This window comes from Anser brachyrhynchus (assembly GCF_964034855.1).
Source record: "Anser brachyrhynchus genome assembly, chromosome: 19".
Lineage (NCBI taxonomy): Eukaryota > Metazoa > Chordata > Aves > Anseriformes > Anatidae > Anser > Anser brachyrhynchus.
The window spans coordinates 7689899-7756954 of NC_137712.1; the positions used below are offsets into that span (position 1 = coordinate 7689899).

Genomic DNA, 67056 nt, shown 5'->3' on the forward strand with positions numbered 1-67056 from the left:
CAAGGGGAAAACAGCTTTGATTAAGTCAAAGAAGGGGAAAAAATATTTCAATTTGAATAAGTATGATGGACTGGTTTCTGTGTTGGTGTAAATCAGCATAACTCCAATGAATTCACTATGTCTATGTCAGTTTGAGTGAGCTGAGTATTGGATATAGAGTATTTTTTCTCACTGGCTTCAATGGGGATATTGTCTAAAAGGAACTGGAAAGAAAATATTTGCATGCCATTCTTAGCTCTGACATTTTTTTGTTATGTTCCTTTTTGGAGAACCCCTCTGCATCCCTCTCATTCAGGTACCCATACTTAATCTCGGACTCACAAGATTTATATGTATCACAAGGTACTTGTGAGTCTTAATGAGCAATATTCAGGAAATGTCATTTCTTGAAAGTTGATGCCCAGGTGCAATGGATCATGCAGTACAGCAGAAGTATTTTCGTTTCTTATTAACACTGTATAGAAGAGATAAGGAGTAATCATTAAATACAAACATTTATTTAAATGCAGAGTTTAGGTGCATGCTGTAAACACACAAAAGGCAGAACATTTCATAAGATGAAGGGCGAACATTTCAAAGACCGGATGTTTCAGGTCTCCAAATCCCAGTTTAGAGACCAAACACATTGTGGCTGGAGTAACACATTGCCTATGCTGAGCACCCACAGACCCCTTTTTCATTTTGCTATTGTAGTCCTTGCACGGCTTCTCACACACAGTGCAATACAGCATCTGAGAGAGGTGGGGTAGCCAAGCTACAGAGTTTAATGGTTTGCCCATGAGATGCCAAAAGACTGCAAATGAGCCACATACTACCGCTGCATCTCTTGATTGCCTTCCGACTCTTTGCCTGCTTTACCTGTACAGCATTCAAGCTCCTGGGAACAAGGACTGGGTCTTACAAGGTTTTGTTACGTGCCTGCTGGAACAGAGCCTCAGTCTTGATGGGAACCTCTTGACATAGGTCATAGCAGAAACAACAAAAATACAGACAGAAAAAATTGGGGAAATACAATTACAGGATATAACAGCACAGGAAATTGTAATGCAAGACAGTACGACATCTATAGTTTGGGAGAGCAACACTTTCCAGGGTATACTTCTGCAGCAAGTAAACTGGGGAAATAATTTTTTCACCTTTCCTGGTAGTGGAAGTACATCATTGTCCAAAAATTGTGCTATATCAAAGTGTTGGTCCTTTATACAGAGAAAGCACTGCATAAAAGCAGACAAATGTATCTATATCAAGTGTAGGAAAATCTGCGAGTACTCGCAGTAACTGACAAAAAACTGCACAAAACATCAGAAGAATTTTTCAATGTCTGAATAAATTCAGCTTTTTATTTCATGCACAGATAACCTTAATGTGACTCGGTAACCATATATTTATTAAGAAGGCTGTTTATTCTCCTACAAAAATAAAACTGGAAGTGCCATCTGAAAATGAAATGGTATTTTAAAGTTTCTTCTATGATTTTTCCCTTAGGAAGATGTATATGAGACAGTTTCAAGTGGAGTGGGCTGAGAATTTTCAGATAAACAGATTTTAATCCAGGAAAAAAAAAAAAAAAAAAAAGGCTAGCATAAATTAGGAGTTAAACTTCTACTGAAACACTGTCCCTTGAAGTTAGGGGAATCCTGAAAGGTCACCAGGAGTTTGCAGTGATACTTTTCAGCTTGAAAAATCAAATAAAAATAATTCAATTTTCTGAATATTTAATAAATCCCAGAAAAAAAAAAAACTCTACCATATAATTTTAAATTATAATGAAGACATTTGCAAAATATTTTAATGTCTCATGTAGTAAAAGGCCTTCCGTTGCTGCTCAGAAGAATCAGCAAGACTTTTTCCTGTCTAGCAGACACACACAGTAGCAATGTCACATAGTTGGTAAATCTGACAGAGAACTGAATTGATTGGAAAATGCTTCTTTTTTTTTTTTTTTTAAGTATTAATTAATTACTGGAACCATGAGATATGTATATACCACGGGATGTGGAGAATTGGCTGTTTTTCCCTGGCTTTAACTCCAGCATGGATGTCTGTCTTGAGAGATGGTCTTAAGGTAGTTGCAATATCTACTACCACAGTACTGATAAGATGACTAAATCCTTTTCTATCAATGGAAGTTATGAATCTTCGGTGTTCTCTGTCTCAGGCAAATAAGGGCAAGGTCTGCGGTTTGGAACATAGCATCTAATGTCGGATTCAGTGGCTTTAGATATACTGAAATATCTCACAAGGATAATGATTTTATATAGAAGAAAATTAGTTTGACATCTGAAGTAGGGCTGTCTCCGTAACGGCTCACGACCAATTATGTATTTTTTTTTCTCTATATAACCAGCAGTTACATACCATCAGTTAAAAATTTCACTAATGAAATAAAGCAGGAACAAAAAGTAGTCCGATCTCCAGTGTGTGCATGTCCCCAGTGAAATGCTTCATAAACCAGTGCCCATGCCTCCCAACCACTTATGGATGCAATTTATAACGACCACCTTGGTGTACCCCATCCATTCCCAGTGCTAGTGGTTCACGCTGGGCCTTCCTTATCACAGCTCAAGCAACAGAAATCATGTCCTGTGGTGGGAGATTAGGATTCAGTATAGGACCGGTTCGGCCATGCTTATTCTGGCTTTATTCCAAGGACTGTCTGCCAATGCTTTCAGGGGTTCGAGGTCTCCCCTCCACCCCTTCGACTCAGCTGGGCCTTCCAGCGCTCCATGGCTGTTGCCCCCGGCTATGTTTCTATTTTATTTGTAATCCTTTGAAAGCAATAGCCAGTTCTGGCAGATGAATTATATTCTGTCGAGAAGCAGCAGGGGATGGCTGGGACCGTCTCTTTCTCCCTCTCTCCCTGAATTCTAATTTAAAGAGAGGAAACAAGATTTCATTGAATTTTAACAAATTAACCATTAATCACTTATGAAAACCTCCTGATGAGGACATAGATCGCCTGGGTTATGAATGGGAACAGCTTCATTTTGCTGTGATTGCTAGACCAAGTTAATCCCCAGCTCTCTTTCTCTACTTCCATCGCGCTCCTCACCTTGTTCCCTGTCTCCCTCATTGCTGCATGCTTGTCTCCTCTCCCCCCTCTCCCCCACCTCCACCCAACACATATACCCTGATCTCTCTTGTCCTCTTCCCTGGATGCACAGCCCCTGCTGAACTCGTCTCTGAATCATTTTTGATGTCATGCTGAATATGGAAATTAAGGAAAAAACAATGTCTTCCGCTGGCTGTGCACTGTGAATATTTATGAGGGAGCCAGCGAGGAAGCTAAATAGGAGCTGTGAGCGAGCCAGCCAGCAAGGATGGCAGCTGACAAGAGCTCATTCAGCAGCACATCCTTGGCTGGCGGCAGCATCCCGGCAGAGTGGAGGCTGAGTGACACAGAGGCAACATCCTTGCCTGGGCAACACAAAAAAAAAACTAAGTTGCAGCCATTTCTCTGCTTCCTTTGTATTCCTTCCATCTCCAGCTGATCAATTTCAGCTAAAAAAAAAATAATAATAAAAAAAAAATCCTTGGATGGCATTCAGCTTCAGCAGACGATTAGGCCTTAAAAATCAATGTTTATGTTCAACAGGGCTATAAAAACCAATGCTTCCCTCCACTTATCAAATCAGAATTGGAATCAGAAAAGCCCCTTGGCTCGTTGTACAAGGGGTCATGGATGGTGGCACATGGTGATGAAAATCTCTCTAAGCCAAGGCTCTCCCCAGTGCTGCCTCTCCTCCTGCTGCCGTTTTCCTGTACTTGATAGCAGTCTCTCCCACAGGGAGGCATCACTCTGCTAAACACCACACAGGGGGCCTGAGCACAGATGGGTACCAGAGGCCCAGAGAAAAAAAAAGGTATGGTGAAAGTCTATCCTTTGGAGTCATCCCCAGATGGAGCTCTGAAAAATGCCGTCTTTATTTTTCCCCTTAAGGATAAAACAGATCCAGGAAGGAAACCGATCTGGAGCCAGTACTGGGCATAGACCAGATGGGTAACGACAGAAGTGCTGAAGTGAATCCTTGATCCTTTTGCTTCTCTTGAGGTCTGCAGAACCTCTGCACGGTGATTATTTTGTTACTTGGACTGTGGGAACAAGGCTGCTCCTGCTGCCAGGCATAGGATGCACGTGGAGAAAGGGGAAGAACTCCAACTCTTCAAGTCACAGTCTTCGAGATAATAAAACCTGATCCTCCCATGGAGGTGCTTGTGGTTCATATCTTACCTGGTATTTGAAATTATTAAAAAATAGATGAGCTTGTTGACTGTGGGATGTATAAATCCCAGTGATCAAGTTATGTTGCTTTTCTGAAGAACATCGCGATGTCTGTCCCTTAACTGGATGAACGTCAGTTTTAAGTGTTAAGAAGAGCAGGTTTTCCCATAAAGCATGTTTCAAATGGTTTTGAAATTAGCTGCCAAAGGAAGGGGTGAACGTGAGAATCAGTGGCCTGGATGACACTAAAGAGATTCAAACATGGGCCAGATCTATTATATTTTTGTGTTGCTGAATCACTCAGCAACCTCCCTGCAAGTAGTGTACAGAATCTTCTTCTTCTGTAGTTACTATTCCCAGTCCAGAACCAGAATTTTTCCCTTTCAGTATCTTTCACTGATTTCTTTTCAGAGTGCTCTGAACTGACCTTTCTGGTGGCCACTTGCAAAGTGAAGCACAAGACTTCCTGTAACGATGTAGGACTGTGAGCTCCCTTCTTAATTATAATCTTTTCAGAATGATATATAGCTTTGTCTGACTCAGCTGGAATATCTTTTTACCTCCATACACATACTGTGGCTTGTACATATGTCTGGGCTAGAAATTGCTTGGTCCATCTGGGCAATCCTGATAATCCTTCTGCTCACATGCACAACATTTCTGGCTATAGTGTTGGTGTCTGCTTCTGCTTTTCATCTTTTTTTCTTTTTCTTTTTTTCCCACCAAGATTTTAAAAGAGGGCCCTAAAGCCTATGGTCAGCCATGAGCCAGTGGATGGACTTGATGGCAGAAGAGCAACCTGAAATATAGGATGAAAAGGCAAGGTGGTGAATCTAATGAGATGGATGAAACTACTGATATATGAATCCCATGGGAGAGTGTGTTGGAATATATCACTGATGCCATAAGAAAAAGTGGTTCTACTGTCTGGCACTGCAGCAAATAAGATGTCTGGAACATGCTATAAACTTATGGGAACCACATCACTGCAATATAGGAGACTTTTAAATTAAAATTGATTAGTCTATCTATCTCCATTGACAAATGGCACTGAAATCCATACAGGCAACCTAGGCAAAATCATCCAAAGGACACTCCTAAATTTTGTACCTCTGCTCATCTTTCTGTTCAGATGGACATTTATATGAATTGTGTGGGCAAAAATAAACCTGAAAAGACAAATCTCGGTTCTGTTATTTTCAGGGGCACTCAGGTATGGCCACAACATTAAATGCTTTAAAGAAACATGGATATACCTGTGTCCCCAGATGTATCACCATTTCGATATTAGTCATGATTAGTCATTTTCTCAGTTACTAAGTCACTTTAAAATCTGTCCTCAATCATAATTGGTATTAAATTTCCACTTGTTTACTTGCTGCAATCCATCAGTCATTTTGACTTTGAGAAGTTCAAAAAACTCAGTGAGAGCAGAAGGCTTTTTTCAGATTTGGCTTAAGTTAAATGAGAAAAGGTACACAAAATGTCTTAAATGACATATACAAACTCTGAGCTAGTGCAAATTGTATGCTTGTTGTCCGCAGCTTTGGGCCAGAAGCACATAGTTTTATTAAATAGATTTGTTAGAGGAAGCACAGCTAATTGAGATGACCATTAACTAGCTGATGTACAAAGGCACTTAAAACTTAGTATTTTACTGCATTATAGCTGATTAATAAATATGAAGACCAGTTATAGATTTAATTCCACATTGGAAAGCTCTAAGCAATGAGTAGTCACTTTCTTATTATCATTTGTGAAACTGCAGATAAATAGGCAAGTAGCTTTCCAGGTAGTTTGTAACTCACTAACATATATTAATGGCTTGCCTACATGCCTGCAGAAATGGTGTAACATCATGACAGCAACTTAGTGCTTCTGGATATCTCTGTAACAAAACAAAAACAAAACAAAACAAAAAACACCAAACACCCAAGCTCAGAAGAGGCCATTATTTAAATAGCTGTCTCATTTCATGTAATTTCAAGTTCAATGGTGCGGCAATTCTGCAGTATTAGATCTACTGAATGATTATTAAAATCATACCTATTCAAGATTAACTATGAATTAATTATGAGAGGAATTCAGAAATTCAGATACCTTCTGAGATAGGCTCAGGGGTAAGGATAGGGTAAGCGTCAAAATCTGGCACAGGCATAACCTAGTGGGAATTTTTCCAAGTGTATGCTCCTCTTTGTCTTAGCAACTATACTGGGCAGGGGATTACTTGCGGTGATTACTGGCACCCTGGATGTGCGTAAGGGACAAGTGTAAGAAGTCAGATGAGTCATGCCCGAAATGTGTTATTTCTCTCTCTTGATGATGAAGGGAGTCCAGATGATTAACTCAGAGGTGGGGAATGACACCTACATCTAGTCAGAATGAGTCCCCACTGGGGAAATCTAAAGCACTCAGTCACCAAAGGAGATAACAAGCTCAATGTGGGCTTGAGCCCTTGATGTCCCATCAAACCTGAATTTGAAGAGTAAATTGCAGAGAATTTGTTAGAGTTCAGATGTCGAATTATACTCCACAGACGCAGCAAGGCAGGGACTGGCGTTCATGGGCAATAGTATGACTTCAGCATCTTGATGGTGTATTGCAACCTAACTCATCCAGGCTGCCTGTGTTCCTCCTTTCCTTCATCTCTCAAGTCTGCTGGGACTTCTGTCAGTCGTACACAGGAGTCACTCAGGTGATATGACAGTAGGAAGTTTTATAGAGACATAAGATAGCTGGATAGACAGGCAAACAATGGAATAGGTCCAGATGCTTCTGTGCACAACAAAGAAGGAGAAGAAATCATTCACGTTTCTCCGTCTGCAAGAGGTCTTAAGAAGGCAGCCGCTATATGTCAGGCTGGTTCAGAGAAGGGCCCTTTGCTGGGCTCTGGCACTGTGGGGGGCATCAGTCATTTCTAATAAAGGAAAAACTCCTTGCCAGAGCTCCGTTTTGCTCTGTAGTCTGGAAAGGGAAACTCCAGATATCTGTGGTACATTGGTCACTGTTTCCTTGGCTGCTTGCAATAATTCAGCTGTACGGCTCCTAGTGGACAGTGAGCATCTCTGCTCTGTTTCCATTTTATTCCAAGTTCTCAGCATGATGAAGCATGGAGTGTGTTTGACAAGCAAAGGTGGGGTAGAGAGCTGCTGCTGACTCCTACCAGCTGCAGATAAGTAAGCCTGGAGAGATCTAAAGTGATGGAAACCTTTTCATGTTGACTTCATCTACAAATTCATCTCTGAAGCAGCAAGATCTTGGGGAGAGAGGGAGGGTCACATTGTTACAAAATCCCCCATGGATGGAAGTGGAGACCATTTTTTTGCCAAGAAAAGTTAGTGTGAGGACTTAAAATCTGGGCCTGAATTTCTTCACTCTATTATGTAAGCCAGGAAAGAAAATCCAGCTTTTTCAAACAACAGAATATTTGTTTTTAAGCCCACTGTCAGAAAGCCACAGTGAACCAACAACAGGACTGAGCAGTGCTGTGTTTAGCCAGACCCTTCTCTGCTAGAGACACAAAATGAAAACTCTCGCTGGTTGTAGAAACTTAATTCACAAGCATGGCAATCACGTGGACATGGAAGAAATGAGGGTATGGCACAGGCTCAGAGTTGTTAGTTTGCCAAACCTTCTTTTCTGCCAAGGTCTTGTCCATGTGCATCCATTCATTCACCTCTGTCTAGAGAATCAATTACTGTGGTGTCCAGCTACCACAGATATTATATAGAGCATTAGCTCGCAATGATATAGTAGATGGTCTTCAATGATATGGCTGAACCTCTCTGGAGCCAGCCATGATGTATGGACATTACCCAGGTGGAGCACAGCTTGCTGCATGGCAGACTTTTTCCCTTGCAACAGGGCCACTATAGGATTTTCTCCAGCCCCAAACCTACTGTTCTTCACCTCTTTGCCCAAAGATGCACACAAGGGCCAAACCAGTCTGTGCCCATTAAAAAAACGTCTAACAGGTGGCAGAAATTTAGGCTTGGACCCAGGATCTCAGGCCACACCCTCACCTCCCCACTCACATGAAAGGGAACCTCAGAAAAGAGTCTATCTGTGAACAGGCCGAGTTTTAGAGTTGGGGGCCATCCTCTTATTGCTACACTGATTTTTCTCAGCCCTTTGGGAGTGTGCAGGGTTTTGAGGCAGGGCATGCATAGCAGCAAACACAGTAAGAAAAGATACTTTCACATGGCTGTTTTAAAGGAAATAGACTGTGCTGGGAGGCTGGTTGTAAGTAAAGGCCACCACTCTGGAGAAATGAATGAATTCATATCAGAATCACTATTAGTTTTTCATCATCTTTTAACTTCACTTGTGAAATGGCCCTGAAAGGAGCCCAGCTGGAGATGCGTGCACTGTATTTTCTCATTAGGGTTTGGCCGTCCCCTCCAACTCCTGCTTTCTGTTTCAAATTGTCTCCTAAGCAAAATGCGAAGCCACTAGTGTTCAGTGGGTTCAGCATTTGGCAGAATGAATTTGTTCATTGCTAATTAAAACAAAAGATTTCAGAGGCACTTTCCACTTTGGTTTATTAGCTTTCCTGTGCGATAGCAAATCGGAGCCCTTGTTACACTGTCAGCAGAACTATTATTATTATTATTTATTATTTACAGTACAACTTGTGACTCACTTCCTATGTTGGTGGATCTTTCACCATCTGTTAAAAAAATAATAGCAGTCATTTTCTGAAATATTATTCTAATCCAAATGTTAAAATAGAACCATATGAAGCCAATTAAATAGAGTGTGTGTTGTTAATCTGAGTTGCTTCAGCTCAGCTAAAGAAAAGGAAAAAAAAAAGGATTGAGAAAGGCATAAATGTAAAGCAAAGATGCAGACTTCAGAAAACTGCGGAGATTCTGCCAACGTTTTCTTGGAATTTTAAATTTCAAGAGAAATAAATTGTAAACTAGTCATCTTTTAGGCTAAGTTTAGGAGCGGATAAGGATCCAAATCTGGATGCAAGCTTGCAACTCCAGACCAGGCTTTATGCGAATCCTTAAAAGATCAGAAAATTTCAGTTTTAATCCCTTTAATATTTAGTGCTCTTAGCTGTTTTTGTTCTTACTCTGAGTGAAAAATATACTTCATCTGGTTTGGTTGCTTCCACCTGAGAGTTTTATGCAAGCTTATGACTAATTAACATGAAGTTCCCAGGTGGTGCTTCTAAAGACATTGCCCCTGCCTGCAGAAGTCAAGGAGAGATGAAGCAAATGCATCATGAGGAAATTACAGTGGTCAAGCACGAATATGCTATCCCTACGGCATGGTGATCAATAGCAGCTTCACATCAAATGTGTGTGTGAGCAGTTCTTGGGACTTTAGATCTCTGAGTTTGGGCCAAAGAGTATTTGAAAGAGACAGATTTTTACCTGATTTCATGCTAAAGACTTTTTCTTTTTTTTTTCTCTTTTTTTTTTCTTCTTCTTCTTTTTTTTTTTTTCTTTGATACCTCTGGAGCAGGACGCCCACTGGGGGTTTTGTTTAACTGAATTTGGGCTAGACATTACAAATCCTCCGCCGGATTTTGGAAGAGGGGGGTATGAACTTGAGGGATATGAGTTTATCTTAATATGATGACCCCAAAAGTCCTATGTAGAAGTGGGGAGTCAGCCATCTCATGGTTAAATCAGCCCAGTGAAATCACCTTCTGAATCACCTTCTGAATCACCTTCTGGCCATGTCATGCCTGCCTCCATCAACATCTAAAGAGAGCTCCAATGACTACAGTCTGAAATAGAGTAACTGGCCAAAGAGCCCAACAGGTAAAGACCACAAAGCATGAAAACTGAGCTCTGTTTTAAGGCTTTTTCATAAGTTTTTCATGCCAGGATGGAACAGTCCCTTGAAAAACAGTCTCCAGTGGGACACCCTTGTCATCCTAGGCTGGGGATAGAGGCAGAAAGGTTGGAGTGCAGCAAACCTCCTGCGTTTTGGGGAACGGAGCTGGCACATGGCAGGGGCTGTCCCCTCATCAGCCAGCTCCAGCCCTGCAGCAGCCACTGAGGGATGCCACTGAGCTCCCGAGGCTGAGCAGCCAAACTGCATCCCTGGCTGCAGTTATTTATATTCCCCAAACAGCGTTGTTTACACAAACTGCATGAATGCAAATCAACGTGAGGAAGTGCTGGAGTCGGTGAGGTGTGCAGCAGTAACAGGCTCCTGGGATTGGTTTTAGTAATGTAGTGTTAACACAGCTACACATGGCTACACACACTTTCATATCCAAGCGAGGGAGAGGGAGAGGGAACACTCATTACCTGGGACACCGGCCGAGTCCTTGTACCTCGACAAGAGATAAAAAATAGAAATGGACTTCATTATCGCAAGCTGCCTGTCAATCAGCTGCCATTGCACCAAGCCTGCCTCACATTTCTCCGACTGAGAGGTTCCCGTCACTGCTGGTGAGGAAGAGACCTGGATGTATGGGAGCCAGAGCAGGTAACGTGATGACTAGCATCAGTCTGCTGGCCGCTCCCGTACCCTGCAGCACACGTACATGCAAGAACAGCCTGCCAGAAGTTTTTTTTTTCTTACAATCACCCATGAAAATGAACGCGACATAGGTATCAGTGATAGGAGGCAGTGATCTTTATTTTCCTCTGAGCAAGTGATGTCCAGCGGGCAGTGCTTGGGCTACCTGCACAGACGGTGGCATCAGCCAGCTGCCCCCTAAATGTTCACCTGATTCCCAGGGCCATAGTATCCCTACACCTCTGCGTTTACCAGTTCCAGTTTGCAAAATAGAGGCAACCGTGTGAAACAAAATTCCCTGATATTTAGATATTTGACATCCCTCTGGGGATTCCAAATAATGTCACTGGAGATCTTTAGGGCTACTTCCTGCCTCTGCTTTTCTCATCAGTAAAACAGGGTTAATGATGCTTCAAAGCAGGTTTACCAAAGTGTTGCCAAGATCTCTTGAGTGCCAGTGACCTTTTATTTAACCCCTAAGCATCAAGCTGTCTTTCATTCCATCACTATAAATTCTCAGGAGGCTTTGCTGGTAGTTCAGTATTTCCTCTCTCTGCACTTACGTTTTCAGAAGTACAGTAAAACAATAATAATAAAAATCTATTAAAACAAGTTCCTTGCTAGTTTATGGTAATTAAAAGCAATAAATATTCCTGCATGCAATGCTGTAGACCTTGACTCATCGGTCGGTCAATACTGCCTTCCTGGTGAGGCTGGGTAATAAATCTTTATTCCTTTTTGAATGGAAATAAGGATGGGATTTTATTCATGAATTCTGTGACCCGTTGAAGTGACATTTTCAAAACAAACACTCCAGAAATGAGGAGTTTTCTCTGCAGAGTGGGTTAATCTGCTCTCTTCTCAGCGTGTCTCTTTCATACTGATGATTTGCCTGATGCCTTTTTAATCCCAGCAGCAACTTCTCGGCGAGTAGGAAGAAAACTAAAATAAAGCAAAATAGCTCGGAGAGACCCGAGACACAGGTGCTGCGGGGAAGCTGCAGGGAAAGGGGGCACATGGGTGGAGAGGACAGCCTAGAAGAGGTCTCTGAAGATCTGGCACTCCAGATTCGGTGTCCAGTCACGCTTCTGCTTGCTCTGAGGCTCGGGGTGGCCTTGGAGCCCTGGCTCTGCACAGCTACATTGCTCCTGCCTCCTCGGCTGTCGGCCTTCATTAGCTTCTACTACTGACGGAGGGTGTTCCTCTGAACCCAGATCAAACAGCAGCTTTTTGCGCTTGTCTGCAATTGACTTCATTTCGTTATGTAATCTAATTGGCTTGGGATGTTCTACGAGCCGGGGAACGAAGCCAGGGGTTTATAAAACAAACTTGCAACGCGAGGCATGCAAATTCCCATCAAGTCCTGCTCTTTCCGAGCACCACGCGGTGCAAGTCAAGCACCAGGATGAAGTCTCTGGGTGATTTTTCCTCTCTCAAAGAGGCTGCTCTTTCTTTGGAGGAGGCTAAACATAGCAAGAGGCCCCTTCTTCAGCAGAAAGGATTAATCGGCAGCCGAGATGCTGCTTGCCATTAATCTGTGTTCTGAAATGCTCTTGGGGTCAGGTTCGCTGGGGGCGTGAGGGGGTGTACCTGCTGTCTGCACCAAGAGGCAAAGAAAGAACTCTCCTTTTGTGGTACACATGGGTTTGTGCTGCTTTTCAGCAACTGTTTCTATCACACACTTTACTTGTGTTTTTTTTTTCTGAGGTCAGCTTCCATTGCCGTCACTCTCACATCACTCAAAGACAAGCAGTTTGGTCCAGTCCGGCTATTTCACAGCCCAAAATTCAGAGCGTACTGCTTTCCTAAAGAGCTAAGTGCTGCCAGAGCATCCAGCATGTGTGGCATCTTCACAAGCTTCTTGTACACCTCTTTCTTCTCCGTCATCCTCTCCTCATATTATTCATTTGTCAATCATATTTTATACCTCCAGTATTTTTTCAGATGTGCCACAACTGTGTCACACTACAGCCAGAGAAAGGTGGGCTTCTGACAGCTGCGCTGCATCCATCAGCGTAGTTTGGGTTGGAGAAATACAGCACACCTAAAACACTGCCTACCCAAAAACGTTGAACCTTCATAAACATTACCTAAGATTTCTGGCCACAGTGCTAATAGAAATCTTCTCAACACACATCAACAAGATGGACCGAGAGGGCTCATCCCTCCTCCCTTGCCCAGGTCCACCCAGGAAGCTCACCCATGGGATGGAAGCAGCTCTGCCATCACCCACTTCCCTGGGCAGCCTTGTTCTCATTTTGAACATGACACACATTCAAGGCTTCACAGAGAGGATCCGAGAGGTGTTTTGATCTACAGCAGTTGCTGCAAGCCACTGGCAGGATGCAGATGCAGGTGCTATACTGACCAGAAAAGCAGCACTTTGGATGGGATGGAACTGTTGTCTGGTGGTCTTCATTTGAGCTGACATTTGAAACAAAAGAGTCTGGAGTAAAACGATGCTTTCCCCTTAGACTCAGAGCAGTGAAGTGGCAGGAGCACTCACCAAGATTAATTTGAGTTATTTTAATTATGATTCTTTCCCCTCTCTCTCACTTCCCTCCTCCTCTCTCATATACACTGTCTGGACAGGGAACTGCAGGTTTTCTTCCACTTAGGATTAATTAAAAAGGAAAAGTCAATAAGTTTCTCAGCAATTACTGTCTTTTCTGTTTGGTCATTTGAGACAGTAAGGGGCTCAGAAATTGAATTTCCAGAGAGAAATCATGTCTTGTGGATCCTAGCACGAGATCCTTGGAGGGAGAAATATCTACATTTTCTTTAGCCTGTCACCGTGTCGGTTTCACAGCTTCCTGCTCTTCATACCAAAGCTAGTTTTGCTATTGTAATATACACTCAATCACACACAGAGAGATGGAAATAACTGTTTTTAGATTATCTGGGAGGTTTTTCTCCAGGCCAATCCTGTACATGTGAGATGTCTGAGAGAGGGCAAGTGTTAACACGGGCAGGAGACTGGAGGTGAAAATGACAAACTTTGACTGGCCAATTTTATTGCCTCTTTTTTTTTTTTTTTCCAGATAAGGTGACTGGTTATTATCACACCCTTAATCCAAATCCCTCACAAGTCAATGGAAATCTTTCTACTGACATCGGTGATCTTTAGATCTGACTTCACTTGATATATGTGAACACAACAGATGCATTTCAGCAGCAAGGTGCAGTTGCCTTCCACACTCCTAGTGCGGATCTAGCATTTTGAGATGAACAAAGCTAGTGCAACACGTTAAAGCTTTTATTTTTTACTTCTTAGGAAAAACTGGAGCTGGAAAGGAGAAAAGGTGTTTCAGATTCAGAATGCAGGGAAAGGAAGTAAAATAATCAGAAGCTAAAAGAGAGGTATGGAGGAGGGATAAAAAGGAAAAAAAAAAAGCAAGATGCCACCTCACTTGGTTTTGATTTACAGTGGGGCTACCCCGTGCTACTGCACATGGGACTAAGTGCAGATTCACTCCCTCTCGGTTTAAATTCAGCAGAAGCAGAGCTTCTGGTTTACTTTCACATTCCCATTGAGTGCTTTCTGCAAGTATTTCTTACAATGAAAGAGAAGAAGAAAAAAAAAGCAAACCTCACCAACTCTGTGCGTGCTCTTTTGCTAACCAACCTGCTTTGCCCCAGAGACCCTGCTGGGTGTATAGCAATGCTCCCTGCAGCTTTGTTTAGGAAAGTTACATTTGATTCTCCCTCAGTGAGGCTATTAACAGCCTCTTCCCAGAAGTGAGTCTCCTTTTGTTTACTGTCACCTGAAATTGCTGGGGAGCAAAATAAATCTAGAACAGAGGAGAAAATAAATAAAGAAAAAGATAAAGAAGGGGGGGGGGGGGGGGGAATTGGAGAGAATTTTACTGGGAAAAAATAAAATTCCAAAGAAATAAACCCAAAACTTCAGAGCCGGGGTGCCTGATAACAGGCTCTCTGCAGCTCCTGGCCGGTTGGAGCCTGGCTCGAGCACTTTCCCAGCAAGACTGATTGCGCTGTCACCACAAACAGCATGTAAAAAATTGTGCCTCATTTTATTAGCTGGAAAACAGTGTTTAATGCAGCTGGAGCCGCAGCTCAGAGCAAACGATGAAAGTTTCCCCTTGGAAAACTGTCGGTGCTGGTAATGACATCATTTCTCCATGAGTTCGATCCAGTTAGGACCATGGCTGTCTGCATTTTCTGTCACACTTCTCTCTCTTCCCTGGCAAATGTGCCATTCTGAGGGAGCTCGAGGGATTTAAGCCTGTCCTGACACAGACAAGAAGACACAGGTGGTAGGCAGCGGACACCAGCCTTGCTTAACTTGTCTCCGAAAGGTAGGTGAGGATTTCCCTCATGCTGTGGCAAATCCATACTGAGAACTGGGATTAATTCTCATCTAATAACAGCAGCAAATGCCTTCAGATAATGTTTAAAAGCTCTCTCTGTCACTGCAAAATATGGAAGAGCCCAACCTTCCCTGACTTGGGTCTTTTTGCACAAGGATCCATCTCACAAGGAATGAGATGTGCCAGCAATGCTGGAAGCCACCTGCCACCAACTGTCCCTGTGCATATCAGCACATCCACAGGGCAGCAGCCTCAGGCTGAAGGCACAGTGAAGCCTACATTCAAAGAACAAGGACAGGATTGCCTCTTTAGCTAAGTGATTCATGGAGGGCTGTTTCTCTCACTGAAAGTTTACAAGGTGAGCCCTCTGTGTTCCCATCGGAGATGGGGTAAATCTTTGCACGTGCCAATCCGCAGCACACCATGAACACAAATTTTCTGCTGACTTCAATGGAAAATGTGACTTGTTACTTGTTTTCTGTCTATAGAGCTGGATTATTGAGCTTTCCTGACATTCAGAGCTAGACAGATATCCAGCGATTCATTAAAAAAATCCAGTCTTCCTCCCCTCCTGCAAACTGGCCACTCACAAATTGCAAAATTCCCAACTGCTATTCATTGCTAAAATGGCTATTTGCAAATATCTTCAGAGGATGGGAGTCAAGGCTGCTAAGCTGTTCACCAACAGTTGATTGAAAATATCCAACATTCAAAGTTTGAAATCCAAGCTGCATGGATAGCTACACAAGTTATGTTGTATTATTTCTGTTCTCTGATTGGGCAAGTTGTGTAACTAATCACATCAGAACCAGCATCCATTTTGAACTGCATGTTCATATGTGTAATTTGGAATACACTTTTGGAAAATATTAAGCTATTTGAGTTCCAAATTGACTTTTGATGAGTATTCACACTAGTAAAGCTCATTTGCTAGAGTATTTGTGGAAAGCAGCCATAGAAACAGACCAGGAGATTCAAAGCAAATTTGTTCAGGACTTCAAATGAATATACACAGACATCTTTCTGCAGTATTCACTCACCATTAGTCATGTTGCAGTAATACCTGCAGTACATACTTACAACTGAGTTAGACTTTCTGCTGTAAAGCTCTGTTTGTGAGATTTATTAGCTCAGCGGTTTCAGAATGGATTGGATTGAGATTTTTAATACCAAGTTCCCAGCTTGGAGGGACACTTTCTAACTCCATCCCCTTTGCCCCCTCCCCCTTCTGTCTGCAAACCATTACGATAATTTAAGCAATTGATCATTTCTATGGCTCAAAAGCCTGAGCACAGAAAAAAAGGGCAGGAAAATGGTGGTTGGGGCTGGGTCAGAGGATTTTAAACACTGAAGCGGAGAAGCCCCACGTTCCCTATAAGTCGACTTTCTCATGCTCACTGAGAATCCCCAGAAGCGTGAGTAATAAAAGAAAATGCTCTAGAGGTAAAACTTAAAGGACAATATGTGAAATCTCATTTACAAGTGGGAAGCAAATGAGGCAGAATCCAAATGCTATATAGCAAAGCCTGCTCTAAATCAACATTTATAACAGCGACTTGGCAGGTGGGTTTTACCTCTCACCAACCTGCATATGCTTTAAAGTCAACAGGCCAAAATGTGCTCTTTGTTACATTCAATCAACTCTGAACTAAATTTACTGAATTTAAGGAGTTGTGCAGTCATAACTGCAAACGGAATGTGCTCTCAGGAAGATCTGTTAGGGAACTCTCACTTCTTAGAAATCTTACAGAAACCAAAATCTTTTCAAATGTTTTCATTTGCAGAACCACCAAATCCTGTAAATCTGAATATCAAAACATCTTCCCAGTAAGATAAGGTCTAGTCGTGATGTAACTGGACTTGTGTATAAGCATTGCTCCATTGCTTTCTGTTTTCTCCCTTTCATTCTGCTCCACATCATCCCCAAGATTTCCTCTATGCCTGTGCTTTTCCAAAGCAATTCATGCTTCTTTGGGACAAGCCGACTGGCACCAGAGCTTTGTGTCCACTTGACCATGGGGTCAGAGATTGGTGCTTCAGCTTATCACCACAATCAAAATTCAGGAGGCACAACCAGAGTCATGGGGATCTTCTAGGACTGCCATTTGTCAAGTCTATAGCAGTTAAGTCCTCAGGAGTCCCCAAGATGATGTCAGGAGACCCTAAGATGATGGTGTCCCAGCACACGTGCACCCAGCCAAGCAACGCTTGGCCACTGGTGCTGTCTCTTGCCATTTGCCCTCAGCTCAGGATTTCTCCACTTCACTGCAAACTGTCAGAGTCCAAAGCCGAAGCACTCAAGCTCACAGAAGAAGAGGAGTTGTTTTTTCTGCTAGACAACTGTATCTCAGCACATTGTTTTCTACAACCACATGCTGATTGAGTCATGTAGTAACAAAACACCTGCCCTATAAACATAAAACAAGCTGTCACAGCATATCAACGCATGAAGAGGCAAAGCAATATTGGAACAGGGCACCAGAATTACATGCTGGCTTCCAGTATCATTCTGGAAAAGAGCTGTTCCTACCAAGACAAATAAAGTTTTGCACTTGCTGTTTGAAAACACTGGTGCATTTTGTAAGAGTTATTTCCAATCATTTTCTAGAATGGAGAGACAGAGGGATTAAAAAGTTAAATCACGCATTCTAAGAAGGGAACAGAGTTCACCTGAGGCGGAATTAGGACTCAAACCAAAGGCATCTAATGCATATTTTCCTCTTACCACCAGTCCATTCTGCCATACAGGAAAATAAAAATGAAAAGGGACCACCTGAGGGAGAGCCATGTCCCATTTTCCCTGATTGTAAGCAGGCATGGAGAAGAAATGTCCATACCAAATACAGAGTATTCACTAATGTCTGATTTGAAAAAATGAAATCTTTTTGCAAAAAATATGCCTCAAAAGCCAACCAACCTGCTTTTTCTTCCTGCGTGAGCCCTCCTGTCTGTTGTGGAGGGCTGGAGACAGATCAGGAGTGGCTTCCCAGTGTCGCCTCTAGCATCTCTATCCCCTGTTCTCTGCACAGCCTCTTCCATGGGCAGGTTAAGCAAGAAGACCTGGAGGCAGAGCCAGCAGGTGCCCTGTCAGGTACCCAGATGTCTAAAGGTATATATCTGATCTGAGGGGGTCACTTCTTTAGCATTTTCTGCAATTACCAATTACAACTATTTTCTATGCTACAGCTTTCTCTTTGAGCAAAGAATTCAGGCACTAAATTCTATGAGAACAAAAATACATTCCAAAATGAGACCATTCATGATACAGAGTTTTAATGCTATTTGCTTCAGAAATATATATGCTATATGCTTCAGAAAAAGCATGCGCATTTACAACAGTTCAGCATATGTGCTTATTATATGGTCAATGCCTACAGTTATCTAGATAATGGTAAGCCTCGTTCCTGGGCCATAACGCATAACCTGCAACTCCTTGAAGCAGCTATTGTCTTTTTGTTCTGTGCTCAGACATTCCCAGCACTACGGGGTCTTGGTCCAAGGCTGAGGTCCCTTCTGTGCTGCTGGAATACAGATCAATAGCGGGAAGAAGGTTTTTAGCATTCAATTTCATGCTTCTAAGTGTCTCAGTTTTGTACATGGAAAGCAATTATCATAACATTACAAACTGTCAAATGATAGCTGTGGATAAAAATGCCCTTCTGTGGGGTGCTAGGGCTTTTCAAGTTAAAGTCCAGCAATTTTTTTTTTTTATTATATGTATTTTTATATTTAACTTAGGTAAATGAAGAAGATCTGACCCACACTTTTTTTTTTTTTTTTTAATGTTAAATTAATGGCATGGATGAGTCACCAGATTGTTATTAAAATGAGAGAACTGCATGGCTGACCGTGCTAATAGTACCCCCTCCCATGCTCAGCTGTGTTTAATATGTACCTGAAATAATTTTACAGTGGCCTGCCAGTGCCTAAAGGGGGCTACAGGAAAGCTGGGGAAGGACTCTGTCAGGGAGTGCGGTTACAAAACAAGGGCTAGTGGTTTTAACTAAAAAAGGGTAGATTTATATTAGATATTAGGAAGAAATTCTTTGCTCTGAGGGTGGCGAGGCCCTGGCACTGGTTGCCCAGACAAGCTGTGGATGTCCTGTCCCTGGAAGTGTTCAAGGCCAGGCTGGATGGGGCTTTGGCTGTCCTGATTCAGGGAAAGGTGTCTCTGCCCACGACAGGGGGATTGGAACTAGATGATTTTTAAGGTCCCTTCTAATCCAAACCATTCTGTGATGATTCTATGATGATCACAAAAGTATGACAGAAGAGTTTGGGTCCTGTGAGCCTGTCTTTGGTAAAGGAGGGGAAATGTCAATATGTCTGTCCTTCAGCCATCTTCCATCTCAGTCTTCTGCTCAAAATATTGGTCTGGTTCCATGCAAATCTTTCTCTTTATGCTTTTGAACCAATTTTCACCTAGGATCTTGCTTTTTGACTGGAAAGGGGATGAAGCTGCTCTGCCCAGACATACATACATTGAGCGTGGGGCTGATGGCTCCTTCCTGCCAACTCACAGCTGTTTAAGGAAGATCTGCCTTCTCCTGCCTGCATTGACATGGGTGCCCTTCGGGTACAGCAAGGGGCTACCTGGAATACCTTCTTGTCCCTGAATTAGAAATTTGGGCTAGGTAAAGCCTCCATCATTGCCCTTTGGAGAAGGATGTGTTTGGCTTGGGGGCGAATCTCCCAAAAGCAAAAAGGAGAACCCCATAGCACCCCTCTTCTCTACCTACCTCTTCACCTGTTGTCTCATGGCTTTAGCTTTGCAACAGCAAAGGACTGTGGCCTCTGTAAACCTGGATGCTTAATAATCCCCAGGTTGATCATTTGCCACACAACTACTTATAACTCTTCAAGGCTCCTGTTCATGCCCCTTCCCTCCCCTGCCTCCTTTTCATTTCCTGTGTCCAGGGCCTTGAAATGCTTGGTCTTGACATGATAATTGATGGCTGCTGGCTGTACAAATGTAAAGGCCTGGAGTCTAAATAGAGCCAGATGGAGCTTGTATTGTATTGTGTGTTTTTCTTAAATAAGGGAAAGATTTATAAATTGATGAAATTTATTGTAAATACGAGAACATTGTCCCTTTATAATAGTTTATTGTAATTGAAAAACACCCATGAGTAATCTGCTCTTGGGTCACATTGATGTTTTGTTTTTCGTTTGTTGCTCTCTTGAAGAGCTCACACAGATGTTTTGTGTCTCCTGTCCCAGCTGGGCTCTGTGTGTCACATTCACTCTCACTGTTTGTTGCTGTGCTCATGGAGACTGGCATTTTGCATCCATAATTTCTGTTCTGGGTAAGTAAATGAGGCCAAGAGCCTCAGGCTAGGGAGGGTCAAAACCTGGGTTGGAAACTTTGGTAACTCTTGAAACCATCAGACTGTGCTAAACAGGTAGTTCTTCTGGTGTGGGGCTTGGGTTTCACTCCAACTACATCTTGCCCACCTTAGAGGGGCAGCCCATGGGACATGGGAAAGGCCTGCCAGACACCTGTTGCTCTTTTGCTCACTGCACGATAAAACCCACCATAAATCCTGCCCTAAAAATTCTTTATAGAGTCCACCTGTCCACAGCAAATAAATCAATTGCTCTAAATTAAATTCTGTAAAAGCTGAGTGGCATAGGGTACCGTGTCTGGATTTATTTGGGAGCCAGGAAGACTGTAATTTTCTAAGTCAACACTCTGACCCTGCTTTATTCATTTGCTGTTCGTGCTAAAACTGGATCTCTCCTTATATTTTTGGCTGGTTGTTTCTTCCCTCTGTGATATCTGTAATAAGTCTGTCCCTGAGAAGGGGGAAGTGGGGAGGAGGCACAGAGGGCTGTCATCCAAAGGAGAGAATTAAATCAGGATGTATCTCCTCATGCTGGCTCCTGTTTTCTCACAGCCTTCTGCTTATATTTTCCCTGCATTAACTTCTCACAAGCAAAGCTAAAGTGCCAGGCAAAGGCCTTGTTAGACACACATCTTGGGGAACTCTGATGTGCCATTAATTAAGCTCTTTCACTGCTTCTTTCCTGCTGGTTTCAAGGACCAGCCTGTGTGCCTTAACTCTTTTATTCTCTTTCATTTCCCTCTCTCCTCAACAGCGCTCTGAAAAGAGCAGTGCAGGGCTCTTTTGCAGATGGGGCTGGGGTGGTGTAGTGCCCTCCAAGTGAACTCTCAAGTCTTCTCTAGCAGAAGGAGAGCCCTTGCCAAGTTTGTCAGACACTGACGCACAGAGCTGCTCTGTCAATGGATTTGTTGGGCAAAGTCAGGCTTTGACAAAGAAGAAGGAGATGCCAGCACATCCTGGCGTGGTAGCGTCGGTACAGCACCGTCCCCCTGCCGTTACCCTTCAGCTGATGGTGTTGGGAACCTTCCCATTAGAAGGGTTTGCACTGTCAGCTTGATTGATTCACCCTGCTAAAGACTCACACAGAAATTCACAATATTTGGCTCCTGCTGTTGCTTTTATTTCATTTTATTATTTTTCTCCCTCTGTTGTCCCTTTCAGTAAAGTTTAGGGGTAAATTAAATCCTGATGGCATGCTCTCAGAAATGCAGGATGCCCTGGCTGGCTGAGCCATTCCCCATCCCCCCTACTCTTCACCTTAGAAAAGTGAATAAAAAAAGTAGAGTGCTCCCCAATCTGACCCCACAAGTAATTGCTTACTCAGAGAAGGCATGTTCTCTCTACACATGAAATAGACACTATATATATGCTTCAATACTGCATATATCTGTATGTTTTATGCCAAGAAATGAGCAGTCAGGACTAATCTAACTTTTGGAGGGATATTTTAATGCCTATTTATCCATTAGAAGAAAAGGAAATGTAACGCCATATATCTCTCATAGCTAAGAAGCTATGAGATGGAGATGATGCTAGTATTTTGATCTGTGTCCTCCCTTGGCAGCTCAATCTTCTTTTCATACATCTTGGAGGAAAATTGGGTGTCACTTTCTGCTGAGTCTACTGCCTGCTTGGTCCTTAATGACACACTTTGTCCCTATAACTGAAATCCCAAGTACACAAGTATTTAGCAATGGATCTTATTTTGGGTCCCTGAACAATTTCTTCCCCTGCAGCTGCCTCTGCTGCCCGTTCTTCAGCCTTCCGTCCCTGTTCCTGTGCAGAGCCTCACAGAGGCTCAGTTTGCAGGCAGGGATGCTGTTGCTGGTGAGTGTCAGTGCCAGCAACGAAATCCCTGTGCTGGCTCCTCCTGTCCTGCCATTTCGCAGGTACTGGGGCCAACCTCTGCTCTGCGCACAAGCCGAAGCAGAGCTCCACCGGTGGCACGGAGAAGGTGACAGCTCAGCAGGAGGACTTCTCACTCACGGCAGCTCCTCTCCACTCTCTGCCTGCTGTAATTAATATCCTTTTCCCTGCAGGCTGTGAGGCTCTGACAGGCTTTATTTTTAACTCCACTTAATGACAGAGTATTAAGACAAAATGCAACTTTTGTGAGCTCCAGGCCTCGGGGAGGCGAGGGCCTTGGAGCATTGCTGAACCTGGCAAGGAAGCATGAGTTTGGAGGGATGTGTGTGCAGCACAGTGAGTTCAGCGTGCTGGGGATGTGAGGCCATCCAGAGCAGACTGCTGAGACCATCTGAGACACATTCAGTGGGCAGTAACTCAAGAGAATGCTCTTTGTGGGTCCAATCCTGCCCAAAAGCCAAAGAGTTTTCAGCAAAAATAAGAGCATCTCAACCAGCAGCCTCAGAAGGAAGTAGTAGGTATTTGTCCACAAGAGGCAGATGGAGGTTTGGGTTTTAACGTTTCCAGATGGGGATGAGGAAAGTGAATGATGGCGGGGAGGATGCCTTGAAGTTTCATGTGTATCTGCAAGAAGGAAGGCAAATTCAAGGAAGATGAGGAGTGAAAACAGACAATAAATGATGCTTTCAGTTTAACCAGAAGGCAAGGCAGGACAAGTTAACAAAGCAATCATAGTCACCGCAGACTGAGCAGTGAAAGCATTGGTTCTAAACAACATGTTGGCCATAGCTTACATATCCCTTATATAGAGATCAAACAAATGAACAAACAAACAAACAAAATACCAAAGCAGCAGCACTTAGAAGCAAAGTGTGGAAAAATGCTAAAGTACATGAATACTCTTCCCAGAAATAAAAATCCTGATCATTCTTCATATAACTTTTTAGAGATTAAGATGAGATCAGAAAAAGATCAGAAAAAGAACTGCTTTATGCTTTTTCCTTCTTCTAGGTCCAAAAAAAGGACAAAGTGAAAAAAAAAGGTAATCTAAAAATTGCTAGAGATTGACAGTTATTTTCTCAAAAGTTACGCTTTGAGCATAACTTTTAGCAAACATCATAGGTTGAATTTTTCAACTGTCCCTTAGAAATGACGAAGATAATAAAGCTTATCGTTATTTCACACCAGCTGGTCTTCCCTCCACTGATGGCAACTTTTCAGGAACTGCTCTTAAGAAAAAATTTCTGATCAAACTCCAAGTTTCTAGGCTGGGAAAAGGGCAATATGGAAAATTTTGGTGCAAGCCCGGTCTCTGCTGCAGGCATATACAGTTGTGGCTGACTGAGGCATGATATGGATGCACATTTCTCAGGGTTAGCCTTATAGGGCTGAAAAAGAGATTCCCTTTTTTTGGGAAAGAAACATAGCTCATTCACTACAGAGCTGTGCACTTACCAGGCTAAGAACACTCCTTCCAAGATGAAGTTACTAACACATTCCCCAGTAAATTTTACAGGGTTTTTCTCTCTTCTCCCTTCCCTAAAGGAAGTGTGGCCAGGGTGAGTTAAAGAGGGAAATGTTTTTTTTATGAACTCTCTGAGCATTTACTTTCTGTGGTAACATAGTGTTTAGAGTGTCACCAGGCATCGTTTTAAGCAAATGACACCAAAACTTAGTGCCAATAAGAAATGTAATTAAAGGAAGCCTCAAATTTGTCTTTTATCGCAGCTTTGTTTACACTGGATCTTCAGACTGTACTGTGGAAGCATCCTGAGTCTAACACTTACTCTTCTAGGACTTCAAAATCCTTCAAAATTCAGTTAATGCATTGCTTGCCTTATTTTCAAAGTGTCGTCTCCTACAGATGCAGAACCAGGACCTCTTAATCATCCTTGTCACATCTGTAGTGGCTTTTCTTCCAGCATCTTCTCTCCTAATTTGCATCCTGTGAAAAAAAAAATAAATCACCAGTGGACCAAGGTGAGATCAAGCACTTCCCTGATTTATTTTACCTGATGTCCATCTCTCCAGTAGTAAGAGGCAGGTGTTTTCCTTCTCAGGTATTAAGCTTTCCTCAAGCCCCATGTTCCCAGTGGTCTAGCTAGGTGATCTCTTTTGCACAGTAGTCCTTCCTCATAATCCTCGGTCCATCCTCCAGCAGAGGAGAAGCTCCCCTATAATTAATACCACTGGTGCTGCCGATGGATTCCAGGCCAATGCGCAGAGTAATTGCTGCTTGAGATTACTTATGACACAAATGTTGACATTCTGTTGGCATAACTTGCAATAATGTATGCAGATTGCATCCTTCTAGTGCCTTAATTATTACTTCTCCACAAGAAATAGTCAGGTTATCCTCTGCTTTGATTTGAAGGAGATAATTCCCGCTTCAGAAGCATGGTTGTTTAGAGAAAGGGGAAGGGCAGGAGGCGAGGGAAGCACGGACTGAGATGCCTTCATCACGGTTTTTCCTCCAGACGGGATGCATTTGTAGCTCAACCTTGGCTACGTCTTCCTCCTTTTTTCTGCCTCACTGTGGGAGTGGGGAGGTCTCTCTCAAGGTGAAACTTTCCCTGGAAAAACACAGAAGTGCTGCATTTAATGAGCCAAGACAGATGTCCTATTCAACACCCAGCAGCATGCATGGAAGTACTTAGTATTTAGTATCTGTAGTGTGATAGTGTCTAGAGGCCACAACCAAGGTTGAGGCCTTGTTGGGCTGGGCTGTGTGTAAAGCACCTAGTTAGATAAAATTCCTGACCTACGAAGTTTAAGCTATAAATTAAACAGGAGGCAGAGTGAGGAGAAAGGAAAAAGCAAAGCACAGATCAATGTGAAAGTCAGCGACAGAAAACCAGTAAATTTAACACCTTACCCCTACAGTTTGCATTTCTTCTCTAGCTAGAAGAGTCTTGGGAAAGCTGACAAATTATTATACAGAAACGCTGTATTCAGACAAGTTTATGTCAAGAGAACAACGCAGAGCTCTAGAAATCCAGTCAAGGAAAGGCAGCACATGGCTCAGATTCTCTAACATGTATAATATTATAATTTTATTTTTATAAACTGACTAACACCTGAAGACATTCAGAATAGAAAATGGGACAGAAGAAAATATCTTGCAAAGCATATCCTTGGAGAATACAGTTGCACAGCAACAGAGAATGTATTCCTGGAGCTCTGGAAATAAAACTGCTAAAAACTCATGTTTCAGACATGGGGGAAGGAGAATGCTCCAAGTCTTTGCAAAGCAGGGAAAAAGACATACTTGTGTCTGCAGGAGGACAAGCCACTGCTTTGATGTGCAGATAAACATATATATATATATATATTTTTTTATTTTATTTTTTTTTCTGGACAAAGTCCTTTCAAATTTTTGAGTTATGCAAAGGTTGATCTGTCCTGTTATACCAACCTTTTATGTTGATTCATTTATTCTGGTATTCTGCACTAGTATCCAGTGGTTTGGAGAAATTATGTCAGTCAGTCCTTCACCTAGACCTGGTTTCTACATGTTAGAGAATGTATGCAGCCAGCAGTGCATAGCTCACACTGGAGAAGGAAAACACCTTTTCAGGTCTGCCCAAATTACTCAGTTAGTTTGAGCTGAGACCTCATTCTCAGGCTTACGTGGCAATTGGTGTTATTGCATGGGGAAATAACTAACTGTCTTAACCAAAAGGGAGCCTGGTGGATTCCTTGTCTTTGTAACCTCCCTGAGGCACAGAACCGTGAATGTCACCCATATTCTGGGTACATTTCCCCAAGCTGCCTTTTTGGTGTTACTAATTGCATCCATGTTCCTGCACGGTCTGATGGGAAGGGAACAGGTCTGCTCAGATTAAACCGAAAGAGCTTGTGAGAAATGAGTCTCCTGAGATAATTGGTGGAGAATAATTGACATCATTGGGAGCATTCTCTTTCTGTGAGTTCTTTTTGGTCAGAAGGGATCGATTTTTCAGGATCGAGCTAAAAATGGAGCCCCCCCCATATCACCTTCTATGATTGTCCCAGAAGCCAATTAACACAAGGAACTGTGGCCGTTCTTTCCTCCTGGGGACTAACTGACTCCAAACCTTAGACTAAAGTTAAGCAATATATCTAGATGCTCTGGTGATCAAGTTCCCCAGCAACTGTAGGCAAAATCAGTGAATAACAAATCATCCCGGTTGAGATGGCTTGAACTCTGCCTTTCCAAAGAGGAGTGAGAGATTTAGAATAGATAGATCTGCTAGATGCCATCTAGATCTAATAGATCTCATTATTTCCATCGGATCTTGCTGACACTGTCCCAAGAGCTCAGCCACAGCTGTGGTCTGGGATGCAGTGCACTCCTTAACATCAGTACTGTTGTGTGCTGGAGTGGAGTCAGCAGCTCAGCAGTAACAATGAAGATGAACAGGATCATGATGTTGGGATATTTTACCCCCTTTTTGGAACTGCAGCTGACCTGGCAGGACTCTACTTCATGAATCAGTTTCATTCTGCCTTATTCAGTAACTGCCCAAACTGCTGCCCGAAGTGTGTACGTGTGTGTGTCTGTGCTTTTTATATAGCTTTGTGCTATGTAAACCCTCCTCTACGTAGGAGCTTGGCTGAACCCTGGGCCAAGATCTCATTTGCATTTTCCAGGAATATTTTACACGTACTTTCTCACAGATTTGGGAAATTTCACACGCGAGTTTACTCCTCCCATTTTTACCCCTTAGGCCAGCTGCCCTTTCTTCTATTCTTGCCCCCTAAATGCAACCTTTTCCCCTCTCAGTTAATTGCCTTTCACACAGTTAATTTGCCTCACATCTAAGGCAGACAGGGTGAGTGGTGAGTGGGGCAGATCCTGGCCCTGCCATTTGGGGGTTTCTTGGGCTGTCCCTGCCTCATCCCTGCCTGCCCTAATTCCTGCTGCTGCCACCTGTACCTCTGATGGGGAAGCAAGACATGAGGGGTCACCCTGTAGGAAATCTGCACCCCTCCAGAACAAAAAGACAAGTCGGGAGAAAGAAGAGGATGGAGTGGGGAAAAGGGCAGGAGAAGGGTGAAGAGCCAGGGGAAGTTCAGAAAGCAGCCATGAGAGCCTCGCTGCAGCAGCCGAATCCCTCCCTGCCTCTTGGAGCAGACACCTGAAAAGTTGTTGTGGCTCTGGAGGAGGGCTGGCTCCTTCCTCTTGCTCCTGGCCCCAAACCCTTCCCTCCCAGCCAGCCCCCGGCACTGTCAGGGCCATGGGCAACAGCACTGCCCCAGCCCTGGCAGCGGGATGGGTGCTGCCCTCCTCCTGCCCCATCCCCATCCCTTCCCATCTGCGCCGCTCCCTCCTCCTCCGGTGAAACTCAGCCCAGGTTTGTTTAGTCAACCCGAAGCGAAACGCAGCGCGTTGGCCAAAAAACCCTCCATGAAAATCCTGTTAATTTGTTTGATGAGCTGCCTCCAGCTGCAGCCAGACGAATAAACGCTGATTGGCTCTTTTGCTAAAACTCTCCGTAATGAAATGAGCCAGCTCCGTGCCTCGGCTGAACGTGCCAGCCGGGCTGGGCGAGAGGTGGATGCGTGGGGCTGCGTGGGGAAGGGGGGGCAGGAGGCAGGGGGAGACGCGTCTAATGGCATCATTTCCATTTCACAATAGCTAATCCTGCCTAAATCAATGAAGCCCTGGCATCCTAATGAAATTGGGTTGGAACTTGTTCAGTTTATGATGAGCTTTTTAACCTCGGCTTCTTAATTAGCCTGGTGCGGGGTTGAAATGGGAAAAAATGGAGTGTTTTTCTCCCTGGCCCATCTTTCATCCGCAGCACAGAAATGGTGAAATTCGATGCAAACATACTGGGTTTAAAAATAATCTCAGCATTTAAGTCTCTTCGGGGGTGGGGTGAAAAAAAAGAGCACGGTTTCTGTGATTATGGGGCTGGGATTTTGCTGGGATTTGCAGGTGTTTCCCGGGCAGGAGGGAATAGGGCCTCAGAGGGTCCTGCAGACCTGGGGAGCAGGGACAAGCCCCTCACATGGACTGTGGGGAGCTGGAGGGGAGGAAAAAGAAATCCTGTCCCATTTTGTGAAATCAGTTTGAACAGAAAAGTCGCCGTTTCTTCCACAGAAATGGCAGTGGTTTGGAACCAGGTGAAATATTGGGATGGGATTTTAGGCAGGTGTCCTGAAGAGCATTTTGATGCATCTCTGAGAAGGAAGAAGACTTGTGGCTATCTAAGCACACAGGGACTGAACAGGTTGAAGGAAGTCGAGATGCTCCTGAGAGGAAAGGCTGAAACCTCCCCAGACAGGAGTGCTCCGGGTCACCCAATTAGCTATGTTTTCATTGGGCACAAAGCCTGTTTTCACAACAAGGATGAGAAAACCTCTCTGCAACTCCTTAGGCCCATCCTTTCAAGGGGAAGGAAGGCCAGACATCCAACTATTTCTCTTTATACTCTGGAATGCTTCTTTAACGAAGTCTTACAATACTAGAGAGAACTGGGAGGTCACTGGGAGCCATTTTGACAAACCAGCAGCTCGTCCTCCTCTGCAGCTTTTCTCCCCACAGAGAGAGGGAAGAAAGCACAACTTCTTTTCCCCATCACCCTCTCCAGCAGAATAAAATGTGACTTCTTCCCTAAATAATTCACAGCCTGTCTTCTTCCTGAAAGTTTTAGTTAGTTCAAAATGACACTTCTTACCCTTTAATGCTCTAATGAAATATCCCTCCATGCATAATTTAGGAACTGGCAGCTGGTAGTAGCAGGGCAGGTGTAGTGCTGGCGTCTGCAGGCAAATCCCCTGGCACTGGTTTGTTCCCGAGTCATGGGAGGAGGCAGCACAGGGAGAACTGAGGACAGAATCAGTGCGGAGACGTCCGTGCCAAACTTGTGTTTTCTGAAAGGGTAAAGTGCATCTGGGAAACCAGCTCTAGTGCAGCTCAGAGGGGTTATCACTACTCCAGGCAAGCAGAAAGGCTTAGGGTTATGTTCAGCAGAGGCAGATTGGGTCCTTGACTAAAGCCTGAGTCTAAGGAAAGGGAAATAAGGTCAAAGCCTTGCTCTGCTGCATGTTTCCTTTGTGGGTTAGGTCAGTGCGACAAGCTCAGATCAGCAAAAGTGCCTGTGGAATCTGTGAGCTGTGCTTCGACTCAGAGGCTCCCCAGCTTTCGCAGAATGGGCCTTCATGTCTTTGCGTCCACAGAAGAGGAATGACTGCTCTTGTTTTAGTGCTTTAAACAGGGAAAGAACAACTTCTGTTTTCAGAGACACATTTTGAAATACAACAGGTGTTCTATAGCTCCGGGAGCGTTATCACTGTGTTTCAAATTCAGTCTTCAAAATCTTAAAAACACTAACTGTCAGCAGCATTCAGGCTTTGTTCCACCCAAGTTCTCCTGTGCGAAATTTACCATTACATTTTGAGGATGTTAATTTTTTCTGGTCATTTTCTGCTAATCAGAGCTTCGCTTGCCCAGCACACAGGGAGAGGTGCAGATTATCCTGTCCCACACTGGCTTTTTGAACAAGGGCGATGATACAACCCCATCCCACCACTACAGTGACATGAAAGAAGCTCAGGATGGATCCAACCACTGCCATGTTGTGCCCAGCAGCAGGAGTATTTCCCACCCTCTATGGCAGATGATGCAAAGCAAAAGCAAGAGAGGAAGATATCCTTCTGGGTGCAAACTACTGGTGGCACTTTTGAATTTTGTTCTTTTCCTGCTGCCCATGGCCCTGCCTGCAGGACGTAATTAGCCCTGAGCTCCTGTAGCTCCCCTGTGCAATGGCTGTGCGCTGCTGGAGTGCCTCCGGCCATGGGCTTTTCACAGATATTTCATTAACATTCAGAAATGGCACATACTCGCTAATAATCTACCAACATTTAATAAACACAGCCCAAGAGTTTTATAACCTGTTAACTTCCAAGTGGCAATAATTAAACAAAAATGATAAATAATTAAGGCCTAATTACATGGTATCCGTCATTTCATTTTCCAGCAGGCATGTTAAGCGCGTTTGCCACTGGTGACTGGGGGCCCATTCTGCAAGAGCTCAGCTCTTCCTCTGCATGCCCGGATGGAGAGTCAGGTTCCATGCAGCTTTATGGTGGAAAAGAAAGAGGAAAATGTGCTTCATTAGCCGGGTAATTGTCCCCTTCCACCACTGAAGATAATTCCCACTGAGGCAGTTGTATGGCATGAGATTGGGAAGCCAGAAAATAGAGTCATTTATGTCCCATGTTGCTGTGATAGACTGAGTTGCAGGAGGTGGGCCAGATGCAGAAGAGCCACCCAGTGCAGCACACAGAGATACCTCTTTTCACTCTCCACCACTTTGGATCTGGATCTCAAACTGAGATTTGTAAATTGGACCCTATATAATAGGATGTAACAACAACCAACGAATAGACAGATGGCAGGCGGTTGAAACAGTTGTATCAGGATTCAGATTCATCATGAGATCTACAACTGACAAAAATATGCAACACTCTACTCTAGCACCAATTTACAACAGCTGAAATTACCTGCTTCTGAACTGTTTTGGCTGGATATGGAGAACTGTCCTGAAGACAGAGCCACAGCTGGGATGTCTCTCCATAACCTATCAGCTAGAAAATGCAGGAGGACAGAGCATGCATGGAGCTGGTGCAGAAAGGGGAAGGGGTGGATGGCACTGGAGCTCTGCGAGGGTTGGAGTATGCAACAGGTGCTAGGACAGGACACCAAAGTCCTCAGTGCTTTTAATGGACAAGGATAGATGGCAAAGACTGATACAGGCTAATAAAAGGGGAGATGAGCTGACAGTACAGAAGACTGAAGCTCTCTGTCTGGACAGAGTGCAGGGATAGTGCAGGGCTGGTAAAAGGATCAGGAGGGAGAGCATGCACTAAATCCACTTAGTTATCTGCTGCCAGGGCAGCATTTGTCTGCTACAGGGAATAAATGGCCTCCATTGCTTCGAAAGCAGGGAATTGGTTTAATTGATCTCTAGTGGACCCTTAGTCAAGGAGGAGCCTTGCACATGCTTTAGTTGCTTCCCTGAAGCTGTACATTGAGCTGGTTTGCTTCAGTTAATTTTCAAATGGTCGCAAAAAGCTTCCTGGTATTCAGGCAGCAAATTCAACTCCAATTTTTTTTCAACAGGTTCCAGTTCAGCCCCTTCAGATAGGGGACAAAATTAGATTTTCCCCAAGGAATCAATTTCCTCATTACCCAGCCCTATTCTTGCAAGCTTTGTTTGTCTCTGACAGTCCATTGCAATCCCCCAAATCCCAGCTCTGTCAGCTTCAGCACTGTGGCCCTAGATTACACAAATTTCCTGCAGTGTGGTGTGGGGTGAGGTGCAAACATAGTCCTAGAAGTTTGTTATAACTCTGTGTTTCTATTTGACTCTCTTACTGTCAGAGGGTAAGGGCTAGAAGCCCTTACACTGCAGAAGAGCCTGCTAAAGTCAGAAATCATCAGTCATGCAGATAATAATTCTGAATGTCTTCCACTATTTCTAGGGGTTAAGGAAAGACTGTGATTGCTGGACTTCCCTATCCAGCTTCCAGCAGTGTAGCACCAGCTGCTTAACGAGCTTTTATATTTGGGTTCCAAGGCAGCTACGGATTTTGCTTTCCAATTTATGTTTCTTCTCCAGATAGAAGAAAAGTGAGGATCAGATACGAGTTCAGGCTGTGGCCGCCGAGTTACTGTGATAGCTCTTCTGTAGGAACTGCATGCAGTTTGAGAGCCCACTGCCAGTGCAGAGCAACATGGCTCTTTTGCTGGAGGATAAGCTGGGGTGAGTTTCCTTACATTTGCCATAGTGAAGGAGTTTGCATTGCATCACTCGTGGAGCCTCAGCTGAAAAGTGGTGGCTATTAATGTGTGGTGTCTAAGTGCATATTTTCAGGTTTAATAGCTCACTCTGGGTGCTAGGAAGGAAGTCTGAACCAGCATCCCAATGTAATGTTTGTCCTTTTTGCTCTCACTAACCAACCCTACCCTAGCCATTCGCTCATCTTTCAGCTGATATTCAAAACTTTTCTGGGAAACTCAAACTGCCCAGCTAGCGAAATCTATCCTGCAAATCACAAAGAACCTGCAACATCCACCGAGAGCTCAATATTCCCACTTCAGCATCTGGGGAGTCAATCAGGCAAGGTGTTTCTTTACCACCTGGAGCATTACATAAAGAAATGCTGAGGAAACCACCTCACATGGATAGAAAGTAAATTCTCCATGGGGGAGAATATAGTGAGAGAAGCAAGTGGAGATGCATTAGCAGAACAATGCAGATCCTCACAGAAATGGGGGCACATGTCAGCCGCATCCCACTGTGAGTGATGTGTGGTGCTGTGTTCGAGGAACTGAAGCATCGCTGAGCACACGAGATTGTGCAGAATTGCAGGACTGCTGCTAAGTAAGTGGCAACCCCAGGTTGCTGCATAAGGCTACATACCTGGCTTGATGTACCACTGGGGATGTAAGGGCTTATTCTGACCTGACCCAAATCCAGGTGTTCTCATGTTGCTGGGCTAACTTGGGGGATTTGAGGCTTGATGGTACTCACATGTGTGGCTTTTGAATCTGTGGATCTGTTAGAAGACCTCCCTTGGAAGAGGGGAAGAAAGTCCAGTGACAGCTCTCTGTGTTCCCAGCTCTTTCTGTTCCTAACATAGATTATTTGCAAAATGAGGCTGAGGGAATTATTTCTTTTTATATGACACCGTATTAGGTAATACCTTAGCCCGAGGTAGATTGCTTCATTCTCCTCCAAACCAAACTTCTTCCCAAGATGGTTTATACAAGGGTGATTTCCACACTCAAGAACTCCCTTAGCCAGAAACACTGAGCTATTTAGAAATATCTTAAATGCTGATTTTAGGGAATCCAGTTAGAAGTGCCAATGCAGCCTGTTCTGACTTAAAAATAGATCTTGTCTACCCCAAACTGGAAAAATAACAGCATTTTCCCATTTTCCAGTTACCCTTAGGTAGCTGTGTTATCTCAGCATCCATACTTAGTCCAGGTATCAAAGTGCATTAATGTGCTGGAGGATTTCACCCTGGGTTAATGGAGTGGCAAGCAAAATGGGGGCTGCTTAGCACAGCAGTAGTTCCCAGAGCCATGGCGGGGAAGGCTGGATGCTCCATCTGCAAGCAGACGAGAGGTGGTATAGGAAGCGTGACCATTACAGCAGCGCAAATTCAGAGACCTGACCCGCTGAAAAAAGCCCCTGTCAGGGTTGGAAAGGCAGGTTCAGAGCGGGTGATGTTAAATCTGTGAGTGTGCCTGGCCAGGTGCTACCCAGGATGTAACCAGCCTTGCACCTGCTGTTTGGACGTGACAAATGTGCTCCTTGCCAAGAACCTGGCCCCAAGGTTGCAACTCTTTGGTGCAAGACAAAAAAGCAGAAAGTTGCTAGGAGCTATGCTAAGCTTATTTCCACTGCAGCCACTCTCCTGCATGCTCTGCAAAGAGCTTACAAGGACCCAAAACACTGTCACCGTGACAGCGTCCTTTCTTCCTGCCTTATCCCAATTTGCATTATCCGTTCCTCTCACCAGCCACTATTGTACAGGCTCAATTGCCTTGAATTGCTAGAGACCCTGGTCTGTTCTGCCATATATGTTGGTGTCTGGGCATTAAATATTCATTGAATGATTCATTATTTGGACATTAAATATTAATTCAGATGAGGGAAAGAACTGGGTAATTTGTATTTGTTTTCTGCAGATTGTCTTGGAATTGGAACTGTCTGGTTTCGAAAGGGTGGCGCTCAGGGGCAGCTGATTTTTCACTCCTGGCTTTTCTGTGGAAGTGCTTAGTGCCTGTCCTTCAGACATCCTTTTCCCCACTGTAGCTGTCTGCCTGTGCTCTGAGATTAACTTCACTAATGATATGTTTGTGATTTGTTTACAAACCATACAGTTTAAGAAAACTTCCTTCTGCTCCCCCCCAGTCTCAAGTCTCTGTCTCTCACACATGCACACACAGAAGAGACTTCACTTAAGATGCTCAAGCTTCAATATAATTGTTTTTGTTACAGGGAGATGTCTGGTTCTGTTCTGTCTCTTTAAGTGAAGTTTATGGCCTGAAAGGTAATTGATTTGCAATGGTATTTAAGACAAGAGCTGGAGGATACTGCTGTGCTCTTCTGCAATACAGTTGCCTGGAGAAAACCATTGCTAAAGCAAAAACATTGACTTTTTTTTTGTGATGTGGTCTCTTCTGATGCACTCAGCAGGGGTGAAGTTTGCTCTGTTTTTACAGAATTGTCTGCTACTTTTACAAAAGCAGTTTGGACACTGTACAATCATGCGAGTTGTGCTGTGAATTAGGCAGTGGGTGCAGGAACGGAGAGCAGGACACTCCATGCTTTTGATTGCTGCTCACTCCTTTATCCTTTGCCTTGGATTAGGTTTTAGCTTGTTTTTTCCAAGGAAAGGCAATTTTATGAAGGAGTCAGGCAGGGCTGGGGAATCTGCTGGGGTTTAGCCACATGGTGTTTAATGGCACAATTGGAGGGATAAATACATTGGTGATTATGGATAGAGACAATGCCAAGATAATATTAGGGGGTAGGATTAGAGAAGGTAGACGGGAAGATTTTCCTAATACACCTGAGTCATTTCTACAAGAGGTCTGTCAGAAAAGAACTCTGTAAATTGAAGTTGGCTGCAGACGTGGGAGAACATAAAAGCCCCAAAGTCAATGGCAAATCTCCTTCTGCTTTCAGTAGGGCTTTAATTTCACCTACCCTCTATGGAGCAGAAACACAAAAGAAATTGTTTCTTTTTTTAGCTTAAATAAATAAATAAATAACAACAAACAAAAACAGACAGGACCAATCTCAGTAATATACGTGAGCAACCAAACTCTTCTTTCAGCTCACAGGTCTTGCTAGTATCCCGATCCCCATAACTTCAGAGCACAGTTGTTTCTCCACATTAAAATTATGGAGGACCTGGGATTATTTGCTATTGCAGTATGAACAGTAATAGTCGAGTTGATAATTTCATGCTAAGACTTTTGCCAACAGCTAGGAGATCTTTTCAGGGAGAGACAAACTGCTGAAAATCAATGTCTATGAGCTTTCCAGAAATCCACCTACACAGCTAATCAAGTCTCCCCGGTATAGAGCCCCAGTGAGGGTAACCTTGTGGCTTCAGACTGCTGCATGCTATGAGGAATCTTGTTCTGGAATTGATGCAAGTGGCGTTGATGCATCAAAAATCAGGGTGCAACAAGGACATGGTGACAGTAAGAGTTAGACATTTTTTTAACTTCTCTGATATGTCTTGCCAAGGGAATATCTACTATGCACTTTAACTCAAGTGAGTTTTCCTTCTTATCCTATGTAACTTAAAACTAAGGGAATTTGGCAAATTATAGAAGTTCTCTGCCTCCAAAGAAAACTGAAGTCAGCTCTCTCCAGAATCATGCTTAGAAACCGAGGTACAGATGAGTAAAAACTACCTTTTTCCACTACATTGTAGGTCAAGCCCAGATTGGAAATGTTGTCAAAGATCATTACAAAATGGAAAACACACCAGTGCCTTGTTCTGCCTGCCTGAAGAGGCTGAGTCCCTGTCTGACAAAGTTTGCAGGTACCATTCTGCAGAATCCGTGCAGCACAGTGCTCTGGGGAAGCTGAAGCCCCACGGAGGGAAAGGGATGTATGGAGCCATGGTCCCTGCTTCTCACCACCTGGCCTTTGGGAAGCTTGGCATCCCCAGGACATCCAGAGCTCTTGATGCCTTTTCTTGTTTGTATGATAAAGGACACAGAAGCTTTTGCGAGCAAAGTGTCTGCAAGACCTTTGTTGGACTTTCTGCATTGTTTTCACATATGACTTATTTATAATGATTCCCTAAGCTGACATCTGCAAGTTGTCCTTTCTCCTATTACAGGGAGTGACAGATTCTCCATGCTCCCTTTCCATCTCCACTTTAAGGAGAGGCAACTCCTCCCCACCGTAATCTTTTATATACTCATTGAATAATAACCTTTTCTGGTCATTTACTCAGCGAGGATTTGTCATTCTAATATTTCATTGATCCCATAACATAAAATCCCAAAGATATGCACACAGCTGAGCAGCAGCACACAATTCCTTTGGCAGTATTCACAGCTTAAATATAACTCACACAGTGTAAAAGCAAATAAGTTTTGAAGTAAAGTGTCAAAATCACTCTCTCCCACCACTTTTGGGGACCACTGATTCTGTTAATTAAACATGGGGAGGAGATGAGGGGATTCAAGCAGATCAAAACTCCTCTGTCTCTGGGAAACCCCTAACTGAATCAGCTACAACAGCAATGATGTAAATTCAGGGAAATATAATTTATTCATGCAATTTTGGTCCGTCCTTGTGCCAGTGGCTCCACACTTATCAATGGACTGCTCTGAAAGTTGCTGGAGATGCTCTCTGCCTCCTGCACAGGGCACTGTACCTCTTTCACATGGTTTTCTAAGGAATGTGCCCACTCTGTCAAACATGCAGGGAGCACTGCTTTTGTGGGATTATGACAGAACCTCCTGGGGAAAAGACAAATCAGGCTTTTTATCTGCTTTTCTGCTTGCCACAAGCTAGTCCCAACTTCCAACCACTAAAGGCACTTCTGCTCCTCTCTGCTCTGTCAAAGGACTTAAGATGATCAATTTATAATGTCTACAGAGTGCTAGGATGAAAAGATGTTCTGAAAATGCCTTGGATAAAAAGAAGCTGTAAAAAAATAATCGTTGCCCTGATAGACTGATTACAATCTATTGTGCCACGGATTAGAGGGTGAGTATTTATTCAGCTTATTTTTTTTATTCCTATGTACAGATGCTCTGGACCACAATGACCCCTTTGAAGTCATTATTGGCTCTTGCATCCATGAGTAGCATAGAGGGCACATTAATAAGCTGTGTATAGAAAAAGACAATGAAGTCCCCAAGAAGTCATTAAGAGTCTATTGTGTCAGTCTGACTGTAGCCCACAAAAGATACTGAATCTGTAAGCTAAAAATATCCTTCGGAAAAGCTGTTGACACAGTTATTCTACGTTGGCAGCAACATCCTCCCCACACATACACATGCTACCCTTGCTAATCCTGCTCAGAGCAATCCATGTTCTGGGAATCATCTATTTTGTTTTTTTTTTGTCTTGGGATTCAGAGAACTCCAAATGCCACTGTCTCTACTCACAGCTTTGTTAGTGAAGTGCAAGGGAAAATAGGACCATATATTTTATCCCTGTCCTATAATCCCCATTGTGCAAAGTGCTGCACAAATACTCAGCTAGAGACTGCTGTTATATCAAAGGGCTGACAGCTGTAAAGAACAGGATGGGAAAATATGGGAAGGAAACAAATACCTGCTGTGCTTCTGCCCTTTTGGACCCAGTGATGTTCTCATCTCTCAGGATCACTCTTTCCTATGCCAAAGTAAATCTTCAAAAGGCAGGCTTGATCTCACTCCAACAGCAGAGGAGCCGACCTCACATTTTTCTGGTGACACCACCCCTTCTCTGTGCTGGCTGGGACACTTGCAAGAGCTGGTCCCAAAAGCAATGAACCTTTGCCATGGATGGAGCAGCTCAGCTGACTTAGAGCTATCACTCCAAGCTCTCTGCAGGCTCAAGCAAACAGCACCATATTATCAAGGTATTCCTCACAACTACTGGGTTTAGGGGCAATGTTTCTTCTTTTAATGGAAGCTGAAATTTGGTAGTTACTGGTTGAAATCAAGACAGAGAGACCAGTGTATGTTCAGCCCTGATTCTTGTCTGAATAAATCCTAAATTAAGAGGACAGCTCACATCAGCCTTAGTGTACCTATCACTGTTGATACAACAAAATAGTGCAACTCCCTCAAATGGCCCTGTTGTATTATAAAAAAATATAAAAAAAAATATAATAAAAAAAAAAAAAGAATACCAAGGCAGCAGGTTTCCCTACATGCCTATAACTGCTCTGATTCATTCCTGGAAGGGTGTTAGATTTGAAACTTGTTTCATTAGAGGGTTTGCAAAGTCCTCTAATGTGAAGCTGTCCCAACCCTACATGCTCTGATCCTGCAAGAAGGTGTTGCAGAATATAAACCGCCTCTGAAACAAGCAGAAAGAAAGGCGGGAATTGACGTAAAAGCCATGTCTGCTTTTCCCTTTCCTGCTTAAAAATGATAAGGAACAAGATTATTCCTTACCATACTGGGCTGTGGAGTCTCCAATATTGTGTCTAACTCATGCTGAGCAATGTGTATTGATTGCTTTGTTACAGGCTATATTGTTCAGTCCATCACCAATAAAAAGTTTATGTAAAACAAGCGCTGAGGAAAGCCAGTGAGAGAAAGTGAGCCGGAGAGAGTGAACGTACGCAGGGGGTAAATGCTACTTTCCTTTCCAGATATCCTATGCCCAAATTTCAGTTACAAGAATTTATTTTCAATCACCCTGTTTTAAAGCCTTTAAAAGAAAGGTGTTTTTTTTCTTTGTTTGCTTGTTTGCTTTGGTTTGGTTTTCCTACTTGTTCAAGTGTAAATTTTTTAGTTAAACAAAGTACCAAGATAAAAGGGGAAAAAAACACATATAGATACTATATTTGCATATGAAAAGTAGTGGCTGAATATTTTGCTGCATGTAAAGGAAGGGAAAAGGAAAGAATGAGGATTTACATCTGGAAGACAATTGAGCTGGCATGACAGCCTTTAGGTCTGGGTATCTCTAAACACAGTGCAGGTGATGTGGGGGGCATAACTACCGCCACTTCTCTGCTTCTGAGCAGCTTCTGGGGTGAAAACAATTTCATTTCCATGGCCAAACATCCTGCATGCAATGGTCTTCACTAGGATGACAAATGAAATGTGGCCAGCCTGTGTGAACGCTCCTCTCTGCTAGCAGCTTGACTGAGATCTACCCAATTTGCTTCCTAAACACTGGAACTACCCCCACCAGTGAGCAGGTACAGACGTAGACACAGGTGATTAACGAGGTTTGGGTGATGGAACAAGGCCCCCAGGGGGCTGTTATGGGACAGTACCAACATCACATGGCTCCAGTGTCATGCTGTCCAGTGGGTGCCTGGGCTTGCACCCATCCCCTGTGCATGCCCCAGCCTGGCTCTTTGCAGAGCCCAGCCCTCCTCGCAAGCTGCCTTTGTTGCTTGGTTTCCTTGCACAGCATCACAAGGACATTTATCAGTCTCAGCTCTTGCGGTTCCATTAACTTTTCTTGGCCTCAGACAATAAAGCCATGGAGTTAATTTCATTCATTTAACCAGTGGGAAGGGGGTGGGGGTGAAAAATAGACAGAAAGCATTTTCTTTTAATCTGATGGATACAGGATGCCATACTCTCATCCCCGATACAGCCAGCAGTGTCAGCACTCACTAGCATCTCACGCTTTGCGAATAATGACTCGCTTGGTTCAGTGGTCAAACTGAAGCAAAATCATGGAGCAAAAAAAGCGCTTCAAGGTTATTCTACAAGGTGTTTTGACCCAATACAAAAAGTTCTATTATTATTGTTGTTGTTATTATTATTATTATTATTATTAGTTTAAGGACATTTACAACTATGTCTTTTGGTTTCTTTTCTAACTAACAGTGGATAAAGAGGCCAATATAAAAAAGAAAGTGTCATTTCAGAAGCAAAAGTGGAACCCTTCTGTTAGGAAACAGAAACGTGGGAAAATGTTTTGACATCTCTTTTTGTTTTTTAATTTTAACTTTGTATTTTTACCCTAGCTAAAATTGTTCACAGGCTGAGTCTGAACTGGCAAGTAGTTCAGACGCGTTCCCTGGGTGCTGTAGAGCAGTGAATTAGACATTTGCACAAAGAATGTTGCCTTTCTCTCTTCCCATAATCCTGGTTCTTCTAAGGTGAAATGCAAACAAAAAGCATTGTAGCAGATCACAGAGAAGTGTCTGCTGGAATATCAACATATCAACACCAGTTTTTAAGAGTGGAATTAGAAGACAAGCAAACACGGAGCATGGAGCATCTCTTTTTTTTTTTTTGTTCCCCATCATGCAACTGCTCCTTCTCGAGCTCGGAGGCAGCCTGACTGGGCCTGCTTATTGGCACTGTGTTTTGTAGGCAGGATGGTCCTTCAGGCTCCAGGAAAATTGGGGAGTGTGGATCAAGAGTATAACCATGGATCACTAGAGGAGGATGCCAGACGGAAATCAGAGAACAGTGCTTAGCAGATGTGAGAGCAGTGAAAGCAAGAAACAAAGCCCCATTACCCACTATTATTACTAGCCTCCCTCCTCTTGGAATTAAAAACAGGCTATTTAGCTCATTCTAGTAGAACTTTTATTAAGAAGCTGCTGGATATTGGCATTGATATCTTGCTAGTGAACCCACACAGGGACCCTTCTGGACCAAATCCCTTTTACCCACAAAATAAAGGCATTGCTGATCTGTGCTACTACTCACCATTAACCATGCTTAGTTACAAAAGAAAATACTGTCACTGTTTCTTGTGATCCTGCTTAAAATCTTTGGGCAGGTGTCACTGCATGATTAAATCACCTGCTCCATAAAGAAGCTGTTTAATTAATTACAAGGGAAGTCAAATTCTAATATGGAAAAAAAAAAAAAGAAAGAAAAAATAAAAAAAAGGAAAGAAAGAAAGGAATAAAGGAAGAAAATAGCCTAAGGGACACCCATGACAATAAAAAATTACTCCAGCTAAGCATGGCATTGGAAGGATACAACTTGCTGTTGACATTACACATCCTGCAATATGCTCTGTGCTGGATGAATAGCCCTGTTGGTTATGTTTGGCTAACAAGAGCAGAAGCAGTGAAAGGGCTGCCCTGGTAGCACTTCACCACCACTGAAATGCAGCCACCTCTGGGCACTAAAGTGACAGATATCTGTAGAAAACTGTATGTGCTAAGGATTGAAAGGGAAAACAGAGGGTAAGCGAAGACTGCATCCGTTTGAAAGCAGGGTGATTCAGTACAGAACTCACTCAGACTACCCTGGCAAAGAAAGTGTTTTGTGTTCAGTGGCTTCTCATCCACAAGAATTTCTTAGCCCGTGTTTGTTGCTGCTCTGGTGCAGCTCTGCGGGAGCTGCTGCGCGCAGATAGCTGTGGTCGAGCAGGTGCTTCACGCACAGCTAGCTGAGCCACAGCTGTACCGGAGAAAGGTTTCTCAATCTCGTGGAAATAGGAGCTCAAGAGCCAGATAATCCTTGCCAAAGCCTGACAACTTCCTGTGGCAGATGTCACTTTAGACACAAGCAAGGAGTTATTTTAACCCAGCTAGAGAATCCAGCTTGTGATAGTTTTAACCTGTCTTACATCCACTTGCGGCACCCTTTCTTTGACAGGTGTGGCAAATTCCTTTCATTGAATCAGGAACAAGAGGCTTTTGCTGTGTCTGAGTGAGCGAAAACGCAAATGATTCTCTTCCTAATTAGCCTAATGAGCCTTTTGGCTCTCACATGATGACAAGTAAATGAATTTGCCCTTTCCTTGACAAGTTCTTATGGGAATGATCCGAAGCCTTTCGTAACAATGCATCAGAAGTACAAAGTCATTAAAAACAGTTGTCCAACTATGAAATTAGTTATTGATTAATATTGCTTCCAGACAGCCATATTGTTCATTCAAAAAAAAAAGGGGGGGGAGGAGGGGGGTAAGGGGGAGAGAGAGATGAATTCCAATGTTCATATTTCTTCATGGAAGTAAGCTATTGCAATACACAAAATATTTCAGATCCAGAGGTCATATCTGTCTTCATTCCTGTGCTCAGACACGCTTTTTCCATTTAAGATACAACGAGGGTCTTAGGCTTAGAAAAAGCACTTGATTACCATAAACATATTGACTAAACTCAGCTTTCTATCCCAAATCCCAGGTGCAGAGATCAGCTTCTTCTAGAAGAAGCCAAACTAAAATGAGCAGAAGTAAGCTTCATGTGAGTCAGGGGCACTTTGTCATCTCCCAGGCGATGAAGCATGGTTAAAAAAAGAACAGAGGGCTCCTAAAAGTAGCTGAAAGGCCCGTGATCAGTGAATAGAGCCAGAAAATCACTGAGTCATCTCAAGAGCTATTAAGGGCCAAAAGAGTGGTATTAGAGTGAACGTAAGTGCAGAACAGGCTCTGAGAAAAGGCTCCACCTCCACAAGGGCTATTTCCATGGTCACCCAGGCAGGTCAAGAGATGTGTGTTTGCACTTTTGTACCATTCAGCCTCCATAATCTCCCAGTATTTGAATGGAGAAGAAAGAAAATGGTGGAGGAAAAACAAAAACAAAACAAAACAAAAAAAACGATACTTGGAATCACACTAACTAGAAAGCTTCTGCTTTTCTAAGATGGTGCTGGTTGACAAAGGGAAATGACTGACCTCCTACCACAGTGATATAACTTTCTATGTTTAAAGCCATAATGCATTTTGTATTCTTTTCTCTTACACAGAAGTCATGCTTGTCAGAATCTTAAAAAATTCCAAGTACGGTTCATATTTCATTTCACTCTGAGGTAATTGCCAGTCAGCGGTCATTTGTGGGCTGCACTGATCGGAAGTTTTCAAACAGAAGTAGGCTTTTCCCACTTACATACTTACCAAAAACAAAATAAAATCTCTAGGAAAAAAAAAAAAAAGTTTTCTCCTGAACTTTCAGTTCTCAGAGGAGTCTGGCCCACAAACGACACAGTCATAATGTTGCTCCTTCATTACAATTACTTCAGAATGATTACTCTTCTTCTATTTCATCCACAGCTGATTAGTCCCTAGGCTCAATTGCTTTCAAATGAAAAAAAAATCAAAAAACAACAAAAAAAACCCACTTTTTGTGTTTTCACTTCAGTGGGAAAAATTCTACTTGTGATAAAGTAAATAGATTGGTTTTATCTGTGTGGTGTTTAGTTCTGAAAAAATGTAATAATTTTGCTGGTACTGAAATTCTGATTGTTGAGTGTCTTTAATGTGACTATTGTCTATTCTGTTGATTAGAGAAATAGTTGACATACCTGATCCAAACACTCTGGAAGGTTAAAATGAGTTCTGGAAAGCACTACAGATTTTTTTCCTGTCTTTCTCCTCTATGGAAAGCAACTGCTGAAACACCTTGCACATACCTACATAACCATCCATACCCACAAAAATGCTAGTATTTATGCTTTTTCTATCATACCTGGCAGGATCAACAATTGATCAAGAAATGCTGTACTTAAAAGATATCTCTTTTCTCTTACTCTTTTTTTTTTTTTTTTTTTTTTTTTTAATACGAGGTATTCAGATAGTTTGGAAAAGTTTTAGATAGTTATTCAAACTGAATCTTATCAGGTTTCCTTCTCATTTCTCATCAAATCTGAAACATGCCAGGCATAATTTAGATTGATATATTTGGCATTTCACAAACCCTTGCTACATGTCACTCACATCCAAGTGATGGGCACTTCAAAGAAAACCAGGCTGCAGTTTTGAGCACTTCTTTACAAATTTCTTTGGAGCAAAATTTTCTTACTTGGAAGCCCTCTAGTTAAGGCTTGCATTTCTGATAAATTTCTATGCATTATTAACCTAATTGGACCCAAAATATATTCTAAGATTCTCATTAATATTTTTTAACATGTTATGGCATCTTTACCCTTGAGCAGTCAATCGAGTTTTCATCTTCATAAAAATGGGTTCCTCATAATCAGACAATCCAATAATTTCCAGTCCATAAGGTAAATTTCCTCTATATTCTTTTGATTTTGCAGTTTTCTTACTTATCAGCACAATACATTTCACCCTTTGGATTATTTCTCCATAAACCTTTCCACTGTTGCTAGAAGCTACTAGCTGGAAAAGATGCCAACTTGAGCTGGAGGACATGTTGAAGAGATGGTGTCAGGCCAACAGAAAGAAGGTACAGCTCTTAGCATTTTAGCAGGATTGTTCCATTTATTCATGTAATTTAGACCCTTCACTGGCTTAGATCATCTTCAAAATGGATGAAATACCAGTGGACCATATTGAATAGTAAGTGAACAGTACTAAAGCCCACCAATTGTTAGTCGCTTATCTGTATAACAGTAACATTTTGGAGACTAAAATCTGAATACCGCTGTCTGAGGTGATACAAAACAGAACACGAAAAGGATGACCTAAAAAAAGTACCAGTGTTTGTTAGGTGCTATGGCTGCAATAAGAACAATAATCAGCCAGAACAATTATTGGGTAAAAAAAAAGATTTTTTCATATAAATTCAGAACTCTTTTATTGTTATTATCTAAAATTGAACTATGTAGATTATTTTAAGTGGGTAGATTTTTGTTTTGTATCCATGAAATTGCTACCATATTAACAAGATTTTCCAGACATTAATGGATTGATTTCTGTATAATTGTAACTATATTAATTCATCCCAATTACCTCTAAGTAAAATTTAAATTAAGTTAAATTGGAGAAATTAAAAATGTTTGAAAACCCTGCATGGAAACCTTGAGGCATCATACGATTGTCATTTCTCATCTTTAATATCATTCATTCTGCAACTGAGAAAACAACATAAGTAATCTCAATTCTCCCAAGATTTGTAAACTGTTATTTTTCTGTATCATTCAAATCTAACTTAAAGGTCTCTCCATGAAGCTAACTTGATTTTTTTTTTTTTTGAAAATAGTGTATCTGACTGTTGCTTCCTTTCTGTTTCTTAAGAATCTGATATACAGATGACCCATTTATAATGTGAAGACGTTCAACCATAAAGACAGATTTAAATGCATAGTGGAAGCACTGGCATTGCTCTGATGGAGAGAGAACATTCACAATAAGCATAGTGGAAACTGCTGGCAAGACACCCAGGAGTGACCTCTACCTCCTGTGTTCACCATTGACCCAAAGGCAAAAACACCCTTCTTAGCAAGATCATGGCTAGGATTAGCCTTCTGCAGAGCTTGGTGACAGATCCAGGTTGAGATAGCTTTTATCTGATGCTGGAGAACACATCTCTATTCTGGCTTAGCCAAGCTCTGCATTGCTCATGATTGTACCAGAAGTATTTGAGTTGAAACTGGCTCTAAATGGCAGCTCTTCAATACAAAGTTCTCCCATCACCAGAGTGAGAGAAGCTTTGTGAAAATTTACAGGGTAAAGAGAACTGGCAGCAGAATTGTTGCATGTCAAGGGGGAATTTGAGCAGCTTGATAAAGCGTACACCCGCACACATCAAATCTACGCATGGATTTCTAAGCACAGCTGTGTTTTAGGGATCTCACCACCTGGAATCTCAAGGGGTCTTCTCATCTCCCAGCTGACTACCTCTTCCAAAAGACCCCTCCATAGTTCTCCAGATCTGATTTCTAGATACATCTGGAGCTAGGAGAGGCCTTGGGCTGCATCTCTGTGAAGGTGGTCAGTAGGTTGCAAGATTTACTCATGGAGGGTGTCATGTTGCAGACTCCTGGCATTTCATGCCTTCTCTTTTTTTGCCTTTTTCCATTTGCTCTAGCATCTGTAGGCTTCAAGGCTGGCCCAGTGGTCTGCTCTGAAATATAACAGCTAACTAGAATTATCAGAAACTAGATCAAATACTCATTTTAGATCATCCGTGCTCTGAGATGCTTAGATGATGCAGGTCATGCTGAGGAGAACCGAGGAAGCTGTTCCCCTCCCTGCAGCAGAGTCACTCAAACTGAGAGAAGGATGCTCACAGGATGGAGGAGGCTTGGAGAAAGGTTGTTTCTTAATTGCATTTTGGTTCTGGACCCTCTGGTGAACAGAGACACACTGGGAACAAATGAAAGTTTCTGGTGCTAGAGAAAAAAAAAAAAAAAGGAGGAGGAAAAAGTTTTGCCACTTAGAGCACGGAAATAGTTTGAGGCTATGTTTTAATTAAAATGAATATCTGCGCTATCTTAATGTTATTGCCAGTTAAGTGTAGCAGGGTGATTTAGAGTTCTATAACACAATTATACTCCGGTAATGAAGCTCCGCAGAATTATCCCAGGAATTCAGAATGCAGAAGGGAGCAGTAGCTCTCATTTGTAACCATGTTAGAACCTTTATTGTTACAGTATTTTCTGTTTTGCTCAAAGATTAACTCAGTCGTATTTAAGTCTCTGGTTACATTAAAGAGAAATTGGGAACAGGTGACAGGAACAGTTTTACTACCCCTGCAGCGGGCTTGTTCAAAATGTTCTACCAGCAGAGAGCTGACGGCTTTAACCTGTTCATGCTCTTGGTCTTTTTACGGGGGGTCAGGATGCTTGTTATTAACTATAAGTATCACAAGCAATGTGGTTTTGCACGTGAGGCCTCATATAAGTGAATATTCGAGGAGGGAAGTCTCTATTGATGATGCTTTGACACCTGGCATGAGGCCTTTCAAAGATGCTTTACCCCTTGGCAATGCAGCTGCGTCTGTTTCCTGCAGGCTCGTTTTGCAGCCATGATCTGCATGCTGAGGATGTCTCCTTTGCTTGTGGGCTCCTGATCAGGTTCTCTCCAAGTGCAAACCCCTATGGAAAAGAAGGGCTGCATGGGAACAGGCACTTCCCTGCTCTGTTCTGTCTTCTTCCATATACTTGAAAAAACTTTTATACAACTCCAACTGTTTCCAACACAGCAGAATTTGCACACTTTACAAAAAATGCTGGAGATATGCATTTACACTTACAAGCCATTGAGTTTGACCTCTGAGAAGCACCTGGGTCATGCCAGGTTTCTGTACTTTTGTGTGCTTTACCATGTGGCTGTACCCAGAAACATTCATACTGTCTGTAAAGAAAACAGAAATCCAAATGGATTCACCTATCCATGGACAAAAAACACCGTATTTCTCCACCCCAAGGATTAACTTTGTCAGTCCAGAATGGAGCCAGAGCATGAACCCTTCATGGCCACAAGAAGTCTGAGCGAGATGCTGAATAAGAGTGAATGTGTCAGGGTAGACACACCAAAAATTCATCTCCCACAAGGAGTCCTCACCTCCATCTGAGAAAAGCATGAGGTTTTGTTTCCAGAAACAGGAAAATTGCTTGTAGAAACCAAGACGCCCCCACCATCTGCATTCTTATTTGGATACAAAACCATTTGGCATTGAGGAAAAATGAAAACTGAAACTGAGCTAACTGCACTTGAGTTTCTGACTTGCAGCAAACAGATTAAAAGCAAAAATGAATCAGTACGGTAATACGATCAATCCTCAGGAACACCTCCAAACCCCCATGGCAGACCCCAGCAGTCTGATAAATCAAAGTGTACAGCCTGTGGATACTGTCTCCCTATCTTTGTTTTTTTTCCACACTTTTATGTCACAGACAGGGTGCAGACTGCTCAAATGAGGCATATCTTTTGGCCTTACAGGACTGTTACTGTTGAAATCTAGCATCATATTCTTACAGATACAGAGATCCTAGCTTCAACCCAGTGACACTTTCGGGGAAAAAATATAGACTGGATAATAAAAGTATGTTTTATACATTTCTTTCTGTTTTGCTTTATGGTTCAGTTTGAAATAAATTAAGAAGAAAGAATTGCTTTAAATGTGAAATGTGTGTGCTTCTTTTTTTGACATTTTCAAAACTTAATGTTTCTATTTGCTCGCTTGAAACTAATTTTAGTTTGTCGAGTTCTTTCCAGTGGAGCCTTTGCAATTGTCTTTCCTAGATCTCAGAAATAAGAGAAGCTCTTTCTTTCAGGTCCTGGTCTATTCACACTGAGCTGTGCTTTTCTGCCTTCAGGCCTTCTGAAATATTATCCAATGGGGCAAAATGTGGCTCAACATGTGTACAGACCTTGCCTTTCACCTTCAGGTCAGTTCTACCTCTACGGCCCCAAAAGTACAATTCTTCCATTGTTAAGTCTTACCTGAGGAGTAAAGGCTGTCACCTCACAGCTGTGTGAAAACCCACAGCTTAAGTTTCAACTCAAGGAAGAAGCGGACTGTTAGCATAAAAAATAGGTCAGTCTGTTTTCTGCAGAAAATATTTTTTTCTGTAAATCTTTGGTCCCTGTCCAATAGCTTGCTAAAAGCTCATGACCATGGAATAAAGACTAAGGTCAGATGGCCTATAGTTGTGAGACATCATCTCAGGATGCAGGTGTCCTTGGGCTCTGATTTAGGTTTCCATGTGTCTTATTGCATTTGCTTAATGATTTTCTAGGCACCTATGGCCATAGCATCTGGGCTGCTGCCACAAATTAAATGCAATCAGACATTAAATCAAACTGTCTACAGCAGACTGCAGAAACAGGCCTCCTCCTCCTGCTGCCACTGCCAGACAGAAGTAAGCCAGAAATGGTTCAAATTCATGCAGAGGCATTGCTGAAATGATGTATCTTACAGTGCTCCTGGAAAGTCGGTGGAGTCACTGTGAATTACCAGGAAATCCGTGCTCCTGAACTGGAATTCTTCCACCATAAATATCAGAGAAAATAGGGCTTGAAAGTATTTCAAAGCGTTCACATATTCTACTGCCTCACTACATAGGGAACCTGCCCTTGGTCTCCCTTTTGGGTAAAATCTTTGGCATCATTTATGCAGCACAAGACCCTGAGGTTCAGACACTAAGATTTTGGTGGTTTATGGCTTGTTATTAGAGATTTATTCTCCCAACATGAGTACTTGAATTTACAATAGCGCATGTTGAGGGAGATGCATGCCTATCACGAGCCACTACCCAGTGTGAGTGTTCGTGCTTGCACTTATATTTGATCTCATTTGAGATTTTATATTCTGTATGTTACTATTGGAGCGAGACACATACATGACCGTTATCTGCCAGAGTGCTAGCAGCTGGAATGTATAAATTGTCTGGTATAAAGAAAGAGTTACCAAGAAATATTTTCAAACTTGAAAATGTAAATTCAGTGTTTTGAAGTATGAAAAAAGGCCTCCCTAACACTATGGCAATATGAAATTATATCTGAAACAGCAGCTCAATGATAGTTTGTTAAAATAGCCTGAATAGCCAGATATTCATTATGTTTAATCCTCTTCATCATGAGGGAGGGAGGTAGAATTTCAGGGCAAGTAAAATCTGTCTGCATGTGCCCATCTGCTCACTATGGTTTTCTATTGCAGATTGTTTGGAAAGTATTATCAGTTCTTCACATGGGCAAGAAAGGTCACTGTCCCTGAAGGACAAATCCCGCCTCTCTGTCCAACACTCTCCAAGAGTCATTGGTCACCCTTGGATGACAGCTCTGAATTGCAGGGCAATGTTTGCTGCATTTATTTCGCAGAGTAATTCAGTGGGCGTGGATGAGGGTGTCATGCGTTTGGCTGAGTTCACGGTGTGAAAAAGGCAGTAGGCCACGGTCACCTCAAAAACGCTGAGGGATATTTACAGAACAGAAAAAATAATCAGAAGCTGTTTACTGATTAAACTTGAAGCAAGCCCAGTCCTTCCAAAAGAGCAATCATCTGCTATTCATCACAGATTTCTGCAAGTCTGGATGCAGGAGCTACTGCAAAGCTCTGAAAGTCCTTCATGATCAAAGTCACTTCCCGTTGTCAGTAATAATGATACAGCAGCCCTCAGAAAATTTGACTGAGCCTTGTTTTCTCTTCTGGATGGAGAAAAACATCATCAGTTGCAGGAGAGGCACAGAGATGGCATAATATGTCTGCTGTCAGGCAGCAAAGGGGGCACTGCTAGGAAGTGAACCTGGACTTCCACTCATGCTCAAATACCTCACCTGTGGGGCCATGCAACACCTGTGACCAGTGCTTAAACCTGGGACAACTACTTTTACAACCAGAAGTTAGGACTGAGGGTCATGAGTTGCAAAATAGCTGGAAAAATAAGAACACTCCTGGGTGAAAAAATCCAGAGTTAATTTTTAGACTGTCTCTGAATGAAAATAAGACCTTTTCCTTACTTAGTTTTAAATAGGTTTCCTAAGAAAACAGATTCATGCAACTGGACTGTCCCTCCCTGCCAATTTTGGATCCTGTTGGCCAATATTAACTGCACTTGGCAGAGTGGGACAGAGATTCCTACCAGCTTTGTGAACACAGGCAGCTGAGTGAAAAGAACTCAAGCAGTATTTTATGGCCCCAGCCAACACAATCATTGTTTGACACCCGAAATAGTGGAGTTCTCTCTTTAGTTACTCAAAAGACTACTTTTTAAAATGGCCTGTGCAGCTGCATCAAGCCAGCAGTCTCCTGGAGTGCCATGGCCTCTTCCTTGTTGCATGGCATGTGCCTCCATGGCTCTTAATTGTCTTCAGACTTGTATAACAGTTGGTGCAGTTGGACAGTAATCATAAACTATTAGTTTTGGGCTCACAGCACACTGAGCACTTCCAAATACAGCAGCACCGCCATATGAGTGGCAAGAGGGAAGAGGCAGAAAGTTTTCCCAGTGGCTACCTTGTGGTGAAGCAATCTTGCAATCTACCACCAACGTTGCAATAAATTTAAATCACTGCTAAATCAGAGTTTGTCTGAGTAATTTTGTGACACACCTTCACTCTGGTTTGAAGATCAGAGTTTTCAGTGATGCCACAGCTTGAAGAGTTCAATTTGATCTATTTACCACAACAGAAACCCAGATCGCCATGATATTTTTTCCCTTTTTAGATAGTTATCTTCCATTAGGAAAAATAAATCAATTGCCAAGAATTTTGTCTTGCTGCTAGCAGCACTGCTGTGTAGGTGGAACTGTCACATATTAAAACTGATTTCGATCATCAGCAAAACTCACAAAGCAGCAACTTTCTTCCTCTGCTTCACTCTCAGTTTGAGAACTGATTTCCTAATACAACTTTAGCTTTGCCTGGGAAAACGCCTCATACCTTGAACACAAACAAGAAGGAAAAGGAAGACGAGCTTGGTTCTGTGCATATAAAGATTCTGAAAGAGAAAATGAAGCAGAAATCCTCAGGAAAGGCATCCTGGTGGAATAGACCTCATATGTTTGACCGAAGCTCACTCTGTAGTGCCGGACTAAAAAGAACATGAAGCAAGGGAGTGGATCTTGCCAGGAATGAATAATGCCACATACGGCTCCTCATCTCAGAGACATCACTGCAAATATTACCCGGGTCACACAGTTACGCTCTGTAGCCAGGAGAGTGCTTTGGTTATTGAAACATAGAATGAGCTATCAGGGGACATGACTTTTAAACCGACTTGAACAATGACTCCCTGCACATTTTGGAGCAAGTCATTTCATCTCTCTGTGCTTCTTTCCTCTGTGTAGCGAGGACAATACTTATCATATGTACTGCGACACTGTAAAGCTTCATCTGCTGAAATTATTGTTGCTCTTTGTTACTACAAAATGTTATGGGAAGATATAATGGAAGCACGAGTGAATTTCACATTTGAGTGGTAGCCATTAAGCCTTGCAAGAGTCCTCTCACTTTGAAGACATTATATTTATTCACTCCATAGAAAGATCAGCCTGCTAGGATTCACCTTGCATATAAATCTAGAGTAGACAGGCCTAATTTTTGGTTGTATTTCCTCCAGCATTGTTATTTATTCCAGAGAAATGAGAGTATTTAAGTACTATTTGGACCTGCTTCCTGGTTTGAAACATCTTCTTAAGAATATATGCTGCAAGAGAGTAAGTTTCTTCTCTCCCCTCACTTTCTATCACTGGTAGCAACATCAACATGCATTAATTACAATGTTAGTTGGCCGAAGTCAGGAATGTACATCTAAAATCTTTTTTTCGAGAGTCTGGAAACCAGGTACAGACCCATCTCTAATTATTGTTTCTTTGTGGATTCTTTGTATCTTTATTGTTGATTGTCTAGATATTCATATGTCCCTGCTGACTGTAAGATGCTCCACTTAAGAGCATCAGTGGTATAAACAGATAATATCTTACATTATAGGAAAACGTCAGTCCCGTTTACAGATGGATGAATGCAAATTAAGTGTAAGGATTGGTACAGGTCTGTGCAGGAGTTATTTGATGCACATGGATGAGCATAGGGTGTACACAAGGCACACAGGCACAGTGAGCTCAGTGTATTGCTTATGCTTACATCATCTGTGGACCCAATCTCCTGTGCTCATGGGGCGCACAGATACCTCCTACCCACATGTTTACCTTTTCAAAACTGCAGGATGGACAGGGAAGACATGTCCCAGAAAATCTGGATAGGACAAAGAGTACCTGGATAGAGGTACATGGGAGGTCCATGTGAGAGCCAGGAACTGAGCCCTAGTTCTCCTGATGTTCAGCCAAGAGTTCATGTATTACATCCTTCCTTCTAGCAGAGCTGACCATCCCCATTCCGAGCCACAGAACAACTTTTGTAGGTTCAGCTGGGTTGAGTTGCGGACCTTTCCTTTGAGGCACAGTTCAAGAGCTGTGGCTGGGTTAGAAGTAACAGCTTCTTGCCTTTTCAGTTTTTTGGTTAGTAGGAGGATTTTCAGGTCTAGGGTTGTCTGTCAGCCTTGTTCCAGTGTGGAAAAAAAAAGAAAAAAGAAAAAAAAAAGAAAAAAAATACTTTGAAATGGAAAGAAGAATTTTGCAGGGAGCTAGGACTGTAAGAATTGTAACAAATGGCTTTTTTATTCATTAAAATTCAAATGCAGATAAATAACCAACAGCTCCGGTGAGGATTATGGAACTTCAGTATTTATGAGGAAGCAGAAATTTTATAAATATTGAGATTGGCTATTTTCTACCTACATACCTTTCTTTTTTTTTTTTTAAGAGTAATAACATTTGCTAGTCCGGCAATAACACTATTCATTTATGCACCAGCTTTCATCCAGAGATCTCTGAACACTTTACTAACATTGGCTGAACAGAACTCCTAGAGATGCAAATAGTGAATTATTACCCTCAGTTTACAAACAGAGAAATGTTTGCACTAAAAAATAAAGGATTTTTGTCCAGAGATGAAGGCTGAGAACACGGCATAGCTGTGGCAGAGTCTATGAGCTGTGACTACAGAAGTTGTTCTCCAGCTGAGGGACCTCACCAGTTTAAGGATGTGGTTAGAGGAACAAGAGTTACTGGACTAACTGGTGGTCCAAACTTAAAGCACGTCCATCTCCTCACACTCACTGCTTATGTGCATGTTGTAGGTTATGGCAAATGAAAGCACGTTTTTCTTACAGGTCAGCATCAATATTGTATGAATTAAATAGGATCCCAGAAGGGTAGATCAACTCAGACAGTGTTGTGTACTAAATAGCTATATTGCCTCACCTATTCAGTTAGTTTAGTTATCTCTATGTAGCATTGAATTATGCCATGTAAATGTCACTTTTATGGATAAGGTCAATTTAAAATATGTTCCCAACAGCAGCAGCAGCCACAACAATAAAAACAACCCAAAAGATGTTTTAGAGCTTGTCAAAACTTCTCCTCTACAAGGCTTTTTAATGAAATTTCCACCTGCTTTAAAAAGAATTTGGAAATAGAAATTCAGTCATAAGGAATATGTGAAGAAAAAAGTGTCAAAATCAAAGCTAAAATAAACATAGACTGAACAGAACATGTATTTACATCAACTTTTAATATTTTAAAAATATAAAAACATGAAGAAATGTAGGACTGTTGCCTATTTTCAAAAATAAATTTCTTTTAGAATATCAAAATATGGAACAGGAGACCTGGGCCTTTCCCTGTCCACATCTAGTCTTCAGAATATTCTTCATCAGAATATCCTTCACCAGGTATCATTAAGTACCTCTGACAAGGAGGATACTTCCATTCTTAGGTTCAGTTCATTTATTTTTTCTTTCTTTTTCTTTTTGTTATCTACCTGAAATGTCTTTAAATGATCCAGGTTACTGGACTGGATAATTCCAGACTCTAAGCAATTCATTGGTTCAACAGAGGTTAAGATGATTAAGAAATTTTAATGGCAGAAGGGATGATGATGATGATTGACTTTGTGGATTCCCAAACTTATTTTTCTTGGCACAATCACTGGCCATGGTGATATAGTAGATTCTGGCTCTAGGTTGCAATCTGAATGTGGGCAGCAGGTGGCATTAGGCTGTCCTGGAAACATTCACATACCATTTTGAAGTAGATTTCAAATCACTACTGACGCACATATTGCTGCCTGGGAACTTCTTATTTAATCTGATGTTTTGTCTCTCACCCACTAATTTATATCAATCCTTTTCTTTCCATTCACACTTTAAATCAAACACGGGTGTCTTTTTAAGGGCTTTAAGTGGCAGGGAATCCACAGCATTTAGCGTTTGTAGTGATTAATTACCACTGCTATTTAGAGTCACACCTACATCTAAGTTTGAATGTGCCTTTGAAGTTTGCATTCATCGGGTTTTGTTAGAACATTTTTGTTTTAATATAAAAGCATTTTGATAACAAACCTCTTGCCACGTAAGTACTGAATGACCATGATCAAGTCATCACTTTGTTCTTTACTGCATGTAATATAACCAACGTCTTCGGCTGGAAACTGCCATTTTAACTTCAACATTTCAACACCCAAGGAATGAAAATACAGCCCTCCATGGAGTATGGGCAACCCTCCTCTTGACATGCACAAGATCAGAGTTGTCATCAGGTGTTATTAAAGAAGGTGCTCAAAAGAGAGAGGGTTCAGAAAAATATCAGTGATATTTGCTCATTTCATTAGGATGATGCATGTCCTTGACTGCTTCTCTCCAACTTCAAATATAGCTGGGATTTATTTATTTATTTATTTATTTATCCTTCTCCAGGGATCACATCCCTAACCATGGAAAATTGCTAGGATGAAGAAGACAGGAACAGGGAGGGGAGTGCTGGAGGCTGATACAGTAACACAGCATCTGTTTGTGGCTTGATTTCCCCAGTGGTGAAGCTGTCAGTCGTTAAAATCCCCTTAAGCAATTCTCTTTGATGGCCTGAATCTACTGAACTCTCTGTCCAGATTCTCAGGCAAAGAAGAACACTTAAAGGCTTTGTTTTTTTCTTGTCCCTGGTGACCAGTACCTGATACACTGCTTTTCTACAGTTGGCCCTTGACTGATTGATCTGGCAGCACTGGAGTGGAAGGTTCATAGTCCAACGGGCTAATGACTCTTTGATTGACTTGTTGTTTGATGTGTTGTAGATATGCTCAGTCTATGTCTCCTGTGCCTTTATCTTCCCTGTGCAGTTATGTTGACAGATTCACAACTTCCCTTCTGAACTGGCTTTCAGCACAAGATGTTTCTCAGTGGGAATTTTTGCCTTTGTTTCCTCGGTTCTCCCTCACATCCATAAAGCAATCTGTCCTGTTTTAGTAAGGCAGGACCTTATGAACATGATAACCCACTTAGCAATGAAAGTGGTTAACTTGCTCTTTAAGAAAAGAAAGATTCAAATCAAAACCTCTGGTCCCAAAGCTTAAGGAGTGCAAAAAACTAAACTGCTGCTCTGAAAAAATCTGAATCCAGCCCAACTGCTGATGCCAACCCTATCTCTCCCATGCAGATTGCTCGGTGTGCTTAAACACTGACAAGTGCCACAGGAGTGGAGATGGCTTCATACCACCTGAGAGTCATGGTGAAGAAATTCTCACTCAAGGCTGCCAGCCAGAGACTATGCTTTCCACCAGTGTTTCTTATCTTGTGTGGTCCTACCAAAATGCACAGTCCAAGCTACAGCATGGTTCTGGGCTCTCTTCCCAAGCCTGTGAATGTGAGAGATGCTGGAGGTGTGAAGTGGGAAGTAGGAACTTGGGGTGCTGGAGTTCTGGCACTTCTGATGAGGACAGCAGCTGAGGTCTTGGAAGATTCAAACACAGAAAGAGAAAAAGAAAGAAGAATCTGACTTGAGCAACACTTGAAAACTAAATATATGATGGCTCTAGAGAAAAATATACTGCATTGCACAGGGGTCTCAATCCCTAGACCTTGGCAGACAGGAAGAGGTTCCCTCTAGTCCCATTGTATTCTGTTCTTTCACCTAACGTAAAGTGTAGCTCTCTTTATTCTTCTATTTAATCCTTGGAACTTTCCAGGAAAATGACAGGATTTCTTACAAGGCATACTACAACTTCAAGAAGATAGTGCTTTGTGTATCTAGGTAAAATTCCAATAAATAAAAATATTACTAGATGGAAAGGGAACTTCTAGGTTTCAAAATGACCCTGCTGAAAAATTAAAACGTCTTTTAAAACTTCTCGTCCCATTTGAAATGTCAATGAACAGATCTTCCAAGGTCTGAAGTGAGACTTTGTGTGTGTGTATGGCTAACTCAGATTTCATCCTACAGGGACTTTTTGACTCACTGAGACCATTTTTGATGCTCTGAAGGTAAGCTTCACTACCAAGAAAGTGGAAGTGCATAAAATCACAGAGAATAAATTTAAAAGTAAGAGACCTCAGGAGGTCACCTAATCCATCCCTGCCCAAAGGCTCGATCAACTACATCTAAATCTTCCTTGACAGACGTTTGTTTAACCCACTTTTAAAAACCTCCAGTGGTTCCAATCTCACAACAATCTATTCGAGTCTTTAACTGTTCCTACTGCTGGATGTTCTTCCTTCATGTCTAATCTAAGGTAAACAATTATTCTGATTTTATCACCTCTTAGGATACACAAAAGGTCTACTTTCAGATGATGAGATGTCACTTTTCAACTACAAAAGTATCATTCTCCAATCAGGATGTATGGGCAACAGGATAGTCCTTTGAATTCAGATATTGCCCTATTGTATTTTATGTTTGCACATTTTTCATTACCAAGCAATAATCACCTTTCATTTTTTTGCCTCTTTCTATTGTATTTTCTCTCGCATCATGTTACATTTTTCCTTGTCCATATGTCCATCCCTCTACATCTCTAAATCTGCTCACTCTTTTTTGCCTGAATTTGCAATACCTTCTTTCTCACCTCACCACACAGTGGGTGAGAGCCCAGTTTAAGCAACTGCAGCTCCATTAGTTGATATCACTGGTAACTGGACTGGCATGTCTGATATCAAGGGTAGCTCTCCATTTTGTCCTACTGGCTCCTCTCTGAACTATTGATGTAAATAAGTGGCAAGAACGTCCCTCATGCAGGCTGTTGCTCTCAAATGAAAACATGACATGTCCATAAAATGTGATCTATGTGTAATCATCATACACATGCCTTCAGACAGGGGAGAGAAGTGACTTGCTAATTAAGTTTTACAATCCAACGGTTGTGAGAAAGATAAAAACATGTCCCCGGTCAATCCATTACAAAGAGAACAGAACATCTGACCTTTTCATCCTGCCTTCCGTTTGCACTCGCTAGATGCATAACCTTTTCCAGCTGGAACGGAAAGTTCAATTAAGTTTTGTTGGCTCAGAAAACTGCCCATGTCCTGGAGAGTAGATTAGGCACTCAGGGGCTGCAATTATCCATCTGGTGCCACTTCAGCTATAATATCTATATATTTATATACATATTGCCATCGCTTGCAAGGATAAACACTCTGCTGAGTTGCTCAGGGTCACAAGCCTTACCACTAGGGGCTCTACTGAACCCCAGGATCCAAGCCACTAAGCTCCACGCAGGATAAACCCAATGTCAATGGAGTTTCTGCCACTCATATCTTCAGAGGGAATGTGTCCAAGTGGAAAAGATTCATCACATACCATGAAACCTCTCAGGTTTACGTCTGTGTAAATCCATTGATTTATGGATCTGCACTTCCCCGCTTTCTGGGTGAGGCATACAGAACCTTTAGAAATAATTTAATCTCTGTTGAGAAAGAAATTATATACACGCACACACATATATTATATAATTAACACTTCTGAGGACAAAGTGCTTGGCCCTGGCAAATTATTCATGCAATTACATCAAAGATGAGGCACTGACAGCAACCAAGGCATCAATCCTCTGACTGATCAATAATGCCTGCAGAACACGCAATCAGACCTAATCGGACTCACATAGCCTCGGGATGAGAGAACATCTGAGACCTTCTCCACACACAGGAGGGCTGTAGCTTCAAGGGCTTGTCTGAAAGTTTGCTGAGCAGATTTTTCCCTTTGGGGCCATTTCCATCCTGTTTGCAGACCTGCAACTCTCTCTAAAAGGGGAGCAAACACGCCTTAGATCATCGCACCTAAGTTAAGTGGGCTCCTTAAGAAAGTGGATGCAGCATCCATACTTGTTCATTGCAAACCACAAAGCCCAGTGGGCAATGCAAGTTGTTACACAAGGCTCTGCCTTTACCAGAATTTTATAAAAAATCAGCATGATTTTGCCTTATCTACTGGATGCTAAGGCTAGCAAACAAGCAGGTATTTGTGTTACAAGTCAGTCTACCATGGTGCAGGCTTCTGGTGTATTTCAGATGAATACTTTTTTAACTCTGTAGCATGAGAACATAGATTGCTCTGCTCAAAATAACAGAAGACTGCCCAAAATAACAAAAGACTGCTTCACCCCATCATCCTCACCAAAGAAGAAATGCTGGGCTTCCTGCTTCAGAAGTTCCCAGATTTGGGAGATGTTTCTGAGCTCCATCAGGAGTTTTACTCCAGAGGCTGGTGAGCACAGCTTCCACAGCTCCTGCAGTTGCAGAACGTGGACACACCTGCCTCCGTCTGCCCTAGTGCTAGACGTAGGAACTCTCATCACATGTCGTGGACAGCAATCTCTTAATGACCTCTCTGTTAGCATTACAGCAACAGTTTTGCTCAAGCAGACTGGCTGCTCTGAGCACCAGCTCGCTACTGCTAAAGCAAAGTCTGTTTCTCTCCAGAGAAAATGCTGAGACAAGTTTAGGAAATGTCAGTGATTCCCCCCTACCCTTACTTGCTGGTTTGCAGTTTTCCTGGGGAAATGAAAACCATGAGAGGTCCCTAGCTTGTGGGTTTACAGTGCCTACTGAGATCCCTATGAACCTTGCTTAATCTACTCCAAAAGATGTTTCTTCCACCCAACACTCTGATGACCACCTCCACCTTGCTTCCTGCATCCCTCAATTTGTTCTCTTTTTTTTTTTTTTTTTCCACCTCACTGTTCCTATAACGTGTAAAAAAAACTTATAAGCTCCATCCTGAAATAATCCAGTAGTGAGAAACTGGCTACGTTATGGACCAGGAAGGGTCAAGACAGAGTTGTTTTATTTCTGTCTCCCAGAGCAGTGCTTGCTGCCCATTGCCCACCACCTGCTTGGTGGCACAGCTGCCACCCAGATGCACCTCCATTTCACCACGGGGCAGGGAAGGATCCCACCCTGGCCCAGCCACACCTCCCACAGCCTCACCACCACCATGGGCTGAGTCTGCAAATCTTTGGAAACCTCCTGCCTTTCCCCCACCGGTTCCTGCGCTGCGCCTCATTAGCTGCTCAGCTCCCTTCAGCTGGGAGACAGGAATCTGGCAGGAAGGTGTAAACAGCCAGTTTAATTGGGTGTTTAGAACAAAAGCAGCAGTGGCAGTGCTGTCATTTTCGAGCTAGCTTACAAACAGGCAGTTTGAAAATAATTTCCTCCCATCTGCACAGAGTTAAATCTCCCAACACTTGTGAGCAAGGCTCTCTCTGAACATGGGAGAAGCAAACAAACAAAGTGATGCCTTCTCAGAGCGTGAAGCTGTGTTTCTGTCCTGGCTTATATCCGGTCCTGTGCAAACATTTATCATCTGCCTTCAGGCTCTGCAAGTTTGGGACTACCCTTGTTTTTCTCCCTACCTGTCTGGCCCCCATGTGTGAATGAAAAAGGCACATCTTTACCTTCCATCATCTTCCTCGTTGTGACTTTATAAGCCTGAGCAGTGAACGTCATGTGCCAAAAATGTCCAGATGTGATGACAACAGACAGACCTGCAGCCACAGCATGTCATGTCTGGGAATGAAGATGCATTCTCTCTTCATGAAATCTCCTACAATTATCCATTCCCAAGAAAGAAGGCTATTTGTTTAGTATTTTTCATTCTGGTGGTCTGTGCTTAAACTCAATCTCTGAAAGGAAGGAAAAGAAGGAGGGAAAAAAAACACTAAGAACTGTCCAGAGGTGTCCTGGCTGCACCTATGAACTCAGATGTGGATTTATTTGTGTTGCTTAGAAACCTTCATCTGTGGCCTGGCTGGTCCCTTCATGTTTATTTAAAATCACATCTAATAGAAAAAGGCACAGCCATAAGGCTGGAGAGTGAAAGTTTACCAGGGTCACTGGTTCTGCACCTGAACCATTTCTCTGATCTCTCCTCCCAGGCCAAACAAACCGTTTCCATACAAATGGGATCCTGATGGCCAAAACCCAGGACTGTAGCCCAGGTATCTCCCACCCAAGGTTTGACCCCTGCCCCATAAAACCAATGTGTGAATGTGATGGGCGTGGCTGACAAGCATCTTAATTACCCTAAAAATGCCCCTTTTTTTTTCCTCCCTACTTGGAAATTGTGTCCAAAGGGAAGGAAGATGCGGAAATACGCAGATTTTAATGAAGCTGGCAAATAGCCTGAAGTCCTGGACAAATGGCTACAGCACGTGTGGATCAACCAGACCCGCCCTGGCCCAGGGAGCCCACGGTTCTTGGAGTGCATCAGGCTTGCTGTGTGTGCTGTCCAGGTAAATCTGTCCATGGCTGCCTTCTCAGGCACCTTCAGAGCCTTCAGGTAGACATGTGTGGCTGAGCTGTTTCTGGCATGTTGGAGGTGCACACATGTCTACACATGTTCCTTTGCTGCTGCTGTAAATTTGCACGTGACATGCACAAACTTTGTTATCACGCTCTGGGCACTATGTGATAGATGACAGAGTTTTGTAGAATGAACTCACACACTTTGTTTTTGTTTGTCCTTTGTTTTTTATTTTATTTTATTTTATTTTATTTTATTTTATTTTATTATTTTATTTTATTTTATTTTTATTTTTATTTTTATTTTATTTTATTCTTTTTTTTCCCCCAGTTTCTTTCTTTTTATACTGAAACCGTATTCAGTATACCAGGTATGGATCTTAGTCTAGAATAGACTGTACCCTTATTTTTGGGATTTAATCCCCTTCTAGACTAAAACTGCAAGGAGATTATTACTACTAAAATATCTCCTAGAAAAAGATCCAGGGTTTCAGTCCCATGCTGTTAACAAGGCCAAGGAGTGCTGAAGTCTTGGTCCACATTTGATTTCCACCCCAGTTTGACAGTGGCGTAATTTACATTTAAGCACAAAACCAGAATCCTAACTGTCCTCTTTTCTTTTGATGAAATAAAAATGATCTAGAACCAACAAACTGAAATGTAGCAAATTCTGAATGTAATGGATTCATAAATTTCAAACATAAGACAACCGTGATTTACTGCTCTGCCTCGTTGTATAACCAGGGCCATAGATTTCTTCCACTTACTGGTTTCTGCATGAACCTCAATTGAGTTACGGTTTAAGCAGGGACATGCAGTCTTTAACACCAGTCTCAGGACAAGCAATCTAACCACATTTCCTGAAAAGGGTTTTCCAGTGATTCATCACTTTCACTGGGAACCAGTTGACACCTTAATTCAGCTTTGAACTTCTCTAACTCCACTTTTGATTGAAGTTCGGATCTCTACAGAGAGGCAGACAGAAAGTGAGGAAAAGGAAATAGTGTGTTGTCTCTCTGTCTTTTTGCATATCTCATTTCCCATCAGAGGATGATAATGCAACAGCTGAAATGCTGAAATGAAAGGCTGTTTGGAGGATCTATTTAGCATAGCCAAAAGCAGAACTTACAAGGAATTTCATGAGTCTGATTCTGCTGACAGTGCCTGCCTGCATCAGAGCTCTGCAGCATCCCACTGGAAAGGAAACAAACTTTCAGTGTACTGGAACCACACCTTTGATATTTTTGAAGTTCACTGCCTATAAATAAGGCTTCTTTAACTGAAAGTCTCATCACAAATCACAGCCACGAGGGCTTAGAGCGCTGTCTAATTTTTCAGCTTCCTGCACTGGGACTTGATTGTTTTCCATGGCCTTTTGTGCTCTTAGTTTATGAAAAATCAATACTTTAATATAGAAAACGAATCCCCCAGCTCGCTATTTAGGGCAGTGTTACCTCCAGCTCTGTCGCTCGTGCTATTCTGCTCACTGTGCTCCAAGACTCTGGCACGTGTTACCCCAGCAGGATGGGATCCCCTTGCTCTGGCAGCATCGGGCATAGGACGTGCATGGAAAGGCGCCGCGTCACCTTCAGCAAGGAGCTTGTTCCCTCCTCTGAGCTTCTGTGACATGGATTTTGAATAATAAAAAGGGTGGAATTTGCACAGACACCAACTGCTACTTAGTGCTGTGTGGGTAACTGGGAATTTTCTGATTTAATAATTTTTCCTTCCTTTATCTGACTGGGAGGCAAAGAACTGTTAAGATAAAGGGGAAAACTACTTTTTTTTTTTCCTAATTTCGAAACAAACAAACAAACAAAACAAAAAAGGAAAGAGATGGCTTTCAGAAAAAGAGGCTTTCTGTATTTATTTAGACATTCACAGGAGAAAAAAAACAGGTTTGAGACATTGTACATTCTTACTAAATGCAAACTCAAGATTCAAAAGAAAAGAGTTTGAAAATAACATACTACAACAGATCGATTTTATCTGTGCTTTGGGTTTGGTTCCCTGGACATCTACATGGAGGAGGGAGGGAAGAAAGCAGGGAAGGGTCATCCTGCAGCTGTCCTGCTGGGGCAGTGGCGCGGCCACCATCATCACACAGGGCTCTGTGCTTCCTCCTCTCACACCATTTCTAGAGGAACAGGGGCTGTGGCAAAGCCCATCACTGAGAGCTACTGGGTACCAATCCTCCAGCTGAGGACAGGAGGACCTCACGTTGGTGTAAATCAGTTTGCTTTTCCCTAGGGCATCACTAAAGCAAGTCTTTCCTTTCCTCCAACGCTTCCCTTGCTTTTTCTTTTCAAACACAGGCCAACTTGGTGCTGAGAAGTGTTGTCTTTTCCTTGCTTCTCCTCCCCCACAACAAAGGGGGAAGGAGGAACACACAAGGCTCATCTAATTAAAAAAGCAGAAACATGTCATGCTGGCTTCTCCTGTCCCTCAAGCTTCAAACCCAGTGGCTGTTCACCCCCCTGCCATCCCCAGAAATCCCCCTAAAACAAAACCAAAGGAGCTGGGAATAAGTGGTCTCTGCAGGCAGGTAAGCAGCTCGGTGTGCAGGGAGTTATTTTTGGCTGGGTATGAAGCGCCACGTGACACAATCTGCACAAAATGCCAAGCAGTCAAAGCCGGAGCCGCGTGCTCCTAACCTCTTGCACTGAGGTAAAAATAAACCTTAATAAAAGGGCTGAGGAGGCTTAATGGGAAGTGGAAATGCAAAAAGAAAAAGAAAAAAAAATCTCCGTCAGGATGAGTCTCCGCAGAGATGAGGGGACACAATGGGATGTCTGTGCATTGGCTTCCACTGTGGCTGTCTTTCCATTGCAGGAGCTCAGACCCCAGGCGGGGGCTATGGCAGGTTATCTGCCTGCCCTGGGAGAATTTGGAAGCGTTTGGTACCCGCTGAACACTGAGCAGGATGAGAGTGCCCACAAAGGGCAGCCATGAAGACAAAGTGGCTCATTCCCCATTACCAGCATTGGCGCTGGTTTTGCTAAAGACCATTAACTATTTGTTTTCCTGCCCCTTGTTCCACAGCTTCACTTCCATGAGTATGATTTTAATGACAATGGAAAGATGTTATGCAAAAGATGGGCACGTCAACCCCTGCGGTGGTGTCCTATGTCTTCAGTGCACAAACCTCAGCCTGCAAATAATAAGCATCTCATGTCTGATGCTTACAAGTTAATTCAGGCTCAGAAATCATCCTACAAAACCTGTTCGAACACTTTGAAAACCTTAGTAGGGGTTTCCATCTCTTGTTCTGCAATTTCAGACACCATATAGTTAGTCCATCATGCTGTCTTCACTTTACCATGATCTTCTCATGGGGATGTCTATCTCAAAAATCTGGAGTGGTTTATGAGACAGCTTTGCTGCCCTTCATGTTCTCGCTTCCATCTCACTCTCCATTTTCTTATATTTGGCCAGATTTATTTATTATGTTTTGTCAAAGCCTTGCACAAAATGCCTGGCTATGAAAGGAAAAACAGCTCCACCACCCAACAACCCCGAACTCCAACACCACAGGAGGTCTCTATAGCAGAATTATCTTTAAAACAAAGGGAATACTAAACCAGTGCATCTTCCTAGCCATGACACACTTCCCCCTGTATTTATGTATACATCTGTCCCGAGGAGTGCTGAGCAGAGCTAATCAGCCAGAGGGTGGAAGTCCTCCTGCAGGTGCTGTGGATGTCTGATACGAGCAGCACTGCAGTGCTGGAGAGCACGCCGTCCTCCCGCGGTGCCCTATCAAAGCAAGATTAACTCTGCCTGCTGGCCTGGGACTGGGGCTGTTGTCAGGGGTCCTGGAGGGTCAGGCCGCTCGCATTTTCCATTTGCCTGACAAATGAGGGCTCCCGGAGGCAGTTTCTGTAGGCGGTGCTGCCAACACAGAGCAGACCCTGGCTGGCCCATGTCCCAACTCGGGTCCTTGGCTTTCTGCTGCCACCTCCCCTGTCCAGGCACCGAGCAGCCCCAGGCTCTGAGAAGCAGCACCATGATTGATGTGTTGCAGAATGGATTTTAGAGGGGCCTCAGTAGGTAGCGTGTATAGGCTGGAGATGCTGGTGACCTGAATCAGAGCACAGCCCTCCTGCATCCTGCGGCTCTTGCTCGTACAGCAGTGATGCTTAAAGTGTGGGACCCAGGAACAAGAGACACAGCCCTGGCACCAAGATGGGGAGGAAGAAAGGCTCCATGGTTTGAGGCTGGAAACTGCTCAAAGTAAAAGATGCAAATACTCTGGATGCTGTAGGGCTCTGCAGCTCCTCCCCTGAATGGTAACTTCCTACCATGTCCAGTCAGCTACCAGACTGACCAAATGTCTCCAGGCTGGAGGGGACAGAAAGAGGCTGTGCCATGGCTCTGGGAAGCCCTGAGCTCCCCTGCCCCATGGAGAGAGAGAGGTGTGGGCGAAAGGTGAGATAAAAGTATTTTTACCCCAAGTTAAGTCTCCTCTTGGGCTGTGCAAATGTTACCAGGGAGTGCTAGTGGAAGGGGATGCAAACCTTTCCCCAGCAGGAAAATGAGGTTCGGAAATCAGTGAGCACAGGGTCCTGAGGGGTCCCGAAGTGCACATGGCTCTACCCAGGGCTGGCCCAAGAGCCCTGGGAGGAGGAAGACTTTGTTGGTGTCACGTTTTAAGGTCACAAGGGATTTATTCTGCTTTTATATCTGCAGGCAATATTTTTTAAATGAAACTAAGACAGGAAGGGAAAAATATCCAGTGAGAAATAATAATTAAAAAGTCCCAGAGCAGAGACAGAGCAGGGAGTGCAGGCAGTCTGACAGTTTCAATTTTCGCTTAGACAAGACTTCTTGGGACTGATCACCTTCTCCTTGTGCTGACAAGCATCCTTTCAGTGCTGCAAATCCCATAGCCAGCAGCTGCCACTCACCCTCCTGCTCTCACCCCAGTGCCAGTGAGGCCCTACAGGGTGGGAACGGTGACAGCATGGTCCCATGCTGGGGAACACCTCAAGGTGGTGTGAGACAGGAGTGAAACAGCCAGCATCATCTGAAGCAGAACTGATGCTTTCACATTTAGTTAACATGTCCATCTGAGCAGGCCTGGGTTGGACTGGAGTCACCAGAGGTCCCTTCCCACGCGGCTGCTTCTGAGGAGGGAAAGCCTGAAGGAGATACTGAGATGGAGGAGACATCACCAGGTCATGGTGCTTGTGCAAAATGATTAAATAGAAAAGGTGGGCCATGGTGACACAGACAAAAAGGAGGGCTTGGTATTGAAAGTGCTGGACCCAGGCATCCTCCCTGTTTCTCTCTGCACCGTTAGCATCAGGATGGATGAACGCTGAGCAGTGCCACCGCAAGGGAGTCTTTAAAGATTTAACCTCTCACTTTAAGGAGTGTTGGCAATGCTATTACTGGAGTGGGAGAGAAACAGAAAAAGTGAAGAAGCTGATACCAAGCCCCAGGAACTCTAACTTCACCCTCAGCTCAAGTGCCCAATGTTTTAGCCATGGCTTTACCTCGCTTCCCCTGACGCTGCCTCCCAGTTTGTTAACATTCACAGATAAACCTGGGGGAGTTCGGGAAAAGTCAGGGATCAGAGAGGGGGCGAACTCAGAACCGGAGATGGACCTGACCCAACCCCCTGGGTCAGAGCAGGACTTCACTAAAGGACAAGTGTGTGGGGAGGGGTGGTGCTGTGAATTTTGCAGCTCAGGCCAATCTATAATTCATTATGTATCTCTGGTATTTCTAAGAAGGCTACAGCTGTGATATTTAAATGCCAGACCTTTGTGCATCTTTAGCCTCATACTTCTGTTGTTTTTGAGGAGCTGAAAGAGATTTTACTCCAGATGAAACTGCAGAGAGAGAAAGTGCTGGCAGCATCCCGGGTAGGCTTGTTTCTTGTCGTTTTAGCATCCAGAGCATTTTGAATTAATGAGCCTGAAGCTCAGAGCCATCTGATGGCTGGTTCACCCTTAATTTCAAGGTGGGGCTTCACTCTTAAAGAAAACTAACCCTGCTCCAGCCATAACCAAACTTTGTGATTTCTATGGGTTATGATTTCTACTTTTTTTTTTTTTTCCCTATGGATGAACAAACCAAAGAGGCAAGAACTGATATCCCCAACTGAGCAGACGAGACTTCTGCAATAAACAACATGAACCGGTGTAAGGGGAAAAAACAGACGCAGAGCCAGGGCAGGTGGTGGTGGTGAGGGATAAGCTAGATGGCAAGAAGTGTTTCAAACACACGGGGATCAAGAGGCCTGCAAAGGTGTTAGCCAGGTCCCCGCGAAACAGCAAGGATGAGGCTGCTGTGGGAGAGGCTGCAAACACAGACACTGAACTACCTGCCTGCTCCGGGCTGTGTTTCCTCCTGAAACACCTCACACCCAGCAAAATTACAGCAAGAAATGCCCCTGAGATGTATCAAGAGGGTAAAG

General features: G+C 42.9%; 1 long non-coding RNA gene across 1 annotated transcript; it reads right to left on the reverse strand.

Annotated features, from left to right (window-relative positions):
* Positions 1-18778: 18778 nt before the first annotated feature.
* Positions 18779-48576, reverse strand: LOC308180321. The gene is made up of 4 exons (XR_013940888.1): positions 46541-48576; positions 24263-24823; positions 24087-24195; positions 18779-22874 (listed from the first exon to the last, which is right to left on the reverse strand). It is a non-coding gene; the product is annotated as an uncharacterized lncRNA (long non-coding RNA).
* Between the last annotated feature and the right edge of the window lie 18480 nt (positions 48577-67056).